Source organism: Neovison vison, chromosome 13 (assembly GCF_020171115.1).
Source record: "Neovison vison isolate M4711 chromosome 13, ASM_NN_V1, whole genome shotgun sequence".
In the NCBI taxonomy this organism is placed as follows: Eukaryota; Metazoa; Chordata; class Mammalia; order Carnivora; family Mustelidae; genus Neogale; species Neogale vison.
Window position 1 is genome coordinate 94,569,891 of NC_058103.1, and position 72,089 is coordinate 94,641,979.

Below are 72,089 nucleotides of genomic sequence, written 5' to 3' on the forward strand. Positions count from 1 at the left end.
ACAGCCTGAGTCAAAACTAAGAATCAGACACTCAGCTGAGTGAGCCACCCAGGAATCCCTGTCTGAGGAACTCTATTTCTCCTTCTATTCTGTATGAGAGCCTTGCTAGAAAGAATATTCTTATCTGTAGGTTTTTTCCTTTAGCCTTTTGAATATATTATCCCTCCTTTTATGCCTGCCAAGTTTCTGATGAGAAATCAGCTGATAACCTTATTGGAGGACCCTTATATGTAACTGTATTTTTTTTTCCTGCTTTAAATTTTCTTTGTCACTTTTTGCTGTATTGATTACTATGTGTCTTTGTGTGGATTTCCTTGGTTTGATTTTGTTGAGGCTTCTCTGCCTCTTGGATCTGCAGATTAGAGAACATTGCATTTATTATTTCTTCAAATTTTCTTCCTCCCCCTTTCTCTTTTTTCTCCCTTTGGGACCCCTATAATGGAAATGTTATTATGCTTGATGGAGTCACTGTGTTCCTGAAGACCATTCTTGTTTTGCATAATTCTTTTTTCTCTCACTTGTTCAGTTTGATTATTTTCCATTTCTCTGTTCTAGTTCATTAATTCATTCCTTCTCTTCTTGCAGTCTGCTATTTATTCTATCAAGTGCATTTTAAATTTCATTTATTTATTTAATGTGTCCTTCATCTATGATTGGTTCATTTTTATTTTTTACTTTTTTTTGGTGCAAAAGGGTGGTTTTATTGAAGCACAGGGATAGGACATTGTGGGCTGAATTGCACTGGGGTTGTGAGGAGCAATTGATTATATGCTACAGGGTGGGGGAGGTAAAGAAAGAGGGAGGTTTTCAAAAGAACTTTTGTATGCTAAAGAGGATCTACAAGATATGGGAGGCCTTGCCAGTGTCAAGTTAAGGTTGTTTTTCCCTCTGGCAACCTGGAAGAATGTTACACATATCCCATCTAGAAATAGGGGTGGGGGGAAGTTGAAGGGTGTCAGCTTATGCTTTGTCCTCAGCTAACCTTCTGCTCCCTCATCATTTCCCCCCTGAACAATTTTCATCCTTACATCTTTAAGGTTGTTGAAGGCAGAAGGTCCCATCTTCTGTAATATCTTCTTGCTGAATAGGGGTATAGAGATGTCCCTATCTGAAGGTCAATATTGGTCAGTTGGGGATCATAAAAGGGAGTTACGAAAGGGAGAGGCAGTTTTCATGTATGAACCTCCTTGACTGGAAAAGATTATCTGTCAGTTGGAAGTTATGGCAGTGAAGGAGTCTTGGCACTAGGCAGGGAGACACCAGAAATGACAATAAAATAAGGTTAATATTATAATGAGAAAGAGAAGTCTGAATAAAAGACCTTTGATAGTTGACCTTTGATAATTGATCTTTGACAATTTTCCTCCACACCAGGAGTTTAAAGCAATAACTAAAGGAAAGAGAGATTATTTAAAGTGCTAATTTGAATATTCATGTCAGTTAAAAACCTGGAAATATTTTTGTGGTAATCTGGAACATATACATAACATTATGTTTTTATGATACATTTTCTATTAAGGATCTCACCAATGCCCTCCGCTCTCTTTTCCAGTTCATTGAGTACCTTTATGATCATTACCTTAAATTCTCTATCAGGCATGTTAATTATATATGTTTCACTTAAGTCTCCTATGGTGATTTTGTCCTCTTCCATTTATGACTCTTTCCTTTGACTCCTCATTTTGCCTATTACTTTGTGTCTGTTTCTCTGTGTTAGGAAAGTCACCTACAAATCTTGCTCTTGAAAGTAGTGGGTTTGACTTGCATTTTTAACTAGATAGGGCTGGTCCTACTCAGAGTGGACACAAAGCTTGTGAAGAGACTGGCTGGTAGTGGGGTTTGGGAGGGTGCTATGGTGCTGCAAGCTGTGTGTGCTGTTCTTCCTCAGAAAGCACATTTCCACAGGAAATGCATAGATGCTATGGAGACTGTGCCAGCCAGGCTATTTTGCAAAACAAATACAGGCTGGGGGAATCATTTTAACAAGGTGTGGACATTCTCTGCAGGAGCTGGCGATGTGCAGTGTTGGCAAGGTTTGTGTATATCTTCTGGGGGAGGAGATCTGCAGCACCCATACTCTGGCATGCCTGGCTTGAGGGCTAGGGGTAGTGTAAGCAAGTTAGGTAGTGAATGCTGGAGCAGTGCTGATTCTTGCACATGGTTGTGTGTTTATGATGAGGGGTGGGTAAGGGAAATGGCACCTGCTATTACCTTTATTCCTAGAGAAGTCCCTCAGATAATTATGAGATTAGTCACCAACTCTTTCTCCCATAAGCTCCAGGCACCTTCAAACTGTTGCTTCAAAGCTGTATCTCTGTGAGCTGTTGGCTATGCTATCTCTTCAAGGTCAGGGGCTCCGATTCCTATCACCCTCTAGGCTCTCTCAGGGCTGAGCCTGCTGACTAAAAAAAAAAAAATTGTATTTAAGTTCAATTTAATTAACATAGAGTGTATTATTAGTTTCAAAGGTAAAGTTCCGTAATTCATCAGTTGCATACAACACTCAGTGCTCATTACTTTAAGTGCCCTCCTTAATGTCCATCACCCACTTATCCCATCCCCCCACCCACCTTCCTTCCAGCAACCCTCAGTTTGTTCCCTATAGTTAAGAGTCTCTTATGCCTCCATCAGAAAGGATGAATACCCAACTTTTGTAGCAACATGGACGGGACTGGAAGAGATTATGCTGAGAGAGAGTCAATTATCATATGGTTTCACTTATTTGTGGAGCATAACAAATAGCATGGAGGACAAGGGGTGTTAGAGAGGAGTAGGGAATTTGGGTAAATTGGAAGGGGAGGTGAACCATGAGAGACTATGGACTCTGAAAAACAGTCTGAGGGGTTTGATGTGGGGGGGGGGTGGGAGGTTGGGGTACCAGGTGGTGGGTATTATAGAGGGCACGGCTTGCCTGGAACACATTTGACATGTGTGTCAACTATGCTTCAGTAAAAAATTTAAATATTAAAAAAAAAAAGAGTCTCTTATGTTTTGCCTCTCTCTCTGTTTTTCTCTTGTTTTACTTCCCTTTCCCTATGTTCATCTGTTCTGTTTCTTAAATTCTACAAATGAGTAAAATCATATGGTATTTGTCTTTCTCTGACTGACTTATTTCACTTGGCATAATACACTCTAGTTTCGTCCATGTCACTCAGCCTGCTGATTTTTAAAGTTCCAGGCTTTAAGTTCCACTAGTGGAAGCATTCATGAAATTTAGCCCTTCTGATTTTCAAAGCCATATGCTATTGTGATTTCTCTTTTTTTTTTGCAGGCTCCCTGTTATACTAATCTGCTTCTTGCCCCTCTCTACACCCATAGCTCCTTTCCTCTTGTGGTCAAATGTAGGGTTTAGGTTTCCACTGAGTCTTCATCCTTCCTAACCTCTTCAATATAGACTCTCTCTACCTTCATTTGTGGAGTACATTCAACTAGTCTTTGAGTCCTTTTCTGGGTTATTAGCCCTTATGTAAGTGTTATCTAGTTATATCCATGAGACAAAATAAATTTAGGGTCCTCCTACTCTATCATCTTCCCCAGAAGTTATTAGCAAAATTTTTCAGAAGCATTGTGTTTTCTTCTGGAAGATGCAACTATACAAATTCATTATTTTATCTCAAGGCTCTATCAACTCTCCAGTTTTCTATTCCATAGGACATTTTCCAGGTCCATTACAGTGATGATATAATGCTATCAGACCTGGTAAGAAAGAAATGGCAAAATTCTAGATACTTTTGTAAGTCACATATATACCAGAGAGTAGAAAATATATTTCCCCCAAATTCATGGACTTATTCCTTTAAGATAATTTTTAGGAGGCCAGTGGTTGAGGGTAGATGTAGTAGTGTTTGAATTTTCTGAGACACATATGGATATTATGTGGAGAATTTGTTAGCTCCTATAGGTGAATCTTAGTGTAGAACTTTATGATTTAGAACAGTGCTCTTCCATCCTCTGCAGCTTTCTTATAATAAGAAAACATTTCTGTAATACTAATTTGAAGATACATATGCATCTCTATATTTATTACAACATTAGTTATAATAACCAAGATATAGAAGCAACCCATATCCATCAATAGATGAATGGATAAAGACACACACACACACACACACACACACCACTAAAATATTACTCAGCCATAAAAAAGAATGAAATGTTGCCATTTGCAATAATATGGATGGACCTAGAAAGTATAGTGCTAAATGAAATAAGTCAGACATAGAAAGAAAAACGTGATTTCATTCATATGTGGAATTTAAGAAATAAAACAAAGGAAAAAAGAGAGAGAGAAAAAAACCAGATAACAAACTGATGGTCACCAGAGGGGAGGTGGATGGGTGTATGGATGAAATAAATAAAGGGGAATAAGATAGTTACAAAATAAATAAATAAATCACAGAGATGAAAAGTACAGCATCTAGAATATAGTCAACAAGATGGTAATGACATTTCTTGGCGACAGATGGTAGCTAACACAGTGGTGAGCACTGAGTAATGCATAGAGATGTTGAATAATGTTGAATACACCTTAAACTAATAAAACACTATATATTAGTTATACTTCAATAAAGGAATTTAAAACTGAAAAGAAAAGGAAGGAACAAAGAAGAGGGAAGGAAAGAAAAAGAAAAGAAACAAATAAAGGGGAAAAAAAAAATTCTGGCTAGTTGCTAGAACTTAGTAGAGACCAAACACTTGAAGTTAGCATATAACATCAAATCTGTAAGTATGAACTGAATGAAAATCCACAATGACTTTTAAAATAGTGATTCTCAACCCAGGATTATCTTATCCAGCTACTGCTTTAAAAATCTATAGCAGGATAGGGGCAACTGGGTGGCTCAGTCATTAGGTGTCTCCCTTCGGCTCAGGTCATGATCCCAGGGTCCTGGGATTGAGACTTACATCGGACTAAACCTGCTTCTCCCTCTCCCACTCCTGCTTGTGCTTCCTTTTTCACTGCGTCTCTCTTTCTGTCAAATAAACAAATAAATAAAGGTGGAATATACATTGGCATTTATTGTTTCCAAACAAGGAGATGCTTCTTAACTGCCAACATCCAAAATTCTACCTACCAGCTTCCTTTAACACACAGTATTCTCTGTGGGAAAGCTGAGACATATTAAAGTGTTAATGCACTCTATGAAAATGAAAACAAACAAACAAACAAACCTCCAGCTTCCTTTACCTTCAGTTAGGATAATTCTAAACCACAGTTTATAGAGTCTCCTAGTGGGCCATGATAGGCTTAAATCTCAGTTACATTTATCAACATAAGCATCTTTCATGTCTTAGTCTCAATTCCCACATCCTTACTGATGTTTCCAAAAATCAGCTTTCAAATAAACTACTGGCGATCAATTTTTGTCTTTGGATCTTCTGAGGGAGTACAACCTGAGTAACTAGACAGAGTTACTAGTCCTTCATATATTTGATATAATGATGCCTGACACTCTCCAAAGCAAGTTTGCAGTTTATTTGCAAACCTATAGGAAGTAGAAGAGGAGTAATTATATACTTTTATTATCACATTATCATAATTTCAGTTATAAATGTTATTTAGTAGATAGTGATGCTGTCTACTACAACCATCCATATTGTAGTAGATTCACACTTTCCATGGTAGCAAAGGTAATGAGTATCTACAGGAGTAGATATCTATTCAATGAGGTAGATGTTATATCTAGATCTGGGTGTGTTAAGTTTCAGAAACCTAAGTGAAAATATTCTATAGGCTAATGGATATATATTTTTAGAGCTCCAAAACCAGATTTATTCAGCAAAATTTGACATAATATCCGTGTTTGCTCAATCTTTTTATGGCTACCTTGATGTCTTTGTTCCGTAATGTATAGATGGCAGGATTCAAGACAGGGGTAATAGCAAAGTCAACAATGAACAGGTATTTGTCAATTGATGATGTGGGGAAAGGCCAGACATAGAGAAACATGCATGGAGTGAAAAAAAGAACCACCACAGTGATGTGAGCTGACAGAGTGACAAATGCTTTGGATAAGTCTCCTGAAGAACGTTTCCAGACAGTGACCAAAATGAAGATGTAGGAAAGAATTAGCAAGAAGAAGGTGCCCATAGTCATGAAACCACTGTTGGCAGCAATAATAAATTCAAACCTGTCTCCATCCGTGCATGCAAGTTTTATGATTCTGGGAAAGTCACAGTAAAAGCTGTCTACTTCATTAGGACCACAAAAGGGCAAGTTTATAATGAAAGCAAACTGAGACATAGCATGGATCAACCCAGTTACCCAGCCAGCAATTACAAATGAAACACATATTTTAGGATTCATGATGTTCAGGTAGTGAAGAGGCTTACAGATTGCTGTGTACCTGTCAAATGCCATGGCTATGAGTAGCACCATCTCCACTCCTCCCATGATGTGGATAAAACATATCTGTGTCATGCAGCTTTGGAAAGAAATAATCTTGTATTCATTTAAAAGGTCCTTAATCATCTTTGGGACTGTGGTAGAGGAAAGCCCTACATCAATGAGTGACAGGTTGGCCAGGAAGAAGTACATAGGAGAATGTAGGTGAGAATCAAAAATTATCAAAAAGAAAATGAAGAGATTTCCCAGGATGATCCCTAAATAAATCAAGGAAAAAATCAACATGAGAAAAACTTTAGTTTCCCAAGAACTAGAGAGTCCCAGCAACATAAACTGAGAAACCACAGAATCATTTAAACCTTCCATTGACTTGGGCAGACAAGCTGATTTCAGATCACCTGAGGATAGAAAATGAAAAAGAGTGAGAATCAATAATACAAATGTAGGTTCTCTGTAGTGCCTGGGTGACTCAGTCAAAGTGTCTGACTCTTGATTTCAGGTTAGGTCATGATGTCAGGGTTGTAAGATCAAGCCCCACATCAGACTCCATGCTCAGTGTAGAGCCCCTCTGCCCCTCTCCCTTCCCTCTTTAGAAAACAAAACAGAAATCAAATGCAGTTTTCCTACTTATGCTGGTAGTTTGTTGTATGGTTCATATTCTAGAGTTAGAAATCATTTAATTGATAAGAAAAAATACAAAGAAAATAGAATTACTATAACGATCAGGGAGTGATCATATAAAAATAGAAAAAAATTTGAGTACTTTAGATAGAGATTAATTGGGGGTATTTCCCTTCTTAGTCCATTATCAGGCATTTTTTTTTTCTTTTACTGATTTCAAGACATTTTCCCTGACCACTTAATTGGGTATTCTCACAACCGAATAATCTCTAACATTTCTGTAACTTTCACATTAATGCTCACATACTAACTTGCATATTTTTGTCAGCTGGATATTTTATTTCACTGGTCAAATAGACAGTTTTAGGCTGAAACTGTTTAATAAATTTCACCTTGCTTTACCTCATCTGTGGGTTTTGTTTTGTTTTTTGGTACAATTTATCATGCATGTCTGATATTCAGATTGAAATTATTCATAATGCTTTATTCAAGACACACTGTTATGATAGATGCATAGATCTCTATATCAAAGAAAATACTGAAGAGAATAAATACCTGTTAGTAAGAAAATGTTTATTAAGCAAAGATAATATCAATAGATAACACACATTTATTCCTTCTTGCAAGCCACTGTGCTAAGCACATTATCTGCACTAAGCACATTTTAATTTTATAAAATTCCATAAGATAGTAACTGTTTTATTAGATTCATTGTATCAGAGGAGAAATTGAATTCCAAAGGGATCAATTGTTGGAGCCAGAATTTGTATCTACAGGTATAGGACATCAGAATTCCTGATCTTAAACATGGCACTATGATCTTCAAGGACAGCCCCTTCATATATATCCTGGGTTTTATAAAAGACCCATCAATTAATTTTCTTCCTCTTTAAATTTTCCTTGACTTACAACAGGCATAAAATTACTATTATTACCTATTATTAGCATAATGAACTTTCTTTTTAAAAAATTAAATCTCTGTATCTTGTGTTCCATTCCAGTTTTTTCTCTCTCCAATTCTTCATTGGTAAGCTGGTCCACACTTTTTGTTCATTCATAAGCTAAAAATGGTGTCCACAGATTTCTTGTTTGTTAGAAAGAAGCTTTAGATTCCAGATACCTCATGTAATAATCACTTTTCATTCATTATTTACCTTGATCTTTCTGCAGGTTTTTATAGTTTATCATGCCATTGTTTCTGTAACCCCTTCTGCCTTTGGCTTCCCGTCTTCTTTAAAGCCATTCCCCTTCCCACTTCTTGCCAGTAGAAATTCTGTTTGTTCAGGTAGTGAGCTGAAATTAGGAGGGAGTAACCCTTGAAAGTATATTATATGTATATTATATGATTTTTCTAACCTAGTTACTATAATTATATTTTTCTTGGTCCTGGATTGGTGTAAGATGGGTCACACGGCCCATGACTGTTCAGTGAATTGTAAATCAATGTTGTCTGTGAAGGGTTTTCTTCCCCAAATAAAATGACATATCTTCATGTGCAGATGGATTTTCCTGGTCCATTTTTCCTGCATTTGATGCTAATGTTATGTCTAAAGGTGAAGAAACCATAAAATTCTAAAGCTCAAGTAATAGTGAAAAGTTCAAAAGTTATCTGGACCCCAAGCTGCATGTAGAATCACTTAACCAAAGCCACAAATGATCTCCCCCCCTCTTGCTTCTTAGTACCTACATGTTCATTTCTCTATCTGTAGATTTATCACTGGACTTGAGAGCAATATATTTAAAGCTGTATGCAATTCACACAAATTCAAGTCTGGCCTCCACCTTCAAGTTAACATGTCAAACTGAACTCACTGTATTCCACTCCAATGTTTTAATAAATATTACCATTTTCCCAGATGCCCAATGTAAACATCTGTATGGGACTTTTGTTTGTATTACCCTTTCCACCTCTAGTTGCATGACTTTTACTGTCAAATATTTCTTAATTTCTCTCCTCTTCATTTCTCATGTCATATTATTCTGCTTCTAGCCCATATATTTTCCCATCTTGACAATTGAAAAGTGTACTCAATGATCTTTCATCTCCATTCTTCCCCAAGTCCAGTCCATTCTGTAGTTTGATTTGAGATATTATCTATCAAAAGTCAAAAAGAATCATGTGGCTTTCCTACTTAAAGCCTCTAGTTTGTCTGTTAAGAGAAAATTCTTGAAATCCCACAGCATATCTCCTACCACTTTGAAAAGAGAGGAGTAATATTTGGTTTCAGAAGATATTTCCATGAAAATTATAGGGAATGAATGCCCTAAACAGTAACTGGATAAGTTTCAAAATTGATTCCTGATAAAAAAAAAACCCTGAGTAAATTAGGAAAGATTACTATTTTTAACATGATTCTAATAGAATTTTTAAACTAATAGTTAAAATCTGATTACAGATGAAATATCAAAATCAGTAATATAAAGAAGGAAGCCTACAGCACTGTTTCAATCATATTACATAGTCAGAATGATTAAATCAAATAATACCAAAGGGAAGGTAGCAAAATAAATTTATTCATAAATCTACCTCAGAAACTTGAGACAAATGTTAAGAAATATTAAATTTAATAGATCATTTTAATAAATGTAGTGTCAATAATAACTTGTTAACTATAAGAGAAACTTCATTTATAAGTGAACCAAATGTTCAGTGTATGCATTCCGCTGAAAAATCATAAATTTTTCTGAAATATTTGAAACCTTATATGATATAGGAAATGAAACTATCCAAATGGAGGGAAGAAAACACCAAGTAATAAAAATATCAATTCTCACTGACCAATCGGTGCAGTGAAAATCTTTCAGAATATTAAAAAGTGACTCAAATGTCCATTTTAAAGCTCAGAAAATTTTGCAAAAGAAGTGAAATGGAGGGTGGTTCAGTGGATTAAAGCCTCTGCCTTTGGCTCAGATCATGATCCCAGGGTCCTGGGATCAAGCCCCGCATCCGGCTCTCTGCTTAGCGGGGAGTCTGCTTCTCCCCTGCACACCAGCCTCCCTGCCTACTTGTGATCTCTGTCAAATAAATAAATAAATAAATTGAAAAAAGAAATAAAATGGAAATTAGAAAAGGAATGAGAATGCTTATTATGAAATATATTAGAGTATGTCCTAAATCTATATGAATTAAACTGATTAATTTGACTAAAGTTGAACAGATAAACATAACAAAACACAGTTAAGACTGTGATACAAATAGAGAATTTAGTATATGATAAAAAGGCATCACAATTATGTAGGTATTGAAGAGCTATTCAATCTAATACAACACTCTTTGTTAACTACACTGGAATTAAAATAAAAATAAATTCAGAATATTTGATAGTTGTTAAACATGTACCTCAACATTGGGAACATGAAATTTTAAGTATCTTATCTTACATTTTATAACAGGTTTAAAGTAAATTCTGGGTAATTAGAAGGTTTAAATGTACAAGTAAAATTATATAATTTTAATAAAATATGTGAATTAATTTTAAAACTTGAGATCAAAGAGATTTACTCCAAATTCAGAAAGTAGGTTCAATTTTTAATTTTCTCCTCAACAGAATGAACAAGCCTATTGCTGCTTTAGAATTGGGAAAGAAGTGCTTCTCATTCTCAGCTGAAGGGAAATGTAAAGTGGTACAGTCATTCTAGAAGTTAACTGAGTATAAAAATTAAAAAAAAAAAAGGCAGGGGGGAGTCTCTTAGTGGCTTAATCTATTAAGCATCTGCAGTTACCTCAGGTCATGATCCCAGGGTCCTGGGATTGAGCCCCACATCAGGTTCATTGTTGATCAGAGAGCCTACTTCTTCCCTGCCTGTATCTCCCCGCTTGTACTTGTGCTCTGTCTCTCTCTCACCTACTCTCAAAAACTAAAAATAAATAAATAACTCAGTAATCCTATTGGAATGATTTTTAAAGGAAATAGACAAATGAACACAATGTATTTGTAACATCATATTATTATGAGCATTTTGAATAATGTGAACTAATTGGAAACACATTGTTTAAGAATAACAGTGATTAAATAAGTGGATACCTTCATATAAAGGAGGTTTAAAAATGAATATTAAATCTACTATAAGTAGTGTGAGGTTATCAATAAGTCAGGAAACATTTGCAGAGTAATGGCATTTTTCATGGTAAATGTGTTGGACTCACCCCAATTTTCTACATATGGTGGGATTTTAAATAATATTATATTTGTTTCCTTATCACCAACTTGATTTGCTATATTTTTAGAGGTAACATTTTTTTTTAACTTGAAAACAAATTTTTCAAAATAAATTGAGTTGATGGAAATATTTATATAAGAGCCAGTTCCAATACATAGTAAAACACAGTGTTTAAGGTCACAGACCAAAAGGCTAAACTGTTTGCATCTCGCAGATCCCCCATTTAGCTCTGTGTGTTCCATGTGAGATACTCAGTTGCCAGATGTCACTGTCTTCTATAGTTGTTTTGAGGACTAAATGAGTTGCAACAAGAAAACATCGGACAGTAACTGAACATACATTAAGTGCAAAATAAGTGTTATCTGTTATGATAATTTTGATGATTTTTCAGGAAGCAGACCTAGAGTTTTCAGACTGGTAACAGTGGTTGAATAAATTTGGCAGACAGAAAGCTAGCATGCTTATTTCATGTTGTTTCAGTAGGAATAGAAGAGCAAAGACACAGACATTCCTTTTTATTTTTATGATCCTAATATTCAGAGAAAAAGGAGATGGAAGACCCAATATATTTCACATTCTATTTTCAAAATTTACTAGAGCTTTGAAGAATATGTTTTGTTCATCTATGATATAGTTTTAACTCTGAGGATAAAATCAGAAGTATATCAAACAATGACTGAAAAATCATTCAAATAAAGTGAGTTAACAAAAGAAAAGGGTGACTAGAAGAGAAGTAAATTGTGGGGCATATAAAAAAAGAGATAATTATGGAACCTGATGCTAGAGAATTAAAAGGTGGGATTTCTACCTACCTGCAAAGGTTCTGGTTTTCAACCCTCAGTAGCTTCAAGGGGTTGAGAAACACAGAGACATTCACTCCCTTTTAGATTCAGCTTTATTAATTGAGACATAAAGTTATAAATAGTTGTTACCATTAGGAATGAAACCAAGTACAGGACTGGGTATTAATAACTAATATCTATTCCATTATTGGCTGTCTATAGACATTAGGAATTTTATGAACATTTACTTATTTTTCCCAAGGGTCAAGTTACATGAGCTGCAGAACAGAGTAACAAAGAAATTGAAGAGTCCCTGTGATGAGTAGTAATTATGTGGTTTTGACAGTATTTTTACAAAATTTGAGATTAGAGATGTTATACATTACAGATATTTTATAAATTATAGAATTGTTGAAAGTTATCATCACCATGAATCACTGATTATATATGTTTGGCATCAATATCATGCAACAGAATAAATACTACTACATACTCTTAATTGCTAATTCCCCTTAAAGTTTTGAGAAATAATACGTAAGCATTTGAAAAATATGAAGGCGTAACGGGTGGGGTAAAATAAGCTCAAATATGTCACTTGGAGTTTTAATATCTAAAATTATTCTATATAGAGTTCTAGAGACAAAGAAATTTTTGTTTAATGAAAAAAAAAGTTTGTTCATGGGTTAAATCTACCTAAATATGTTTTTCAGTCTTCACAAACCACTGAATAAGCAAACAAGAGTATCCTGCCTAGGGTTTCACTGCAGGATTGCTTGGATTTCCATCAGTACAGCTTTGTGAAGAAATGATTTTCTGTTTAAAGGGAAACCCATTCAAAGCTATTCAATTAAGGTGAATCTATTTTCTGGAGGGATTCGCTCCAGAAAACCAGTCCTTTTTAGCTAAAGTGGCAAAACGTTTTATGGCAAGTATACTGGCTAAGTCCTTGTACATAGAAAAATGGTGAATGACAAAATGAGAATATAATAATCAGAGAATAATAAGAATACAGTCTAAAAAATAAGAATACAGTCTAGTTTATGAAGTGTGAATTTTGTAGATGAGGCATGATCAAGATGAGGTAACGTTGCAGAAACAACTTGCGAAAGCCTGAGGATCTTTTTTCTGCAAAGTTGAATCCATTAATATTCATTGTTTCAGGCAGGCCTGATAAAAGAGTGGGAAGGCAATAGGTTCAGCATTAAAGAATTAAGGATACATTCTCTAGTGACTACTTGTTCTCATCTCAGCAGTATAAACTACAAGGAAACGTGAGGCAATGTGACTATGCAATGGCATGATGTATTATCTGTACTGACTTGACTAAAGTCTGAAGAAGTTACCCATTTTGTGGCCAATTGTTTAGAAATATGAATATTCTGTTCACATATTATTAATAAAAAAAAAAAAACTTACCTTACCAGTTTAACTTTTATTGCTTATTTCATAGTATTGACTTTACCAGGACAATAATTTACCTTATAGTACATTCTGTCAACATAGCATTGTAATGGGGGTGGTGTAGGTGATTTGATGTCTGAGGAAAACTTGTTTGCTGCTTGACTAGGCAATTTTGGGTAGTAACCCTTAAAGTCTGATATTCCTCTTAGTATTTTGATCATAGAAATTTCAGTGTTCAAAACCAAGTGTTAGTGTCAGTTCTGTTACTCTGTGAAGCAGTGACCATGACGGAATTCTATGATATTTCTTGGCAGCAATGTCTGTGAAGGGGAATAAGAACAGTAGTGGTAGGGAAAGACTTCCTACAAAATGCCATATGGCTCTTGTGAAAAAAAAAAAAAAAAAAAGAGGGGAAAGGAGGGAGATAGGGTGGAGTAGTCTCAGGCTCAGTGTACCTCTGAGAAAGCTTCAATAAGGTTGATGGGGGAGGCTCCAAGGCAAAGATTGCCCATTATAATAATTCCACATGGGGCAGGAATGTCCTGGCTCTGGTATGCCCACTGTTGTCAGTCATTGGCTAGGAGAAGCCTGGGCAGACTGTGGCCTCTGTGAATGCTACAGTGGAATCTGACATGCAACAGCTAGAAGCTGTCAGTTAAGTTCTTTCCATGAGCCCAATTTTGTATTGAAAGGAGATGTGAGTGGTGTACTCCTGTGGCTTAGTATGGTGTTAGAAAGTCCCTCCTTATTATATAGCAGATTTCACATTTGAAACCTTTGCTTGATTTTTTTCACTCTTCTGGTACTTTTGGTTTTGTTTCAAAAAAGCTCATTTTTCTTTACTAATACCTATTTGCTTCTAAAATGCTATTACATCTGCCTTTATATTATTCTTTACTCTTTAGAAATTCCTACGCTCATGAAGTTTACTGTCTATCTAGGAAAACAAATGAAACAGGCAATATTGTATATTAAATGCTCTTGTAAGTAGGTAGATGGTTCTGGGTTGAGGAATCTATAGAAAGGGTATATAATTTTAAATAAAAATATTGTCTAGTAACAGTAAATTTATTTTCTGTCTTTTTTTCTGTTTGTATACCTCTTAATCCCTAATATATCACAAATATCCTCATTCACATTTCTATCCTTTTATGCATTTTATTTAGTGCTCTTGCCTGAATTAACTGGTTGGGACTTCCAAAAAATACCAAATATTAGTGTTAAAAAGAAGCATGTCTTTCTCATGTCCAGTTTTAGGCAATTTGTGCTGGAGATGTTATTTGCTCAAGTAATTTTCATTATAATTCCTTTCCTAAGTTTTATCATGAATGTGTATTAGATTTTTTTCAAATGCTGTTTCTGTACCCAGATATTTGTATGTATGCTTCCCCCCCCTTTTTAACCTGGTGATTGACTTACAATCAACCTTGCACTTTATTAATTAATTAAATTAATTTGGCATAATATTTTATTCTTATTTTATATTGTTCCAGTTTCTTTGCTATAGTTTGGGAATTTTGCATGTATGTTCATGAGAATGAATGGCCTATAACTTTTTCTTTTTATGTCCTTATCTGATTTCATGTCAGATTTATGTTGGCTTTATAAACAAATTTGGACAAAGTGTTAACATTGGTCTGAAACCCTTTCTTCCTAATCTATGGATATCTTGGAGCAAAAAATATAGAAGGAATGATGGAAATGACTTGGTCAATCTCCTTGCAAGCATGGTAATTGGACCACTTGATAGTATTTATTATTTTAAAAAAATTAAAGAAAATGGGGAGTCTTCACATATGGAGTCCTTTTAGCAGGCTACACTTGACCTATCTTGGTTGCTAATGGTAGATTAGCCTGCAATTTATGGATTTATTGGTAGAACCAACTGAAAAATGTCAGTTAGCTAACCAGTTATCAGAGTAAACATTGAAGATGTTTCCTGACCTAAATAAACTCCTTTTCTGTAAATTATGCTCTCCGTGCATTATCAGAGCTGAGTCTTCATTGTTATATCTGGATAGGTGCTTCCTACAATATTGTGAGCAAACTTGGAGATTCAGATTAGTGGTCTTAGAAGTCTCCATTCTTGACATGTGTATTCTGTTTCCTTTGAATTACCACTAAATTTTGATACTGGATAATATTTTTGATTATCCGACTTTGTTATCTCAGCCCAAAACAAGGTGTTTCTACTTTTTCTCTTCTCAAGAGAAGTTTATGTAAAAAAACACTTCTTTTTATTTCTTATATGTTTTGCAGTATTCACCAGGGAAGCCATTTAGGCCTGTGTTTCTCCTTGTGGGAAGCTTATCAGTCAGGAATCAGTCATTAAAGAGGATACACACATTATTTGAACAGAGTTTAATATAAAAATTAAGCAGGTGTCAAGTTGTTAACTAGCTATCTGAAAGCGTATAAAGATAGCTCTCTATTGTCATGGAGGCAACAAGTGTAGGAAGCAGCTACTACTTCTAAGGGTGAGGGAACAAAGATAAGAAATTAGAATTATGGAAATTTTGTTATTTAGAAAAGGGATCCTGTGGGGCTAAAAATCCCTTTTTGGATGTAGTGTGTCTTGCCTTTTGCTTTTTCTCTGAACTCCGAGGAGAGGCATGATAGGCCTGGGACCCAGAGTTTTTAAAGATAGAATACCAGCATGCTGGCATTATCTATAAGAAGGTACAATAAGGCTAGTTCTGAAACTTCTGAAGAAACAGCAACCTGAACTCACTTCAAACCACAGAAAAGAAACTTCACTGTAGTAGCTGTGGTAATGTTCACACAGCACAGCAAGCAGAGGGGAAGCCTAAACTTTTCTCTGCCTTTGAACTTCCCTCTAGCATGCTCTATCATTGGAACATAAAATGCAGATGTAGACCATGCAAATATATTTGGTACCCTGTCTAGCTAAGTAAGAGTTAGTAAGTAAATCATGCAATTTTATTTTTTAAAAATATTTTATTTATTTATTTGACAGAGAAATCACAAGTAGGCAGAAAGGCAGGCAGAGAGAGAGGGGGAAGCAGGCTCCCTGCTGATCAGAGAGCCTGATGCGGGGCTCAATCCCAGGACCCTGAGATCATGACCTGAGCTGAAGGCAGAGGCTTAATCGTGTAATTTTAGAAATGAAAATAATGATAATTAGCTTTGTAATAATACATAAACTAGATAAAATGTTTTAGCATGGTGTTGGGAATGTTGGTAGTGTTAAATAATGGTAGTAACGACTATTTTTATAATTATCATTGTTATCATCTGATAATCTTGGAATAAATGCAAAGGCATATTTATGCAAATTATGATTATCAATTATTATTCTCTCCAAGTGGTAGGATTATAAATGTTGGATTCTTTCTTAAAGGCTTATTTATTTATTTATTTATTTGAGAGAAGAAGCAGGTGGAGGGGCAGGGGCAGAGAAAAATATCCTCAAACAGAATTCTAGCTGAGAATGGAGCCTGATGGGAGGCTTGATCCCATGACCCTGAGATTGTGACCTGAGTCAATACCAAGACTTAGACATTTAAGAAACTGAGTCACCCAGGCATACCCAGTGTTGGATTTTTTAACATATTTCTGTAATGGAATGAACACAAACCATACATCTGGCAATACTTCAAGCATTCAGATATGAATAAGTCCCATTTCCAGTTTAGTTTATAGGTCAAAACATGGACAAATTGGGATGCACTTTCTGATTATATGAGAAAACTAAAAATTATCCTGTGAATTCATATGCTGATTTATCAGTCTCTTTATGGCATTCCTAATGTCTTTATTTCTCAGTGTGTAAATGGCTGGATTCAGGAGAGGTGTGATTACTGTGTAAAACACAGCAAGAAACTTGTCCATCCAAGTGATGTTAAGTGGCCACAGATAGATGAAGATGCAGGGTCCAAAGAATAGCAACACCACTGTGATGTGGGAAGTACAGGTAGAGAGTGCTTTTGATGCTCCATCCTTGGAGTTTAGACGGACCTTTAGGAGGATATAGGTGTAGGACATCAGTAAGAGAATGAAGCAAGTTGTTGCCAAGATCCCGCTGTCAGCGTTTATCAGCATTCCTAGAGTATGTGTATCCATGCAGGCCAGTTTGATCACCAAAGGGATATCACAGAAAAAACTGTCCACTATTCTGGATCCACAGAAGGGCAGATCTAAAATCATGGCTAGTTGGCTCATGGCATGCACAAAGCCAATGGTCCATGATATCAAAACTAACCAGATGCACTTCCTTCTGTCCATGATGCTAGAGTAATGCAGTGGCTTGCAGATGGCCACATAACGATCATAGGCCATTGTCACCAGCAGCACCATCTCACCCCCTCCAAAAAAATGTACACAGAGGATCTGGGTCATGCAGCCACCAAAGGAGATGGTTTTATTATCCTTTAGGAAGTCTGTGGTCAGTTTAGGGGTAGTTACTGAGGAAAGGCAGAAGTCCACAAATGAGAGATTGGCTAAGAGGAAGTACATTGGGGAATGGAGATGAGGGTCAGTGATGAATAAGAGCACGACAAAGAGGTTGCCCACAACAGTCATCAGGTAGAGCATAGAAAAAGGCAGTAAGAGGAAGGTCTGGAGCTCCCTTGAATCACAAAGTCCACGAAAAATGAACTCAGACGCCATAGACTGGTTTGCTTCCTCCATTTTGTACATGGTGTTCTAATGGAGCCCAAAGAAAGAGATGAACTAAGAACTAAGAACTAAGAACTTCTAAAATGGAAAAAAGAATCTCATTAACACTCAGGTACCAAGAGCAGACACGTCCTATTCATGGGCAAAATTCAAATCTTACCATTGTACTAGCTGAAAATTAAAAATAAAATTTTCTCGAATTTACATGTAGACAAAGTCTTAAGTCAAGATGGGGAGCTAAATACGGAAAGGGAGTTCAAAAACCTTACCTATGTGAAATATAGTTGTTATGGGAATCAGAAATGGATATTCTGTCAATAGTTATGTATTACGGAAATAATTTCTCCAAGGCTTGAATCTATCTCTTCTATAGGAAGAATATATAGCTTTAAAATATATCAGAGTTTCTATCCACCACCACCCCCCAGGGCAATAATTCAATGCTAGCTTTCTGATACAAAACATGCTTCTCAGAAACAAATCTATTGCTAGGTGTATATGTATTAGGAAACTGAACTGTACCAAATTCTTTAATTCTGGGGAAAACCGTAGATCAAATGACTTGAGAAATGTTATTTGTGTTCTAAAAGAGACTCTGGATGCTGACTATGCATTTCTAAAATCCAGTATTTCCCTGTATTTGGAATCTCCCCATGAAAGGATATTTCCACAAACTCATGCATTCTTCGGCCTGAGTAACATCATTCATGAACGTATATTGACTGGTCTTGGTTCTCCTTGGTAACAGAGATTTCTTTTCTGAGATTATATTAAATGACAGATATATGCAAGCTAGTTTTACTCCTGACTGTACTTCACTGGAAAAAATACATATTCTAAGTTCATTTGTATGTAAACTGTTGACATGCTGTTTAAGTTGACCTATGTGGAAACACATATATTTACTATTCTTCATAACCTAGGAGCCCAAGTCCTTCTCTTATTCCATTTTTTCTTGTACCCTATTTTTTTTTTCAGGCTATAAAGTTCACATTATAGAGGTGACTAAATAGCTCTTTTTTTTAAATTTTAATTTTTTTAAATTTCTTTTCAGCGTAACAGAATTCATTGTTTTTGCACCACACCCAGTGCTCCAAGCAATATGTGCCCTCCCTAATACCCACCACCTGGCTCCCCCAACCTCCCACCCCCGACCCCTTCAAAAGCCTCAGATTGTTTTTCAGATGCCATAGTCTCTCATGGTTCACCTCCCCTTCCAATTTCCCTCGATTCCCTTCTCCTCTCCATCTCCCCATGTCCTCCATGTTATTTGTTATGCTCCACAAATAAGTGAAACCATATGATAATTGACTCTCTCTGTTTGACTTATTTCACTCAGCATAATCTCTTCCAGTCCCGTCCATGTTGCTACAAAAGTTGGGTATTCGTCCTTCCTGATGGAGGCATAATACTCCATAGTGTATATGGACCACATCTTCCCTATCCATTCGTCTTAATATGTATCAAGTCTATGTTAAACACCTTAAAAACATTTATCTGTTTTCCTTTTATTTATCTGTTTATATTCCTTCCATAGAAGTGAAAGTATTTTGAATTTCCACAAGCAACGTAAGAGTTACCTGTTTTTCCTCAGCTTCTCTAATGCAATGTTATTCTCATATGATGATGAGAAATGGCAACTGAATTTAGTTTTTTTTTTTTTAAACTTCAAGGTTCTTAAAGATTTTTATTTATTTGACAGACAGATCACAAGTAGGCAGAAAGGCAGGCAGAGAGAGAGGAGGAGGAGGCAGGCTCCCTGCTGAGCAGAGAGCCCGATGTGAGGCTCGATCCCAGGACCCTGGGATTGTGACCTGAGCCGAAGGCAGAGGCTTTAACCACTGAGCCACCCAGGTGCCCCAGTTTTTTTTTTGTTTGTTTGTTTGTTTTTTTTGTTTTTGTTTTTTTTTAAGATTATTTACTTGAGAGAAAGAGAGCACACACATGCATGAGCATGGCGGGGAGGGACAAGAGGAATGGGAGAGAGAATCCCAAAACAGCTGCACAGCTAATGCTGAGCATGATCCTGGGCTTCATGTCAAGACCCTGAGGTCAGAACCTGGGCTAAAACCAAAAGTCTGACCCTTACCTAACTAAGCCACCCAACTACATTGAATGTAATTTTAATTTCTGATTGTGAGATTAAGTGGTTTTCCCATTTTTAAGGATTAATTGTCTTTCTTTTTCTTTGAACTGCATACTCCTCTTTACTTGTATGTTTTTCCTATTGGATTTTGCTCTTTTTCCTTCTAAGCCTTTATTTTTTTTTTTTCTCAAACAAAATAAAAAAAAGTCTTTTTTTTTTTTAAACAAAAGTAACATGTGGTTGTGACTTCCTTGTGACTGTCATCCCACTACTGATTTTAATTATTTTATTTTATATTATGTATTTATTTTTTGGTAAGAATACTTAACAAAAACATCACAAACTATATAAATACATACAGAAATTGCCTATTTTCCTGGTTGTAAAATAACAACAAAGCTAGAATTTAAACTGAGTCCTGGGGGTGCCTGGGTGGCTCAGTTGATTAAGCATCTGCCCTTTGGCTAGGGTCATGATCCTGGAGTCCTGGGATCAAGCCCTAAGTCTGGCTCCCTGGTCAATGGGGAACCTGGTTCTTGCTCTCCATCTGTCTGCCCCTCACCCTGATTGTGCTCTCTCTCAAGTAAGTAAATAAATATTCTTTTTTTTTAAATATTTTATTTATTTGATAGAGACCGAGGGAGAGCATAAGCAGGGAGAGAAGCAGAGGGAGAAAGAAACAGGCTTCCTGAGGGGAGCCCAACAGTAGGGCTCTATCCCAGAAAGCCAGGATACAACCTGGGCTCAAGGCAGATGCCCAACTCACCGAGCCACCCAGGCACCCTAATAAATAAATAATCTTAAAAGAAATAAACTGAGGTCTATCTGACTCCAAATCTTCTACTATAACTTCCTTACTAGAAAATGGATTCTGATAGAAACCTTGATATTGACAGAAAAGGAAAACAAGATTTCAGAAGTAATACATTTTTTCAATGAAAAGATAATAGACACATGAGTAACTATAATGACTAATAATGATAAGAATGATATATATAGGTTCACATTAAAACCAATCAGAAGCATTTTGTTTGATTTTAAACTTTAGGCACTTTGGCCTATTAATTTTTTCCTGAAGCATTTCTCCATTTGCTACCTTGAGGAAAGGCAAAACAAGTAAAATCCAAAAGGAATTAGAAAATGTCAGGATAAGTTGGAAGGTTTTTGAGAACCAGTCATCCCCAACCTGGACTTCTGGGAGCATCTAAGAATGTAGATAGGCAGTGCTTTTGTTAGTGTGTGAAATGCTGTTAGGAATTTAGAAGTCCCAGGGATTCGCTGGGAGAGAAAACCCATAATCATTCCCCTAAGACATTCACTGAATAACACATTCAGAACTCTTAACTCTATAGATAGGTATGGAAAAAAAAATGCTTCAGGGGAAGAGAAAGAAATTAGTCTCAAAATAGGGGAAGACATTAAATGTGTAAGTCAAACATTAGTTGTCCAGGATGTACTTACCTTACACAGATCACTCCTGAAACTGGTTCCTTCCTTGCTTACTGAGAGGGCTTACTCTAGAACCTACCTTATGTGGAATGAAGTCCAATTAAGTTTCTGCCATGAGCAGTATTGGAGGATTGTGTCCTGTTGGCTGTGCCAAGTTTACACTATAAGGAGTAGCCTCTGAGCTTGTAGGTTTTCCATCTCAGTGGCTTAAATAGAGCCAAGTGTTTGGAAAGGCTTTCCCTATCATGCTCTTGGGGATCCTGAACTTCCAGTTCTCCCTGAGGAAAATTTGGGCTTTGAGGGCATCATGCAATAACCCACACCTTTCAAAGCTAGATCCAAGGTAGTCCACTTTTAAATACAAGTAAAAGTGTAAGAGAAGGGGGATCAAAATGTTTAATTACTTTGTTTATGAGGAGGCTATACCTTTCATTCTTCAGCTGTCTATCTACCTTGTCATAAAGTGAACTAAGATGTCAGTTCCAGTCCCACCAGAATCTAGTTGAGTTATGTAGGTGGGCAGGTAGCAAGTAGTTCGTCATTGGCATGTTGCAACTATGGTCATGATTAAAGGGGCTACTTGAACTCGCTTCCTTGGATTTCAGAGGGATGTTAGGTCTCAGCCTTCACATTCCTTCCTTAAGCTGGTCCTGAACATCAACAGTTTGAGTGTAAAGCATATTAGAAGCATCTCTCTAAGTGATGGAGAGATAATGAAAGGATACTTTTCAAGTCATTCATTTGCCAAGGAAATAATATGTGAATGGAATCTAATAAGATTCCAATGGAATCTTAATAAGATTTCAACTATTAAAAATAGGTGTATCTGGAGCAAATAGTGAAGGCCCACTTCACCTGCGCTCTCACAGTCTCATGCACTCTTGGAGGTAACAACTACCAGTCTTGCAGTGCATCCTTCTGTTCCTGTTCCCATCAGTGACAATGACTGTACATATCACCATGTGTCCTTAGAGAATTTTTTTTAATCTCACTTTTGTGTTTGTTTTAACGTTTGAATTTAAGTAAATTAGATGTAAAAGGCTATTAATAAATTCTCCCATTTCCTTCTTTTTCTCTTATTCCTTACTGGCCCTGCCCCTCTCTGTCCTCTTAGCTGTCTCATTTTCTCCCTTTCTGAGTTGTATTCAGTTTTTTTTTTTTTCACACCTAGATCACAAAGCATGGACTATGTCTAAATCATCTCGGGTCTAGATCACAAAACATGATCCATGAGCCATTTTGTGCCCTGATGTCTAGAGTCCATAACCATCTCAATCTGAGAACTTAAAGAGTCAATATTTATTCCCATACTTGTGTACTACAACACACTATACAGGCACCATCTCATGCAATCGTGGTAACACATAAATCCATTTACAGAGGAGAAACAGCCATAAAGTGGCTTAATGAATCTCCCAAACCTTAGAGCTGTTACGTGAAAGATCAGTGAGAGGCACCCTCTGGGTAAGGATGCTTGTTTAGGGGAGAGTTTGAGGAAGTACATTGTTCGCTCTGAAACTTAGAGTGAAAAGTCTGTAATTCAATAAAGTATTTCTTTCATTTTATATTTTTGTAATTTATAACTTTTCACACACACTCACACTTCACATAAATCAAAATTAATTCTGTAGTTATACACACAAACACACACATGCATATTTAATTTTTATTTTAATTTCAGTTAGGTGATCCAACACCTCCACTTATCACTTCCGTATATCACTTCCATATTGGTGCTGATCACAACAAATGTACTCATTAATCCCCATCACCTATTTAACTCTCCCGCCCCATACACTTCCCCTCTGGTAACCATTTCTTTGTTTCCTACAGTTAAAGAGTCTTGCATCTGTCTCTCTTTTTTCCCCCATGCTTATCTGCTACATTTCTTAACTGCCACAGATGAGTGAAATCATATGGTATTTGTCTTTCTGTTAGTGACTAATTTTGCTTAGCATAATACACTCTGGCTTCCTGTCGCTCTGCTCTTCTGGCAGATGAAGGTGGTTCTCCCCAGATCTGCCAATTGTGGGGTCCCTGCTCAAAGAGCAGTGGACTGCCTGTGCCACAGATCATAAACACTAACTGTGAGCTCACTCCTCCGCTCCATCTCTGTAGCTGGTTTCCCGCTCTGATACCTGCAAGCTCTGTAATACTCAGACACCCCTGATACTTCTGTGACCCTGTGGGACTTGAGACCACAGTGTCCCCGTGAGGCCTCCACCCCCACTTAGCCTCTGGATTGCTGTCGCTCAGTATAGCAGACTTCTTTTTTTTTTTTTTTTTTAAAGATTTTATTTATTTATTTGTCAGAGATAGAGGGAGAGAGAGCGAGCACAGGCAGACAGAGAGGCAGGCAGAGGCAGAGGGAGAAGCAGGCTCCCTGCCGAGCAAGGAGCCCGACGTGGGACTTGATCCCAGGACGCTGGGATCATGACCTGAGCCGAAGGCAGCTGCTTAACCAACTGAGCCACCCAGGCGTTCCAGTATAGCAGACTTCTAAAAAGTTCTGATTTTGTGCTCTCTTGCTCCACTGTTTGCCAGGAGCTGGCCCCTCTCCCTGCAGTCTATCTTCCCATCGCTTTGGATTCACTTCTCCTCATGTCGTACCTTTCAGAAAGTGGTTGATTTTCTGTGTCTAGAATTGCTGCTCTTCTTCTCCTTGATCTCATGTTGGGCTTGTAGGTGTTCAGAATGGTTTGATAACTATCTAGCTGAACTCCTGTGACCTGCTGTCATCTCACTGTGCTACTCCTCTGCCATCTTGTCTCCTCCTCAGTTCCTTCTGTTTTTATCTCTACTTTCACACCCATTTTCAGAAATACTAACAATACTTAAATCTTAAATGCTTGGGTACTTCTAAAGAATAAAGAGGCTGCTTCTCAGCTTTCATACATTGATATTTGGGTAACCAAATCACACCAAGACATCCTACAGATGCACTTCACATCAACTACTCCTGTGGTCCCTTTGGTCAATCACACACCATTCCCTTGTTTCAGGAAACCAGTGATTTCTTTTCTGTCCCTATAGTTTTCTTGTTTAAAGGATCATAAAAATGAAATCATATGTTACCTTTCGAGTCTGGTTTTTCTTCTTGTGCACCTGAGAGTCATCTATTTTGATGCATGTATTAGTAGTTTCTCTCATTGTGTAGACATAGCAAGTTTATTCATCTACTCCCCAGTTGAAGACATTATGGCTGTTTTCAGTTTTTGGTGATTAAGAGTAGAATTGTGTGAATATTCTTCTACAGGTTAGTGTTGATCTTGATATCTTAATATTTCATTTCAGAAAATAACCAAGAGTAGGCTTTTGGGTCCTCTGGTAGTTTACATTTGATAATGTAAGTCTCCATAAGAATTTTTCTCAAAAAGGTGAAATGAATGGAACCTATCCATATGGAAAGATATTCCATAAACAACTTCATTAGTGTTGGTACAAATGATTTAAAAGTTTTTTCTAATGTAGTCTGCATTCACACTCGTAGGATGTAAAAGGAGAAGTGTTCTGCCTTCACCAGTGGGGGCAGATGGCAAGTTTGGAAAATGAGACTGCAATTAGAAAATACAGGGATCATATAGGAATGGAGGTTGAGTTTTCATAGTCTGTATACTCGTAGCTTCAGTATAATTGATGGTTCATAGTTTTTATGTTTAGGGCAGGATTATTAGTCTATTACATAATGAGTTTGTAATAGTGGTGGGGCAATTAGGATTAAAACGATGGCTGGCAGAATAGTTCAGACTGTTTCTACATGTACATCTGTTTTATTTGTGTGGGTTAATTTGGTTCTTAATGTTAATGAGATGATATAGGGGACTAAAGAGCTAGTTAGGGACTAGTTACTATACCATCATGAAAGTGTAAATGTTCTTCAATGATGGGTGATGGTGCGTTTTGAAAACCTAGTTGGTTCGTGAGATTAAGAGTCACTTATGGTTTGTCTCCCTCCCTATCCCTGGGGGGAGGGGGGTTGGGAAGGGTTATGGACATTGGGGAGGGTATGTGCTTTTGGGTAAATTGGAAGGGGAGATGAACCATGAGAGACTATGGACTCTGAAAAACAATCTGAGGGGTTTGAAGTGGCGGGGGGGTGGGAGGTTGGGGTACCAGGTGGTGGGTATTATAGAGGGCACAGCTTGCATGGAGCACTGGGTGTGGTGAAAAAATAATGAATACTGTTTTTCTGAAAATAAATAAATTGGAAAAAAAATAAATAAGTAAATATGTACAAAAAAAAAAAAAAAGAAAACCTAGTTGGGATGGATGTGCCATGGAGATCTAAAGGATTTGAACTTATAATTTAAATTTGATAAAGTTATTGAGCTTTTTGCTGATGTCTCATAAAGACACAGTGGTTATGATATTGGCTTGAAGCCAGGTGGAGGAGCTTCATTCCTTCCCTTCGTCTTTTAAATTTCCTTGGGTAGGTTCTTTATGATATGGTAGGGGACATCCATATAGTCATTTGAGGTTAGTAGTCGTTGATTCTACTCTTGATGCTTCTCACTTGGATACAAATGCCTCTCAGATTCTGAAAACTATTAACATTATTGCTGCTTATAAAATAGACAGACCTATGGTTGACATGGTGTTCTGTGTTGTATATGTATCTGAGTAGTCAACGTAATGTCATGGCATTCCTTAAAGTTCAAGAAAGTGTTGTGGGAAGAAAGTTATGTTAATACCTACAAATATAAATGTGAAATACATTTTTGCTCAGATTAAGTGTAACCTAACAATAATGGGAATCAGTGAACAAATTTTCTTATAATGGCAAAATGCTCAAATTGATAAGACACAATGAAAATGTGCTACTACGTGATATATATCATGGAGAACAATGTTGAATGGTGGATCTGCTAAAGTAATTTCTGGCTGGTGAGCATTTATTTAGTATTATCTCCATGGAGAATTGCTTGTTGACTGAATATTTTTATTCCTGTAGAAATGACAATAATCATAGGAACTGATGTAATATAGATGTATATAGATGTATCAACAACTATACCTGCTATGAATATATGGTGACCTCATGCACTAAATCCTAGGAAACCGATGGATATTATAGCCCAAGACTTTCTTATATATTGCAAAGTTACTTCTTCCTTGAATCATATGTCACTATGTGGGAAATTATTGTGTATCCCAGCAGGGTAGGAATACAGAGTATGATTGCAGCAGTTTCCATGCTCCCATGCTTGGCTGCTCTGCCACACTCAGGTATCCATGGTCCTCCTGTGATCCTGAGGATCCTGAGACCACACTGTCCCACCTAGGATTCTGCCCCTCTTTGCCATATGAGCACCCTTCAGGCAGGGATATCCCTCACTGGAGCTGATTTCAAAAAGTTCTGATTTTGTGCTTCTGTGCTATATGATTTTGTGGTAGCCAGTTTACATAGGCTCCCTGCCACTGTGGTTATCTTCCCATATATCCCCTAGGATTCACTTTTCCACACCTGCGACCATGCAGGAAGTAGCCCTTTTTAAATTTTTAAACTTTCAGCTGTTCTTTCCTTAGATCTATGGTAGTGTATGCATGTTTTCAGAAAGACTTGATAGCTATCTAGTGAATTCCTGGACCAGAGGAAAATAAGGTCTCCTACTTATCTGCCATCTTGGACTCCTACTCTACCCTCTTAATTGCTAATTCCACTTAGAATTTTGAGTAATAATAAACTGGCATTTGAAAAATATGAAAGCTGAAAGGATAGAGTAAATATAAACTAAAAAATGTGACTTGGAGTTTTAATACCTGAAAGTATTCTACACAGAGTTCTTGAGACAAAGAGATTTTTGTTTTGGAGGGGGAAAAAAAGGATATTCATGGGTTATATATACCCAAATGGTATTTTTCACTCTTCACAAACCACTTAATAAGGAAAGTAACAATTATGCAAATTATTTTTATCACTTATTATCCTCTCCAGGTGGTAAGAATATGAGTGTTGGATTTTTGAAAAAGATTTATTTATTTGAGAGAAAGAGTGACAGGAGGTCTGGAGGAAGAGAGTGTATTCTCTCCATGCACAGCAAGGACCCCCCCCACCTCCCCATGCAGGGCTGGATCCCAGGCCCCTGGAAGAGTGACCTGAGTCAAAATCAAGAGTCAGGTGCTTAATTGACTGCATCTGAAGTGTTTGACATTTGAACATGTTTTTGTAATGGAATAAACACACACAGAACAATAATAGCAAACAGAGTATCTTACCTAGGGCTACACTGCAAGATTCCTTGGATTTCTATTTGTGTAGGTGTTACTTGAATCACTTTTGTGAAGAAATAATTTTCTGTTTAAAGGACACTCTGAAGCTACTTAATTAAGGTGAATCTATTTTATGAAGGGATTAGCTGCAAAACACCAGTCCCTATTAGCTACAATGACAAAGGTTTTTTTTTTTTTTAACAATTAAAAAAAATATTTATGTATTTGAGAGAGAGAGGGACAGAGAGTATGAGAGGAGAGAGGTCAGTGGGAGAAACAGACTCCCTGGTGAGCAGAGAGCCCATTGTGGAACTCGATCCCAGGACTCCAGCATCATGACCTGAGCCAAAGGCAATTGCCCAACCAACTGAGCCACCCAGGCACCTGGCAAAGTTTTTTTTTTATAGTAAATATATTTGCCACATCCCTATACATACAGCTAGAAAAATAGTGAAAAACAAAATAAGGAGAATATAATGAGTCAGAGAAAAAAAGAATATAGTCTAGTTATGAAGTGTGAGCTGTATAGAATTGCTGATGCGTTAAATGAAATCCATATGCTTAGAAATTACATGGATAGTAGGACCTCATTTTGTAATCTATCAGTTAGACTACTGATTATGTTGTCTAGCAGGAATTCAATCCAGATTCAGTGTTTATGTTATGTTTATGTTGTTATATTCCTCTAATAAAGAGGTATGAAAGGACATTATATATAACCTTCAAATCACTTCTTTTTTTTTTAAAGATTTTATTTATTTATTTGACAGAGAGGGAGGGATCACAAGTAGGCAGAGAGGCAGGCAGAGAGAAAGGAGGAAACAGGCTCCCTGCTGAGCAGAGAGCCCAATGTGGGGCTCGATCCCAGGACCCTGAGACCATGACCTGAGCCGAAGGCAGAGGCTTAACCCACTGAGCCAACCAGGCACCCCTCAAATCACTTCTGAATAAATGGTATGCTCCTGAAACTAAAGACTTTTTAATCAATGAGTACAGCTGACATAATTTCATCTTAAAAATATCCCAAGCCAAATGTACCCCTGAATGCCTATAGACAGATCTGAGTAATGTTCCCTGGTTATGTGGTTTGGGGAAACATCCAAACTTCCTTTCTGCCAACAGCTCTTGATACAGTTTTTACTTCTATTTTAAAAAAATTCTCAGAAATTGAAAATTATAACTATAGTTATTTGTATATTTTATTAGTTTAGTTATGTCATCACCACTTTATTTTATTGGTATAGAGATTGATGTGCTTTATTAACTTTTTAGATATTTGGTATAGGGTTAGGACACATGAAATCACGACTTTTTCTCCTTTTCACAGGAATGAGCTAGAAATTGGGATATTGTAAAGGTGTGTCAATTTAATTTTATTCAGCAAATGGCATATATCATCTGGGGCTATATATATGCTCTATTACAATAGCAATTTCATTTAAGAAGATTATAAGGTGCTGACATTCCTGGTCTTGCCCAGTCTAACCCTACTGACAATAACACCAAAATGCACATATTTTCCTTCTGTATATTTTACTGTTTGTGTATAATATGGTAAACATTCTGGCAGGTTATCAGTTGAGGGCTTCCCTAGAAAGCAAAACTGGTTAGAACATGGCCTATTTGAAACCTTCAGGGGACAAAGAAGTATGTGGTAAATGGGCTTTTGTTCTTACTGATTTTTGAAGGCCAAAGAGAAAGACTTTCTTTTATTTTTTCATTAATATTGCAATATATAATACTTGAATTATACAAAACAATGTATGTAAGTTATGAAGAAAAGCATGCAAATGAGCAGTGATAGGATGAGAGCCAGAACATACCAATACCATTTTAGTTGTGTTGGCTCCTTCTGGAGTCCATCTGTCTCCCCGCTGGAGCATTAGCTCTGCTCCTCTCAACTTGGAGCTTTTGTTACTGACTCCAGAGCATCTGTTCCTGTTGTTTGGTGTCCCAGCCACTGGGACAGGGAAAAGAGGAAATAGATTTGATGTCTTTAAAGAGATGGCTGAAGTTCCACAAATTACTTCTTACATTCTATTGCCAGAACTCAATCCTATAGTCACATCTAGCTGCAGAGACTAGGAAATCCACTCTGTAGCTGGCTGGTCATGTGTCCAGATGAATCTTGGGGCTGTTTTGTTGGTAACAGGAAGAATAGGCATATGGACACTGGGGAACAGTTAGCAGCCAGTTACTGACATACAGTGTATTCACATGTTTGGTTTTACAAGACAAAACCAAGTTGTTTTTCAAGGCTTAATTAAGTTCATTTTCACCCACAAGCAGAGCATAACGTTTCCATTAATACACATCAGTACATAGTCTCAACAATAATTTTTGCTGTCAGATTTTTTTCTCTTACTCATTTAACAGGTGTAAGGTGGTATTCATTCTGATCTTAAGTTACATTTTCTTGATTACTAATGAGATTAAGTGTTTAGTGTCCCATGGTATTTCTTTTTAGGAATAAATAACTGTTCAATTCATTTGCCCCTTGTCTCCCCTTTTGAGTCACTTTTTTTTTTTTTTAATTTCTAGGAGGATTTTAGATCTTGGTATAAAATTATTGTGTTGTTTTTACTGATGGTTTCTTTTTTGCTTTCTTCTTATCACTCTAAACTTCTTTTGCTTTGAAACAGTACATTCTTCTCTTTCCCCATCCTCCCAGCTCTCTTTGCTTTAATGTAAAGTAAAATAATGGCTATAAAAATCCATTATTAACCCAAGGAAGTAATGTTTCAATGGATTGTGAATGCTTTCCCCTATGTTTTTAACAACAACAACAACAAAAAGTCTAGAAATTGCAACTTTCAATCAACAATGGAGACTTGGAAACTTGAACTATGGGGGTGATGCTGTGGAGTACAAGTACAATATCATTACAGCTTGATTGATTTATTTCTCAGTGGAAGTAGACCACTCAAATATCTTTAGTATCTACTCCAGCTAATTTACAGTTGGGATAAGGAAATAATATAATTTTGGAAATGAGAATAATGATAAGTAGTCCAGATTAGTTTTGTAATAATATCAAACACGGGTAAAGTGTTTAGCATGGTGTTGGGAATGTTGTTAGCGTTAAATAATGGTAGTAAGGATTATTTTTATAGTTATCTTTGTTATCATCTGGTAATCTTTGAATAAATACAAAGGCATATTCATGCAAATTATGATTATCAATTATTATTCTCTCCAAGTGGTAAGAATATGTGTTGGAATTTTTAAATTTAATTTTATTTATTTTATTAAAAGATTTTATTATTTATTTGAGAGAGAGAATGTACACAAGCAGCAGGAGAGGCAAGTAGGGGGAGAGGCAGAACCAGAATCCCCGCTGAGCAGGAACCCGATGAGGAGCTCAATGCCAGCACCTCAGGATCCTGACCTCAGCCGAAGGCAGACGATTCATGACTGAGCCACCCAGGGGTCCCAAGTGTTGTGTTTTTGAAAGAGATTTATTTATTTAATAGAGAGATAGAGAATGGGGGGACGTCTGGAGGAAGAGAGATATTCCTCAAGTGGACTCCATGCTAAGCATGAACCCCACTGGAGGGCTGGATCCCAGGCCCGAGAAATCATGACCTGAGCCAAAATCAAGAGTCAGACACTTAGTTGACTACATCCCAAGAATTGGATTTTTGAACATAGTTTTATAATGAAATAAATACAAACCATCCATCTGGGAATACTTCAAGCATATAGATACAAATAAGTCCCATTTCCAGTTTATAGGTCAAAACGTGGACAAATTGGGATGCATTTTCCAATTACATGAGAAAACTAAAAATTATCCTGTGAATTCATATGCTGATTTATCAGTCTCTTTATGGCATTCCTAATGTCTTTATTTCTCAGTGTATAAATGGCTGGATTCATGAGAGGTGTGATTACTGTGTAAAACACAGCAAGAAACTTGTCCATCCAAGTGATGCTAAATGGCCACAGATAGATTAAGAAGCAGGGACCAAAGAATAGCAGCACCACAGTGATGTGAGAAGTACAGGTAGAGAGTGCTTTTGACGCTCCATCCTTAGAGTGAAGACGGACAGTTAGTAGGATATAGGTGTAGGAGATCACTAAGAGGATGAAGCAAACTGTCGCCAAGACCCCACTGTTAGCATTTATAAACATTCCCAGAGTATGTGTATCTATGCAGGCCAGTTTGATCACCAAAGGGGTATCACAGAAAAAACTGTCCACTATTCTGGATCCACAGAAGGGCACATCTAAAATCATGACTTGTTGGCTCATGGCATGCACAAAGCCAGTGGTCCATGATATCAAAACTAGCCAGATGCACTTCCTTCTGTCCATGATGCTAGAGTAATGCAGTGGCTTGCAGATGGCCACATAACGATCATAGGCCATTGTCACCAGCAGCACCATCTCACCCCCTCCAAAAAAATGTATACCGAAGATCTGGGTCATGCAGCCACCAAAGGAGATGGTTTTATTATCCTTTAGAAAGTCTGTGGTCAGTTTAGGTGTAGTTACTGAGGAAAGGCAGAAGTCCACAAATGAGAGATTGGCTAAGAGGAAGTACATTGGGGAATGGAGATGAGGGTCAGTGATGAATAAGAGCACGACAAAGAGGTTGCCCACAACAGTCATCAGGTAGAGCATAGAAAAAGGCAGTAAGAGGAAGGTCTGGAGCTCCCTTGAATCACAAAGTCCACGAAAAATGAACCAAGACGCCACAGACTCGTTTGCTTCCTCCATTTTGTACATGGTGTTCTAATGGAGCCCAAAGAAAGAGATGAACTAAGAACTTCTAGAATGGAAAGAAGAATCTCATTAACACTCAGGTACTGAGAGCAGATACATCCTATTCATGGGAAAAATTCAAATCTTACCATTGTATTGGCTGACAATTGAAAATAAACTTTTCTTGAATTTACAGATAGACTTATAGATAAGATCGGGAGCTAAGTATTAAAGGGTAATTCAAAAACCTTACCCATCAGAATTATAGTTGTCATGGGAATCTAAAATGAATATGCTGATTAAAAATGTCAATAGTAATATATTACAGAAATCATTTATCCAAGCCTGAATCTACCTCCTCTGCAGGGAGAATACATAGCTTTAAAATATATCAGAGTTTCTATCCCCCCAGGGCAATAACTGAATGCTACCTTTCTGATACAAAACATGCTTCTCAGAAACAAATCTATTGCTAAGCGGATATGTGGTAGCATACTGAACTGAAAAAAAACATTCAGAAACTCTGGGGAAAACTGTTGATCAAATGACTTGAGAAAAGATATTTGTGTTCCAAAAGAGACCCTGGATGCTGACTATGCATTTCTAATATCCAGTATTTCCCTGCATTTGAAATCTCCTCTTGAAAGGAGATTTCCACAACATATATTTCTTGGCCTGAGTAACATTATTTATGAACATATATGGACTGGTCCTTGGTTCTTCTTGGTAACAGAGATTTATTTTCTGTAATTGGATTAAATGATGGAGATATGAAAGATACTTTTACTCCTGACTCTTTTTCATGGGAGTTCATGTACCTAATTGACTTATGCTGTTTAAATTGACCTCTGTGGAAATAATTTATTTACTATTTTTTATAAGCCAGCAGACCAAGTCTTTTTCTCCTTTCTTTCTCTTTATCCATTCTTTCTTTTGTTCTTTTCATTTCTGGATCTCTCTAGTGTCCTGTTTGTTTTGTTTTCAGGCTATAATGTTCAGATTATAGGTTTGACTACATAGCTCTTAATATGTACCAGGTCTGTGTTAAGCATCTTAAAAGCATTTATCTGTTTTACTTTTCATTTGTCTGTTTGTATTCCTCCCATAAGGCTTTCAACATTTTGCATTTCCACTAGCAATATATGAATTACCTGTTTTTTCCAAATCTCTCCAATGCAATGTTATTGTTATGTGATGATAAGAAATGGCAACCTGATGTAATTTAATTCCTTATTGTGAGATTGTGTTTTCCCTATTTTTAAGTATTATATTCCTATCCTTTGCTTTGAACTGCATACTTCTTTTATTTATTTATTTTTTTCCATTTTACCTACTGGACTTCTTTTTCCAAGCTTTTTTTTTTTTATTTGAAAAGATATGACTTATTCTATTAACAAAAATCAACATGAGGTTGTGATGTCTTTATGACTTTCATCTTATGATCGAATTCTAATGATTTTATTATATTATATGTACCAGTTTTTGTAAAGTATATTTAATGTGAACATCAGAACCTCACAAATAATGTATATAGATATACAAATTATCTATTTTCCACATTTTAAAATAAAAAGTAATAAAGGTAGAATATGAAGTGAGGTCTGTGTGTTTCCAAAGCTTCTGATACAACTTTGTTACTAGATAATTGCTTCTGGTGGAAACCTTTTGACAATACTAAGAAAATAAATAAGATGGATATTTAAAAAATATTTTATACAACTAATAAGATTTCTATACTAATACATTTCATTAAATGAAAAGGTAACAGAGACATGAGTAAGTGTGAATGGCTAATAATGATAAGAATGATATATACAGGTTCACATTAAAACCAATCAGAAGCATTTTGTTTGATTTTAAACTTTAGGCACTTTGGCCTATTAATTTTTTCCTGAAGCATTTCTCCATTTGCTACCTTGAGGAAAGGCAAAACGAGTAAAATCCAAAAGGAATTAGAAAATGTCAGGATAAGTTGGAAGGTTTTTGAGAACCAGTCATCCCCAACCTGGACTTCTGGGAGCATCTAAGAATGTAGATAGGCAGTGCTTTTGTTAGTGTGTGAAATGCTGTTAGGAATTTAGAAGTCCCAGGGATTCGCTGGGAGAGAAAACCCATAATCATTCCCCTAAGACATTCACTGAATAACACATTCAGAACTCTTAACTCTATAGATAGGTATGAAAAAAAAAAAAAAAGCTTCAGGGGAAGAGAAAAAAATTAGTCTCAAAATAGGGGAAGACATTAAATGTGTAAGTCAAACATTGACTTGGATGTACATTGTCCAGGATGTACTTACCTTACACAGATCACTCCTGAAACCGGTTCCTTCCTTGCTTACTGAGAGGGCTTACTCTAGAACCTACCTTACGTGGAATGAAGTCCAATTAAGTTTCTGCCATGAGCAGTATTGGAGGATTGTGTCCTCCTGGCTGTGCCAGGTTTACACTATAAGGAGTAGCCTCTGAGCTTGTAGGCTTTCCATCTCAGTGGCTTAAATAGAGCCAAGTATTTGGAAAGGCTTTCCCTATCATGCTCTTGGGGATCCTGAACTTCCAGTTCTCCCTGAGGAAAATTTGGGCTTTGAGGGCATCATGCAATAACCCACACCTTTCAAAGCTAGATCCAAGGTAGTCCACTTTTAAATACAAGTAAAAGTGTAAGAGAAGGGGGATCAAAATGTTTAATTACTTTGTTTATGAGGAGGCTATACCTTTCATTCTTCAGCTGTCTATCTACCTTGTCATAAAGTGAACTAAGATGTCAGTTCCAGTCCCACCAGAATCTAGTTGAGTTATGTAGGTGGGCAGGTAGCAAGTAGTTTGTCGTTGGCATGTTGCAACTATGGTCATGATTAAAGGGGCTACTTGAACTCACTTCCTTGGATTTCAGAGGGATGTTAGGTCTCAGCCTTCACATTCCTTCCTTAAGCTTGTCCTGAACATCAACAGTTTGAGTGTAAAGCATATTAGAAGCATCTCTCTAAGTGATGGAGAGATAATGAAAGGATACTTTTCAAGTCATTCATTTACCAAGGAAATAATATGTGAATGGAATCTAATAAGATTCCAATGGAATCTTAATAAGATTTCAACTATTAAAAATAGGTGTATCTGGAGCAAATAGTGAAGGCCCACTTCACCTGCACTCTCACAGTCTCATGCACTCTTGGAGGTAACAACTACCAGTCTTGCAGTGCATCCTTCTGTTCCTGTTCCCATCAGTGACAATGACTGTACATATCACCATGTGTCCTTAGAGAATTTTTTTTAATCTCACTTTTGTGTTTGTTTTAACGTTTGATTTTAAGTAAATTAGATGTAAAAGGCTATTAATAAATTCTCCCATTTCCTTCTTTTTCTCTTATTCCTTACTGGCCCTGCCTCTTAGCTGTCTCATTTTCTCCCTTTCTGAGTTGTATTCAGTTTTTTTTTTCACACCTAGATCACAAAGCATGGACTATGTCTAAATCATCTCGGGTCTAGATCACAAAACATGATCCATGAGCCATTTTGTGCCCTGATGTCTAGAGTCCATAACCATCTCAATCTGAGAACTTAAAGAGTCAATATTTATTCCCATACTTGTGTACTACAACACACTATACAGGCACCATCTCATGCAATCGTGGTAACACATAAATCCATTTACAGAGGAGAAACAGGCATAAAGTGGCTTAATGAATCTCCCAAACCTTAGAGCTGTTACGTAAAAGATCAGTGAGAGGCACCCTCTGGGGAAGGATGCTTGTTTAGTGGAGAGTTTGAGGAAGTACATGGTTGCTCTGAAACTTAAGAGTGAAAAGTCTGTAATTCAATAAAGTATTTCTTTCATTTTATATTTTTGTAATTTATAGCTTTTCACACACACTCACACTTTATATATATCAAAATTAATTCTGTAGTTATACACACAAACACACATATGCATATTTAAGTTTTTATTTTAATTTCAGTTAGGTGATTCAACAATTCCATATATTACCCAGTGCTCATCACAACAAATATATTCCTTAATCCCCATCACCTATTTTACTCTTCCTCCCAACATTCCCTGCTGGTAACCATTTCTTTGTTCCCTACAGTTAAGAGTCTGTTTCTCAGTTTGCATCTCTCTCTCTTTTTTCCCCTGTGCTTATCTGTTACATTTCTTAACTGCCACATATGAGTGAAATCATATGGTATTTGTCTCTCTGTGAGTGACTAATTTTCCTTAGCATAATACACTCTAGCTCTATCCATGTTATTTCAAATAGCAGAATTTCATTTTTTATGGCTGAGTAATATTCCACTGCAAATATATACCACATCTCTCCCCACCTCAATTCTAGGATTAGGGCTCGGGTTAGGTTTCAAGTGGGAATGTGCCTGCCTTGTATCCTGTTCAGAGACCTCTGGGACAATTAAACTCCAGACTTCTGCTAGAGTGTGTATAAGCAGGGCAGCCACTTACGTTTAAGTCAAGGAAGGCATTTTGGGCTCTATAGTCTTTAAACAGATATTCAATATTTCCTTCTTTTTTTTCCCTAATTAACATATAATGTATTATTAGCCCCAGGGGTACAAGTCTGTGAGTTGTCATGCTTACACATTTCACAGCACTCACCATAGCACATACCCTCCCCATTGTCAATAACCCAACCACCCTCTCCCTCCCTTCCTCCCCCGAGCAACCCTCAGTTTGTTTTGTGAGATTAAGAGTCTCTTATGGTTTGTCCCCCTCCCGATCCCATCTTGTTTTCTTTTTTCCTTCCCTACCCCCCAAACCCTTCATTTTGCCTCTAAATTCCTCATATCAGGGAGATCATATGATAATTGTCTTTCTCTGCCTGACTTATTTCACTCAGAATAATACCCTCTAGTTCTATCCATATCATTGCAAATGGCAAGGTTTCATTTCTTTTGATGGCTGCATAGTATTCCACTGTGTATATATATATATGCTACATCTTCTTTATTTATTCATCTGTTGATGGACATCTAGGTTCTTTCCCTGTTTGGCTATTGTAGATATTATTGCTATAAACATTCTGATGCACATGCCCATTCAGATCATTACATTTGTATCTCTAGGGTAAATACCCAGCAGTGCTATTGCTGGGTCATAGGGTAGCTCAACTTTCAACTTTTTGAGGAAATTCCACGTTGTTCTCCAGAGTGGCTGCACCAGCTTGCATTCCCACCAACAGTGCAGGAGGGTTCCCCTTTCTCCGCATCCTCACCAGCATCTGTCATTTCCTGACTTGTTACTTTTAGCCATTCTAACTGGTGTGAGGTATTATCTCATTGTGGTTTTGATTTGTATATCCCTGATGCTGAGTGATGTGGAACACTTTTTCAAGTGTCTTTTGGCCATCTGGCTGTCTTCTTTGCAGAAATGTCTGTTCATGTCCTCTGCCCATTTCTTGATTGGATTATTTGTTCTTTGGGTGTTGAGTGTGCTAAGCTCTATATAGATTTTGGATACTAGCCCTTTTTATGATATGTCCTTTGCAAATATCTTCTCCCATTCTGTCAGTTGTCTTTTGATTTTCTTAACTGTTTCCTTTGCTGTGCAAAAGCTTTTGATCTTGATAAAGTACCAATTGTTCATTTTGCCTTGCTTCCCTTGCCTTTGACAATGTTTCTAGGAAGAAGCTGCTGCAGCTGAAGTTTAAGAGGTTGATGCCTGTGTTCTCCTTGAGGATTTTGATGGATTCCTTTCTCACATTGATGTCCTTCATGCATTTGGAGTCTATTTTCATGTGTGGTGTAAGGAAATGGTCCAGTTTCATTTTTCTGCATGTGGCTGTCCAATTTTCCCAACACCATATGTTGAAGAGACTGTCTTTTTTTCATTGGACATTCTTTCCTGCTTTGTCAAAGATTAGTTGACCAGAGAGTTGAGAGTCTATTTCTGGGCTCTCTATTCTGATACATTGATCAATATGTCTGTTTTTGTGCCAGTACCATACTGTCTTGATGATGACAACTTTGTCATAGAGCTTGAAATTTGTAATTGTGATGCCACCAACCTTGGCTTTTCTTTTTTTTTTCAACATTCCTCTGGCTATTTGAGGTCTTTTCTGGTTCTACATAAATTTTAGGATTATTTGTTCAATTTCTTTGAAAAAAAAAGGATGTATTTTGATAGGGATTACATTAAATGTGTATATTACTTTAGGTAGTATAGACATTTTCTCAATATTTGTTCTTCCATTCCATGAGCATGAAATATATTCCCATTTCTTTGTGTCTTCCACAATTTCTTTCATGAGTACTTTATAGTTTTGTGAGTACAGATTCTTTGCTTCTTTGGTTAGGTTTATTCCTGGATCTCTTATGGTTTGGGATGCAGTTGTAAGTGGGATCAACTCCTTAATTTCTCTTTCTTCTGTATTCTTGGTGTATAGAAATGCACCGGATTTTTGTGCATTGATTTTATATCCTGACACTTTACTGAATTCCTGTACAAGTTCTGGCAGATTTGGAGTAGAGTCTTTTGGGTTTTCCACATATAGTATCATATCATGTGCAAAGAATGATAGTTTGACTTCTTATTTGCTGATTGGGATGCCTTTAATTTCTTTTTGTTGTCTTATTGCTGAGGCTAGGACTTCTAGTAATATGTTGAATAGCAGTGGTAATAATGGACATCCCTGCCAAGTTCCTGACCTTAGCGGAGAAGCTCCCAGTTTTTTTTTTTTTTCCATTCAGAATGATATTCCATAGATGGCTTAGATAATACTGAGGTATATACCATCTATCCCTACATTTTGAAGAGTTTTGATCAAAAATGGATACTGTACTTTGTCAAATGCTTTTCAGCATCTATTGAGAGTATCATATGGTTCTTGTTCTTTGTTTTATTAATGTATTATATCACATTGATTGACTTGTGGATGTTGAACCAATCTTTTAGTCCTGGAATAAATCCCACTGGTCATGGTGAATGGTCCTTTTAATATACTGTTGGATCCTATTGGTTAGTATTTTGGTGAGCATTTTCACATCTGTGTTCATCAAAGATATTGGTCTGTAATTCTCTTTTTTGACGGGGTCTTTGACTCATATTGGGATCAAGGTAATGCTGGCCTCATAAAATGAGTTTGGAAGTTTTCCTTCCATTTCTATTTTTTGGAACAGTTTCAGTAGAATGGGCATTAATTCTTCCTTAAATGTTTGGTAGAATTCCCCTGGGAAGCCATCTGGCCCTGGGCTCTTGTTTGTTGGGAGATTTTTGATGACTGTTTCAATCTCCTTACTGGTTATGGGTCTGTTCAGGTTTTCTATTTCTTCATGGTTCAGTTGTGGTATTGATATGTCTCCAGGAATTCATCCATTTCTTCCAGATTGTCAAATTTGCTGACATATAGTTGCTCATAATAGGTTCTTGTAATTGTTTGTATTTCTTTGGTGTTGGTTGTGATCTCTCCTCTTTCATTCATGATTTTATTTATTTGGGTCCTTTCTCTTTTCTTCTTGATAAGTCTGGTCAGGGGTTTATCAATCTTATTAGTTCTTTCAAAGAACCAGCTCCTAGTTTCATTGATTTGATCTACTGTGGTTTGTTTATTTGTTTGTTTGTTTGTTTTTTGTTCTATTTCATTGATTTCTGTTCTGATCATTGTTATTTCTCTATTCCTGCTGGATTTAGGCTTTCTTTGCTTTTCTTTCTCCAGCTCCTTTAGGTATTGGGTTAGGTTTTGTACTTGAGATCTTTCTTGTTTCTTGACAAGGCTTGTATCGCTATATATTTTCCTCTCAGGACTGCCTTTGCCATGTCCCACAGATTTGGAACAGTTGTGTTTTCATTATCATTTATTTCCATGAATTTTTTTTCAAATTTTCTTAAATTTCCTGGTTGACTCATTCATTCTTTAGTAGGATTCTTTTTAGCCTCCATGTATTTGGCTTCTTTCCAACTTTCCTCTTATGATTGAGTTCTAGGCTCAGAGTGTTGTGGTCTAAAAATATGCAGAGAATGATCCCAATATTTTTGTACCATTTGAGACCTGATTTGTGACCCAGGATGTAATCTATTTTGGAGAATGTTCCATGTGCACTAGAGAAGAATGTGCATTCTGTTGCTTTGGAATGGAATGTTCTGAATTATCTGTGATGTCCATCTGGTCCAATGTGTCATTTAAAGCCTTTATTTCCTTGTTGATCTTTTGCTTGGATGATCTGTTCATTTCAGTGAATGGGGTGTTAAAGTTCCTTATTATTATTGTATTATTGTTGATGTGTTTCTTTGATTTTGTTATTAATTGGTTTATGTAATTGGCTGCTCCCATGTTGGGGCATAGATGTTTAAAATTGTTAGATCTTGTTGGACAGACCCTTTGAGTATGTTATAATGTCCTTCCTCATCTCTTATTATAGTCTTTGGCTTAAAATCTAATTGATCTAAGGATTGCCACCTCTGCTTTCTTTTGATGTCCATTAGCATGGTAAATTGTTTTCCACCTCCTCATTTTAAATCTGGAGGTGTCTTTGTGCCTAAAATGAGTTTCTTCTAGACAACATATTGATGGTTTTTGTTTTTTATCCATTCTGATATGCTGTGCCTTTTGTTTGGGGCATTTAGCCCATTTACATTCATGGTTACTATTGAGAGATATGAATTTAGTGCTATGGTATTGCCTGTAAAGTCATTGTTACTGCATATTGTCTCTGTTTCATTCTGGTCTACTACTTTTAGGCTTTCTCTTTGCTTAAAGGACCCCATTCAATATTTGCTTTAGGGCTGGTTTGGTGTTTACAAGTTCTTTTAGTTTTTGTTTATACTGGATGCTTTTATCTCTTCTTCTATTTTCATTGAGAGCCTTGCTGATTATTGTATTCTTGGCTGCATGTTTTCTCGGTTAGTGCTCTGAATATATCATGCCAGTTCTTTCTGGCCTGCTAGGTCTCTGTGGATACGTCTGCTGCCAATCTAATATTTTAATCATTATAGGTTACAGACTTCTTGTCCTGGGCTGCTTTCAGGATTTTCTTTTTATCAGTAAGACTTGTAAGTATTACTATTAGATGATGGGGTGTAGAACTATTGTTATTGATTTTGAGGGGAGTTCTCTGTGCCTCCTGGATTTTGATGCTTGTTCCCTTTCCCATATTAGGGAAATTCTCTACAATAATTCTCTCCAATATACCTTCTGCTCTTCTCTCTCTTTTTTCTTTTTTCTGGAATCCCAATTATTATAATATTGTTTTGTCTTATGGTATCACTTATCTTTTGAATTCTCCCCTTATGGTCCAGTAGTTGTTTGTCTCTCTTTTGCTCATATTCTTTATTCTCTGTCATTTCGTCTTCTATATCACTAATTCTCTCTTCTGCCTCATTTATCCTAGCAGTAAGAGCCTCCATTTTTTATTTCACCTCATTAATTGCTTTTTTGATTTCAGCTTGGTTCGATTTTAGTTCTTTTATTTCTCCAGAAAGACATTTTATTTCTCCAGACAGCATTGCTCTATTATCTTCCATGCCTTTTTTGAGCCCAGCTAGCATCTTGAGAATCGTCATTCTGAGCTCTAGATCTGACATATTACTAATGTCAATATTGATTAGGTCTCTGGCCTATGTTCCTGACTCTTGTTCTTTTTTTCATGGTGAGTTTTTCTGCCTTGTCATTTTATCCAGATAAGAATATATGAACAAGAGAATAAAATACTAGAAGTGTGGCAAAGATCCCAGAAAAATGTATGCTAACCAAAACAGAGGAGATTCCAAATTGGGGGGGAAAGAAAGTGGTAAAAAGTTTTAAAAAAATTAAAAAAAAAACTTAAAAATATATGTACATATTAGACTGGTGGATTGAACAGAATCACCCAGTTGATTTTTGGTGTATTTTGTTTTCTTAGAAGAAACTACTGCCGGAAATATGATGAAGGGATTTAATATGATTGTAAAGATGAAAATTTTTAAAAAATTCTTAAAATAAAATTGATAAGATAATTTGGTTGGAAAAAGAAACAAAAAGAATGTGGAGAGATTTGCCTAGGCTGGAGACTAAAACAAAGGCATGTGCTAGATTCAGGGTATATTTTGATATATTATAAAAAATTGTATCCCAATTTTTTTTTTTTTGGAAGAGAAAACCCAATATATATATATATATATAAAGTAAAGTTAGATACAACAAAGGATAAAATGTGACTATAATAATGAAGGTTTAAAAAGATTATTTTTAAGAAAGGTATTGTTAAGATAAGCCAGTTGAAAAATGTTAGTGGAAGAAAGTGGAAAAGTTAAAAAAAATTAGAATAAGAAAAAATAATAAAATTTTAAAATTTAGTTAACTTTGCAAGACAAAAGTATCATGCAGAGAAAGCCATGAATTCCATGCTTTGCTTTGCCTCCTCTGGAATTCTACTCTTCTCCTTGAGCTTGGTCTTGGCTGGATGTTCTTGCTGATCTTCCAAGGCAGGGACCTTTTGTAGTGATTCTCAAATGTCTTTGCCTGAGGCAGAATTGCGCCGCCCTTGCCAGGTGCTGGGCTAAGTACTCTGCTTGGGTTTGCTCTTGGGAGCTTTTCTTTCCTGAACGCTTTCTGTGCAGCTCTGGATGTCGGAAATAAAAATGGTAGGCTCCCAATCCCTGGCCCAAATGAACCAATAGCTCAGGGCCACACTCCTCAGTGCACCCTTGGAGAAAAGTGGTCAATCACACCTGTCTCCTAAGACTCTGGCTGCGCTCAGAGCTTACCCGGCCTGTGACCGAGCGTTGCTGCCTCTGGCACACAGCCCTGTTTGGAGTCTCCAAACCCAGCAGATTCCTGCCGCTCTGCTGTTTTGGCAGATGAAGATAGTGTCTCCCCAGATCTGCCACTTGTGCGGTCCCTGCTCAAAGAGCAGTAGCCTGACTGTGCCATGGATCACAGATAAAGGCTACCATGAACTGTGAGCTCACTCCTTGGCTCTGTCTCTGTAGCCAGCTTCCCCACTCTGATACCTGCGAGCTCTGCAATACTCAGACACCCCCAATACTTCTGTGACCCTGCGAGACTTGAGACCACAGTGTCCCTGCAAGGGCTCCACCCCGGCTTAGCCTCTGGATCGATGTTCCTCAATATAGCAGACTTCTAAAAGTTCTGATTTTGTGCTCTGTTGCTCCACTGTTTGCTGGAAGCTGGCCCCTCTCCCTGTGGTCTATCTTCCTGTCATTTGGATTCACTTCTCCGCATGTCCTACCTTTCAGAAAGTGGTCGATCTTCTGTGTCTAGAATTGCTGTTCTTCTTCTCCTTGATCTCATGTTGGGCTAGTAGGTGTTCAGAAAGGTTTGATAACTATCTAGCTGAACTCCCGTGACCTGCTGTCATCTCACTGTGCTACTCCTCTGCCATCTTGTCTCCTCCTCAGTTCCTTCTGTTTTTGTCTCTAATTTCACACCCATTTTCAGAAATACTAACAATACTTAAATCTTAAATGCTTGGGTACTTCTAAAGAATAAAGAGGCTGCTTCTCAGCTTTCATACATTGATATTTGGGTAACCAAATCACACCAAGACATCCTACAGATGCACTTCACATCAACTACTCCTGTGGTCCCTTTGGTCAACCACACACCATTCCCTTGTTTCAGGAAACCAGTGATTTCTTTTCTGTCCCTATAGTTTTCTTGTTTAAAGGATCATAAAAATGAAATCATATGTTACCTTTCGAGTCTGGTTTTTCTTCTTGTGCACCTGAGAGTCATCTATTTTGATGCATGCATTAGTAGTTTCTCTCATTGTGTAGCAAGTTTATTTATCTACTCCCCAGTTGAAGACATTATGGCTGTTTTCAGTTTTTGGTGATTAAGAGTAGAATTGTGTGAATATTCTTCTTCAGGTTAGTGTTGATCTTGATAACTTGATGTTTCATTTCAGAAAATAACCAAGAGTAGGCTTTTGGGTCCTCTGGTAGTTTACATTTAATAATGTAAGTCTCCATAAGAATTTTTCTCAAAAAGGTGAAATGAATGGAACCTATCCATATGGAAAGATATTCCATAAACAATTTCATTAGTGTTGGTACAAATGATTTAAAAGTTTTTTCTAATGTAGTCTGCATTCACACTCGTAGGATGTAAAAGGAGAAGTGTTCTGCCTTCACCAGTGGGGGCAGATGGCAAGTTTGGAAAATGAGACTGCAATTAGAAAATACAGGAATCATATAGGAATGGAGGTTGAGTTTTCATAGTCTGTATACTCGTAGCTTCAGTATAATTGGTGGCTCATAGTTTTTATGTTTAGGGCAGGATTATTAGTCTATTACATAATGAGTTTGTAATAGTGGTGGGGCAATTAGGATTAAAACGATGGCTGGCAGAATAGTTCAGACTGTTTCTACATGTACATCTGTTTTTTTGTGTGGGTTAATTTGGTTCTTAGTGTTAATGAGATGATATAGGGGACTAAAGAGCTAGTTAGGGACTAGTTACTATACCATCATGAAAGTGTAAATGCTCTTCAATGATGGGTGATGGTGCGTTTTGAAAACCTAGTTGGGATGGATGTGCCATGGAGATCTAAAGGATTTGAACTTATAATTTAAATTTGATAAAGTTATTGAGCTTTTTGCTGATGTCTCATAAAGACACAGTGGTTATGATATTGGCTTGAAGCCAGGTGGAGGAGCTTCATTCCTTCCCTTCTTCTTTTAAATTTCCTTGGGTAGGTTCTTTATGATATGGTAGGGGACATCCATATAGTCATTTGAGGTTAGTAGTCGTTGATTCTACTCTTGATGCTTCTCACTTGGATACAAATGCCTCTCAGATTCTGAAAACTATTAACATTATTGCTGCTTATAAAATAGACAGACCTATGGTTGACATGGTGTTCTGTGTTGTATATGTATCTGAGTAGTCAATGTAATGTCATGGCATTCCTTAAAGTTCAAGAAAGTGTTGTGGGAAGAAAGTTATGTTAATACCTATAAATATAAATGTAAAATACATTTTTGCTCAGATTAAGTGTAACCTAACAATAATGGAAATCAGTGAACAAATTTTCTTATAATGGCAAAATGCTCAAATGATAAGACACAATGAAAATGTGCTACTACGTGATATATATCATGGAGAACAATGTTGAATGGTGGATATGCTAAAGTAATTTCTGTTGACCTCTTAGTAGAAACAAGAAAATAAAACCTAAGTGTCATAGTATGGCAGGTGAGCATTTAGTATTATCTCCATGGAGGATTGCTTGTTGACTGAATATTTTTATTCCTGTAGAAATGACAATAATCATAGGAACTGAGGTAAAGATGATGATATATAGATATATCATCATCTACACCTGCTGTGAATATATGGTGACCTCATGCACTAAATACTAGGAAACCAATGGATATTATAGCTCAAGACTTTCTTATATATTGCAAAGTTGCTTCTTTCCTTGAATCATATGCCACTATGTGGGAAACTATTGTGTATCCCAGTAGGATAGTAATACAGACTTAAGGGTAACCAAAAAATCAGAATAAAAATTGGCTATATATAATTAGATTTTATCTTGTGAGGTTGAAGGAAACAGTGTTTAGGTTGTGCTCTATTAATAGTATAGTAATTCTGTCTGCTAAAAGTGAGAATGATAGTAGTAGTAGCATAGTTGTCATTAGGACTCGTCAAACAAATAATGTTGTTTGATATTCAGATATGGCTCTTAATTTCATATTAATTATTGTAGCAATATGAATAATGGCACCTACAATTGAGAATATATCTGTTAAATGTAGGGAGAAATGATTAATTCAACAGAAACTCCAACATGGAGCAGATTGCTGGCTGGAGGTGTATATGCAGTTCAATCCATTGCAGGACCTGGTTTAACTATTGATGATTTGAGCAGGAGTTACAGTGATGGTGGGAGTAGTCAGAAACTTACGTTATTTTTCAAAGGAATGCTGTGTTAGGTGATCTAATTATTATTAATCGGATTAGCCAGTTTCTCAATCTTCCAATTATGATACATGTAAATAAAATTAAAACTATTAAAATGCACGGGTGATTAAAACTACATTATAGATTTTGTCATCACCTAATAAACCTCCCAACTGACCTAGTTCAGTATTGATTAAGAGGCAGTACTACTATCCCAGGTTAGCACCAAAGAGTAGATATAAAGTATCATTTATTGAGAATACTCAGTAGTTCATGAACATAGGTAAAATGGCTGAGCAAGCATTAGGCTGTAAATCTGAAGACAGTGGTTGGGTCCTCTTTTTCCCAAGCCCTGTGATATATAACGTGCTAACTGCAAATTCAAAGTAGCAGCTTCAGTTCTGTTGGGGTTTCTCATGCCTTTTCCCTGAAGTGGCAAGAAAATCAGATTGAATCCTGTTAACTAGGATATTTAGATGTAACTCAAATTTTGTGGGGTGAAAGCCCACCAATTTCGTAAGTATTTCATTTAATTAAAAGAATTTGATTTGCCTTCAGTTGTTATATCATAATAAGTCTTATTGTCTTTATTTTTTTGGGGGGGGAATTAAGTAAATTATACTTGCTTGGGGCTTGGAAGCCCATTTGTATATACTAACCTCCTAAATTACTAGTCCAGTACTTACAATATTGGTATTAGGAGAAGTAATGAAATGACCATTAGTGTTGATTTAAGGATTGGTTGTTTTATGTTTTCAAGTATCATTTTATTTTTATGTTGTTTATTCATGGGAGTATAGTTAATGATGTGGAGGAAGTTAATCATATCTAGATAGATAGATTAAGTAGTGCTATAATTACTGTTAATGATGACAAATAATGTCATATTTTTATTTCTTGAATATTCATTTGTGTGAGAATTATGAGAGTGTTGGAATTTGATTCAGTGGCTTATGTTAAAAAAAAATAAAAAACAACTGATGGAACTTCCATGGCTCACATGTGAATTAAATTTTTTTATCAAGTCTAGAAAAACAGCAACTGTATTTATTTGTAGCCATTTCAGATTATTTGTGAATGTGAGCTTATATCCCAATTATGGTTCCTGCAATGATCATTAGTTAGATAATAGTGAGAAATGGATATATTTAGTATGAGAAGAATATAAATCAACATTTTTGGGTATGGGCTTGATAGTTTATTCAGGTGACCTTACAATATAGTTATGGTGTAATATGGCAGCATGAAGATTTTAGATTCTTAGGACTAGGTTTAATTCCTGTAATTCCAGAAATAAAAGGGTTTAAGCTCTATTATTGACTCTATTGAAGTAATTTCCTTAATGTTTATGATAGAATGCTTGATATAATAATGAGCAGTGATGCATGCTATATAGGCAAAGGGGTAGTGTTAATGGTAGAAAGTTTTTCATAAGAGATGCATGAGTTGATCATATTGGAATCATGGATAGGATGCTTATGTTCATAAAATAGAGATAGTTAGAAAAAAGGTTTTTATAATAAAGTTAATAGTATACACTCTGGTATATAGGGTATGGGGAAGGCTCCTAACAGCTGAACTGTTTAAAATATTTATTATAATAGCATTTTCTTTTTAAAAAAAAGATTTTATTTATTTACTTGACAGAGAGAGAGAGAGATCACAAATAAGCAGAGAGGCAGGCAGAGAGAGGGGGGAAGCAGGCTCCCTGCTGAGCAGGGAGTCTGATGTGGGGCTCTATCCCAGGACCCCAAGATCATGACCTGGACTGAAAGAAGAGGCTTAACCCATTGAGTCACCCAGGTGCCCCATATAATAGCTTTTTCTACTAGGAACAACGGGACAAATGAACCTGCTACATAGTCATTGTTGAAACCAGAAATGAGTTTTGATTCTCTTTCTGTTGGTCCAATGGAACTTGGTTTGTCTTTGCTAGGGTTGAGATAAGTCGTTACAGCTAGTGATCAAGATGGAAAAAATGATTTATGGATATTCTGGCGTAATAATTAGTGTGAAGAGTGTAGATAACCTGTATATTAACAGGACTGGTAGGAGGATAACTGCTAATACTTTGTATGAAACTCTGCCACTAATTGGAATTTTGAATTTGCTGCTCAGCCTGATCCTAATCAGAAAATGGAATAAATAGCTAAACTAGATATGAGTAGTATAAACAGTATGCCTAAGTTTAGATTAACTAATGGGTATGGCATGGGCAGTGGAATTCATATTCTTAGGGTAAAGTGAGGGGTAGGGTTGGTGCAAAAATAAATATGGATATTGATGATATTAGTGCTTTAAATGGTTCTCTAATGAATAACGTGAGAGCATCAGTGTTAGATTGTAGTAGGCCATGGGGCCAACCAATGTTTGGTCCTTTATGAAGTTGTATCTAGGCTAATACTTTTCACTTGATTAGTGTGAGGAATGTCACAGCATGTGGCATAGGTATAATCAATAACAGAATTGTAATTATGAGCATGCTGTTTGAAAGAGGAATTGAACCTCTGGTAATAAATGTTAAAGTTCTAGGCTGTTTCCAGGTTCTGCCACCCTAACAAGCCCTGTTCTTTGGCAGGGCTAGGTATAAATTAATCATATTAATATTATCTCATCTATTAGTACAAAGACTATTTTGTAAAGTTGTCCTTATTTATCTTTTCGTGTCCTACTGGGTGAAATGCAGAACAGGTAGAAACTGACCTGGATTACTCAGATCTAAACTCAGATCACATAGGACTTTAATAGTTGAACAAACCCATCATTAATAGGGATTACACCATTGGGGTGTCCTGACCTAACACTGAGATCATAAACCACTTGGTCTATATAGAATAGTGCTGTTATCCATAGGGTAACTTGTTCTGTTGATCCATATTTTAGATCAGTAAGTGATAAAACATTTTGACTGATTGGTCTAGATTTTAATTACTTGGAGGATATTTTGTTAGCTGAAGTTAGATCAAACAAAATTGTTAGTCCATTTAAAGTTTCGTTATCCTTTAAATTTGGTTAAATGTTTTGTTCTTTTTTGGTCTGATTAATTAAAGCTCCATAGATTCTTCTGTTTAATATGTCATTCTTACGTCTTCATGGGAAAGTGATTTTCACTGATTGCCTCTATTTCACAGAGTGCCTCTAATACTAGAAATGCTAAAGGTCATGTATTTGGTAAACAGATAAGGTTTGTGTTTGCTGAGATTCTTTTACTTTTAAAAATCTTTCCATAAATGCATACTTGTGTTGGGTTAACAATTAACTTATGCAGCAAGGAATCAATGTGTTAAATTTATTTTTTTGTTAACCATCAGTGATTATCCATTCTGATAGAAGCTTGTGCAAGGAGAAATAATTCATGTTACTCAGACAAACAGTATTGTTTCTATTAATGAATAGATTAATCTAGTGTTAGGTTAGGAGTTAGTCTTTAGTGTTGTAATTTAGATGAGTATATTGTTGTAATTTAGATGAGTATATTGTTGAGCTTGAATACTTTAACTGGTGGCTACTTCTAGGCCACCTATGGTGGCCTACTTACTCTCTATGGAAGGTTGTGTCCTGTATCTAAAGGCTCTACCTTTTTAAATGAATATTTAAATTTATGTTGAAATTATTATTCCTTAAGGGAAGTTTAAAATTGAGCTAAAACTTTGTTCTGGATAACTATCAGATAGTCTGTTATGGATAGCTATCACCAGGCTTAATAGGCTTTTCACCACTTCCTATAAATCTTTTCACTATTTTCCTACACAGGTAAGTTTGTTCTTTAAAATTTTTATAGATAGCTCAACTGGTTTCAGAGCAGTTAAGTTCTCTTTAATTGTTCTAGGTAAATCTTTCTGCAGATATAAAAGAGGGTAAACTTTGCGATTTAGTGCTTTTAATATTTCTTTTATCATCCTCTTATCATACTTTTTCTATAGCACTGATTAAAGTTTTGTCTCCTTTACTTTTAATTTTAAATAAGTGTTTTATTTAATTCATTTATAATAATTGAGTTTGATGGAGCACTTGGATAGCTCAGTTGGTTTAGTGTCTGCCTTTGGCTCAGATCATGGTGTCAGGGCCCTGGGATCAAGCCCCACATGTAAGCCTCCCTGCTCAGTGGGGAGTCTGCTTGTCCCTCTCCCACCCCCTACTACCCATCTTGGCTCATGCTCTCACCTGTGTTCTTGCTCTCAGAAAAATAAATAAAATCTTTTTAAAAAATTGAGTTTGGTGGGGGGGCTGGGTGGCTCAGTGGGTTAAAGCCTCTGCCTTTGGCTCAGGTCATGGTCCCAGGATCCTGGGATCCAGCACCACATCGGGCTCTTTGCTCAGCAGGGAGCCTGCTTCCTCCTCTCTCTGCTTGCCTCTCTGCCTACTTGTGATCTCTGTCTGTCAAATAAATAAAAGCTTTTTAAAAAAATATTGAGTTTGGTAAGTTTGGGCCAGCTTTCGTTCAAGTACTCATATTAAATGAAATCTCCTGGGTGTAAACTAGGTGTTTTATTTAAAATTCATTTTGATATGTCCAAACACACTTTCCAGGATACTTACCTTATTATCTCCTCTTGTATATGTAATGATTATTAATGAGTTATATTAAGTTTTTCTATTTGAAGAGGATGATGTGTTGTGTCTCATGACCTAAGTGAATTAAGCTCTCTCATCTTGATTTATTACTAAACTCTACTTTAGTTTTTAGTTTCATAAAGACTTTAGTATAAAATTTAATGTTTTTAGAATAGAAAATGTAGCCCATTTCTTTCGACCTCATAGGTTATAACTTGATCTAACATTTTAATATTTTCATGTTTGTGCTTACTATAATTCCTTTTTAGGGTTTGTTGAAGGTGGTGGCATATAGACCTCATTAGCAAAAGTTTATAAGGTTTATTTGGGTTTATCAATTGTAGAACAGGTTCCTCTGGAGAGATATAAAGCACCCCCAGTCCTTGAGTTTTAGTCTGTTGCTGATAGTACTCTCATGAATAATTTTGTTATTAAAATTATTGGAGTTTGGGGCTAAGCATAAGGGGTATCTATTCTCGGTTTGGGTCTTAGCTATCATGTAGTCAAGAATATTAAAGTCAATTTTGTAGGTTATTTCTATTTGTAGTTTTTTGCAGCCTAATTAAAATTTATTATAAAAATGTCTTTAAAGATTTATGCCAAAATTATATCAATTTGGATTAACTGGCCAGAGTGGTTGGGGCAAAATTTATCAAACCTAATTAATATAACTGCCAGACTTTTATTTATGGATTAATTTTTTTTAAAGATTTTATTTATTTATTTGGCAGAGAAAGATTACAAGTAGGCAGAGAGGCAGGCAGAAGGAGAGAGGAGGGAGCAGGCTCCCTGCCGAGCAGAGAGCCCGATGCGGGACTCGATCCCAGGACCCTGAGATCATGACCTGAGCTGAAGGCAGCGGCTTAACCCACTGAGCCACCCAGGCGCCCCTTATGGATTAATTTTTATCGCTGTTGTTTCCCGTGGGTGTGTGTTAAAGCAAGGCTTTGTGAGCTACTTTTTAGAGTACTTGACTTCAGTGCACCAAAAGGCAGTTGGAAGGTTCTAATTTTCTCTAGTAAACTCAAAAGGATTCATTGACCATTTTCATAGAGCATAGCCTATCAGGACACATCAGGTGAAAGAGACCCGGAGTGTGAGATGACACCAAAGTCAATGCATACTTTCTCCCCTTACCACTTTCCTTGAAAGGCATTACTACTGTTTTATGTTGATTTACACATCACAGAGTATTGATAATATTATAAAATTAGTTTTTGTTACTAGCCAGATAAAGAATACCATACTAATCAATTTTAGAAATACAAGATGTTTAAGGTCGAAGAAGTAGATCTTTAGGTTCCAAGAGTTTATATTTTTATCTTCAGATATTCAAGACAGAACTCTCCTTAAAGAGGGGGTAAACATACATGCAGATCAAAAGGAAAGATCTGGAAAAAACCTTTCTATACAATTCACATGCTAGGAGCTTCCATTCAAACTGTAATACCTAATCTTTATTATCCATGAAGTGGATTTTATGTTGAAATATATCTTTCAAGATAAATCTTTCAAGAAGCCACAAAATTGGGAAGAAGCATAACTTGGGTACACATATTGGATCCACTGACTCCTGCTTCTAAGGTGCCATTCTGATTCTGTCAAGTTCTAAAAGCTTGTTCTGTTTCTATGAAAATACCTGGTTTTCATAGCATTCTGAGAGCCTTCCCTCTATATAATTCATTCAAATTCTTCCTGACCTAAACTGTTGGCAAACAATATGATTAACAGCCAGTTTTTTGTTTAGACATTTCTTGTAGCTGACATTATGAATCTCTGTCCAGGGCCATCTCTTTGTATAGGAGGATTATGAATCATGAAATGAGAATAGTCCTTCCTGAATGTCAATATGTAGGGAGCTCTAAGATTGTACTGAAGGCATTCCTTTTGGTGCAGGATAGTCTTTGCTCTAGAGTCCAGATTCCAGGAATTACCTGAGAAGAACCCTGTAATATTTCTGGCAACTTTGTAAAACTTCCAGAAACAGGGGCACCTGTGTGACTCAGTCAGTTAAGCTTCTGCCTTCAGCTCAGGTCACGAACCCAGTGTTCTGGGATGGAGCTCTGCATTAGTCTCCCTGCTCAGCAAATAAATAAGTAAATAAAATGAAAAAAAATTAAAAACTTCCAGAAATATCCAGTTTGCTATATAGGGAAAGTTGGTCTTGAAATTTGGTTTAAATATGAGGGAGGAAGAGAAGAGAGAAGTTATGAGTTTATTATAGAGTATAAGATGTATCACATTTGGAGACATCATTATCCATGATCTGAGTTTTCTTCATGGATATAAAGCTGAGTCCAAAATCTATTCAGGGCCTAAACAGAGTTAGAATGCTATGAAACAATACATTTTGTTTGGGAATGTTTTATCAGGTAGTGATATCCTCAGAAATGGATGTGCTCTTGGGTGGGAAACATCGGAGCTCTGTGATGTGGGTAGAAAAGGCTTATAGGCAGATTATCCATGCTATGTCTCTTGGGACATTTTAGGAAGTTTCCCTAAATTGAGACATCATTTATTAGTGTGTCTTTTCTGAAATTCAGACCTAAAAATCCAAAGTCGATTTAATTATAACAATTCTAGAGTTGGATGTAAAATACCTTTCAGTTCATTTGAATTTTTGTAGGTGTGAGAAAAATCTAACTTTATTTTCATCTATGTCTACAGTTCCTAAATTGGAACCAAGATTTCCCTTCCTGTTTTTTGAAGAAGTCAGAAGGCTTTTGTGGGTAGCCTGTGATGGCCAGCTGTGGGACGTGGTCCTGTAGGTTGGTCACGACTTGCAGAACCATGCTCCCAGGTGAATGGCCTACTTTGAACTGCTGGTTTTATGAGACTTGTGGAAAGCAGAGAAATATTTTATATTACAGAATTCTCTGTACTCAATTACCAGTTTGGGGCCTACTGGAGTAAAATGTTTAAGTAGCCCTTCTTTAAGTTACAAAGCAATATTGGGAGGCTGCTTTTAAGTTTACTTTTACTGGAGATAATTCTTTACTGTCAGCACCTCAAAGTCTATTTCATTGCTTGTGTCTGGCTTCTTGACAGAGATACAAAATATTTGCTGTGGGTAAGGCTGGGCATGCTAAGGAGTCAGTGAACCCTCTGCAAATGAAGAAACACTTCAAATACCTTGCCTTTCAGTTGGGCTAATTCTAAATCACAGAATCTATACAGTCTCCCGGAGGACTACAGTTGCTTGCCCTCCAATTATGTTACCAACATGAGCATCTTTCTTTTCGCAAGACCATTTCCCAGTTCCCTTACTGATGCATCCAAAAATGAGTTTCCAAACAAACTAAATCAATACAGTGTTGTCTTTGGACCAGCTGAGGGAAACCAACCTAAGTAACTAAGTAGAGCTACTACTCCTACATATATAACCATTCAATGTGATAGGACCTGACATTTCCCAAGTTGGGTTGTACTTATGGGAAGCAGAAGAGATTTTCGTATATGCTTACTTATTGTCAAAGTGATCACAATTTCAATTATAAAATACTATTTAGTAGGTATTACTGCTGTCTGCTGAAAAAAGAAAATAATACCCTTACATGGTAGATTCACATCTCCCATGGTAGCCAAGGTAATGAATGAACGCTCTACAGAAGTAGTAGTAAAATTTTGTTCAGTGAGGTAGATAATACATCCAGTTCTATTTTAAATGTCAGATGCCAGAGTAGAGAAGTCCAAAGAGCCGATGGATATATAGTTTTAGATCTCCAAAGATAGAGCCAGTTAGCAAAGTCTGACATAATGTCCCTGTTTGCTCAGTCTTTTTATGGCTACCTTTATGTCTTTATTTCTTAATGTATATATGATGGGATTTAAAATGGGAGTGATAGCAAAATCAGCAATGAACAGGTATTTGTCAATTGATGATGTGGGGAAAGGCCAGACATAGAGAAACATGCATGGAGTGAAAAAAAGAACCACTACAGTGATGTGAGCTGACAGAGTGACAAATGCTTTGGATAAGTCTCCTGAAGAACGTTTCCAGACAGTGACCAAAATGAAGATGTAGGAAAGAATTAGCAGGAAGAAGGTGCCCATGCTCATGAAGCCACTGTTGGCAGCAATAATAAATTCAAACCTGTCTCCATCTGTGCATGCAAGTTTTATGATTCTGGGAAAGTCACAGTAAAAGCTGTCTACTTCATTAGGACCACAAAAGGGCAAGTTTATAATGAAAGCAAACTGAGACATAGCATGGATCAACCCAGTTACCCAGCCAGCAATTACAAATGAAACACATATTTTAGGATTCATGATGTTCAGGTAGTGAAGAGGCTTACAGATTGCTGTGTACCTGTCAAATGCCATGGCTATGAGTAGCACCATCTCCACTCCTCCCATGATGTGGATAAAACATATCTGTGTCATGCAGCTTTGGAAAGAAATAATCTTGTATTCACTTAAAAGGTCCCTAATCATCTTTGGGACTGTGGTAGAGGCAACCCCCACGTCAATGAAAGAGAGGTTGGCCAGCAGGAAGTACATAGGAGAATGTAGGTGAGAATCAAAAATTACCAAAAAGAAAATGAAGAGATTTCCCAGGATGATCCCTAAATAAATCAAGGAAAAAATCAACATGAGAAAAACTTTAGTTTCCCAAGAACTAGAGAGTCCCAGCAACACAAACTCAGAAACCACAGAATTATTTAGTCTATCCATTGACTTGGGCGGGAGAGCTGATTTTCAAATCACCTGAGGATAGAAAATGATTAAAAAGACACAATCAGTGATATAAATATAAATTTCCTATTTCTTGCTAGTTGTTCTTTGGGGTACATATCCTGAACTAGAAATAATTAAATAGGATAAGAAAAAAAAATAAGGATATAGAAATGTTGTGGTGGTTAAGAGAATGATTACATAAAAACAGAAGAAAATTATTAATATTTTAGATGGAGATAAATAGTGTTGCTTCCCTTCTATTCCATTTTCAGATCTTTTTATTTTGCCTCTCAAGGAATTTTAGACATACCCCTGATCACTTACCTAGGTGTTTTCTCACCTGAATAATCTCAGCTATTACTGTCAATTTCACAGTAATAGTCTCACACGTATTTGCTAATTCTCCTTAGCTGGATTTATTTCAGTGGTCACATAGAGATCTTTAGGCCAAAATAGTTTAGTGCCTTTCACCTTGTTTCACCTTGTATTGTGTTTTATTTTTTTTAATTTTGTTTAATTTACCATGAAAGTCACATGCTGAGATGTGGTTATTCATAATTTTGATTCATAACTATTATCATGGTACCTGCCTCTATATTCAATTAAATTGTTGGATACAAAGGCTGAATACTTGAATATAAAAGTGTTAATTAAACAATTATAAAATTAAAAAATATCATTTATGCAAAACTTTGTATGAACCACATTATCTCACTTAAACCCACAGAATTCCATAAGAAATTCCATAAGAAATGCTTTTTTAACATTCATTTTGCAAACGAAGAAACTGAGTCTTAAAGGGATCAAGTATTATTGCCGCAACTTTTATCCAGAGCTCCAGGACACCGTAATCCATGTTTATAACCCTGCCATTGTGATTTTCAAGCCTGACACCTTCCAGTATATGCTGGATCTTTCCTAAGGATCCATCGGTTAAACCTTCTACTTTTTGCTTCCTTTTACCTATTCATAAAGTTAAGTTCTTTTTTAAAAAATTTGATTTATTGGGGTGCCTGGGTGGCTCAGTGGGTTAGAGCCTCTGCCTTTGGCTCAGGTCATGATCCCAGTGTCCTGGGATCGAGCCCTGCATCGGACTCTCTGCTCGGCGGGGATCCTGCCTCCCCCTCTCTCTGTGCCTGTCCCTCTGCCTACTTATGATTTCTGTCTGTCAAATAAATAAACAAAATATTTTTTAAAAAGATTTCATTTATTTGTTTTAGTTGATTGATCAAAAAGATTTTATTTATTTATTTATTTGAGACAGAGAGAGAGAGATGCATGAGTGTGGGGGAGGGCCAAAGTGAGGGGGCAAGTTGATTCCCTGCTGAGCAGGGAGCCCAATGTGAGTCTCAATCTTAGGACACTTAACCAACTCAGCCACCCAGGTTCCCCTACATAGTTAAGTTATTTCTAAAAAAATCAAATCTCTGAATCTTGTGTCTCCTAATTTTCTTTCTCTCCCTAACTCCTCATTGGCAGCCCTCATTTTTTGGTTGCCAGTAAGCCAAAACAATCAGTTTCCAAAATTCCTTTTTCTTAGAAAGAGACTCTGGCTTCCAAATACATCATACAATAATCAGTTTTTAATTATCATTTTCCTTGATATCTCTGCAGGATTTGATACTGTTTTTCATGTCCTTAGTTCTGTAACTCCCTCTGTCCTTGGCTCCTTGGCTTTCATAAGGCCAGTCCTCTTCCCCTTCTTGCCAGTAGAAATAGCATTTGTTTAAGTGATTGGCTGAAATCTCTAGATTTGAGAAGGCAGTAGATCTATCCTAAGTTGAGAGCATGATATGTGATTTTTCTAAACCATTTCCTATAATTCCATTTTCCCTGACCATGATTTCATCTAAGGTAGGATATGTGACCAAGAAATGTTCAATGTGATGTAAACCAATGTTGTCTGGAGAGCTTTCCTTCCAAAAGAAAAGACAAAATTCCAATTCCAAGAGAAGGCTCTTTTCATGGTCTTTTTTTTTTTTAATTTAATTCCAATGATATCTTAAAGTTACAGCAACAACAAAGTTGTAAAGCTCATATAATACAAATAATACAATAAAAATTTAGAGAGAACCCAGAAACAAAAACCATGTTGAATCATTTAAAATCTGCCATAGTGTCCCTTCAGATTTGTTCTTCTAATGTGAGAAAAATAAACTAGAACTTCTTTGATCAACTATAAGCCAGGTTTTCTGTTAATTGGCTGAACGCAATCAGACCATTTTTATGATAGCCCTTTCCTAACTATACTTCTGCCTTTCTGACTTCTCTATACCTTTCACTAACACAGTAATCATTTTTCTCTGCTCAACCTTAATTTATGGTGTAACTCAGAGTCTATAAGTAATTGCTTTTTTTTAAATTATGCTGGAAATGCCTCTTTTTTTTTTTTTAAGATTTTATTTATTTATTTATTTGACAGACAGAGATCACAAGTAGGCAGAGAGGCAGACAGAGAGAGAGGAGGAAAGCAGGCTCCCTGCTACGCAGAGAGCCCGATGTGACGCTTGATCCCAGGACCCTGAGATCATGACCTGAGCCGAAGGCAGCGGCTTAACCCACTGAGCCACCCAGGTGCCCCTGGAAATGCCTCTTCTAACCATACTCAGCAAAGTCTTATATGCCTGTTTCCTTGGTCTGATGACAGAAAGGATTTAAAAATGCAAATCTTACATTACATATGTATCTTTTTAAAAACACTTGTAAGGATTTTCCACCTGTGTCTTTTTAAAACCCTTGTATGGATTCGCATTGCCCATAGGGTAAAAGTTTTATTCAGTATCAGGTTATTCATTGTAACTAGTACCTACATGTTGAATTCTGAATCTGTAGCTTTACCTCTTACTCCAGAGTAATATATCCGAATCAGTATGTGGCATACTCAGATGGAAGTTCCACCTCCATCTTCAAGTTAATGTCAAACTGAATTTATGATATTTTAATTGACAGCAATGCTTTAATAAATATCATTACCATTCTCCCCAGCGCCCAGTGTAGATATCTGGGTCATACTTTGTCCTACTACTTCCAGCTTCAGTTGCACAATTTTTACTTTCAACTATTTTTCATTTCAGTTCCTTCCTCATTTTTATTGTCATTTTGTCTTTTACTTCTGGTCTACATATTTTCCCATATTAATTGTTGAAGAGACTCCTAAATGATCTCCCCATTCCATTCTTTATCATGTCCAGTCCATTGTACAGTCTGTTTCCATATCTGTCTATCTAAAGATCAAATAACACTACATGGCTTTCCTACTTGAAGCCTTTGGTGGGTCTGTCAAGAGAAAAGTTTTGATCCCACAGCATATCACATAAGGCCATGAGAAGAGATGAGCAATATTTGACTTGAGAGGATATTTCCATAAAAACTTTAAGGAATGAATGTACTAAATAGTCACTGGATAAATTTCAAAATTGATCCATGATTAAAAAAAAAAAAAACAAACCTCTTAGTAAAATAGGATTAAGAAATATTTTAATATGATTTTATGGCTAACAGACACATCAAAAAATGCTCATCAGCATTAGCCATCAGGGAGATTCAAATCAAAACCACATTGAGATACCACCTTACACCATTTAGAACGGCCAAAATCACCAAGACAATAAACAAGTGTTGGAGAGGATGTGGAGAAAGGGGAACCCTCTTCTCTGTTGGTGGAAATGCAAGTTGGTGCAGCCACTTTGGAAAACAGTGTGGAGATACCTTAAGAAATTAAAAATAGGGCTACCTTATGACCCTGTAATTGCACTACTGGGTATTTACCCCAAAGATACAGATGTAGTGAAAAGAAGAGCCATATGTACCCCAACATTCATAGCAGCAATGGCCACAATTGCCAAACTGTGGAAAGAGCTAAGATGCCCTTCAATAGATGAATAGATAAAGAAGAAGATATGCTGAGTGAAATAAGTCAAGCAGAGAAAGTCAATTATCATATGGTTTCACTTATTTGTGGAGCATAACAAATAGCATGGAGGACAAGGGGCGTTAGAGAGGAGTAGGGAATTTGGGTGAATTGGAAGGGGAGGTGAACCATGAGAGACTATGGACTCTGAAAAACAGTTTGAGGGGTTTGAAGTGGCGGGGGGGTGGGAGGTTGGGGTACCAGGTGGTGGGTATTATAGAGGGCACGGCTTGCATGGAGCACTGGGTGTGGTGAAAAAATAATGAATACTGTTTTTCTGAAAATAAATAAATTGGAAAAAAAATTACCAATAGGAAAAAAAAAAAAAAGAAGATATGGTCCATATATACAATGGGATATTATGCCTCCATCAGAAAGGATGAATACCCAACTTTTCTATCAACATTGATGGGACTGGAGGAGATTATGCTGAGTGAAATAAGTCAAGCAGAGAGTGTCAGTTATCATATGGTTTCACTTTTGGACCATAAGAAATACCATGGAGGATATTAGGAAAAGGAAAGGAAAAGTGAATCGGGGGAAATTGAAGGGGGAGATGAACCATGAGAGACTGTGGACTCTGAGAAACATACTGAGGGTTTTGGAGAGGATAGGGGTAGGAGGTTAGGTGAGCTTGGTGATGGTTATTAAGGAGGGCATGTATTGCATGGAGCACTGGGTGTCCTGTATAAACAATCTTAGAACACTGAAAAAATAAAATAAAATAAGAGATGATTTTAATAAATGTTTAAACCAATAGTCAATGTCTGGTTATAGATGGTGTATAAACAATGAATCTTAGAACATTGAAAAAAATTAAATTAAAAAATAAGAAGTTTAAAACTGAGAACATAAAGAAAGAAGCCTGCAGCACTATATTTCAGTGATTTACTATAGCAGAGATATTAAATCAAATAATATTCTTGAAAGAATAATATAGAAACTGTAATCATTCCCAACTCAAACAATTTTCCATGTCAAAAACTACAATTAAATGAAAAATAAATCTAGCAAGATTATTTTAATAAATACAATAAATAATAAATAGTAAATGACATTAAAATTTGATTGAAAATCTCTCATTTGTAAGTGAAACAAATGTGTAATATATGCACTCTATTAAAAAAACAAACTTTCCTGCAACATTTGAAATGCAGATTAAAATAGGAAATTAATCCATGCAAATAGAAAATGTTTTTACAACTAAAAAAATCCATTCTTAATGAACTATCTTGAGCAATAACTGCAGTGTCCATTAAAAGCCCAACAGAAATGTTTTGGAGCTTAACAAAGATAACTAAATGTCCATTTCAAAGCCCAGGGATATTTTGAAAAAGAAATCAAGTGGGTACCAAGGGGAGAAAAGAGAATACTTTCTATAAAAGATATTGGGATATATCATAAACCCATGCTAATTAAATAATGATTGCTTTGACTGAAATTGACAGGTAAATAGGACAAACTGTAGTTATGAATATGATACAAATTAGGGAACTTAGTATATGATAAAGAGGGCAAAACAACTAAATAGGATAATGGAGGACTTTAGAATTTAGAATATATCTAAATTCAGAGTATTCAATGGTTATTAAACACATAGCTCAACACTGGAAACAACTTTTAAGTATCTTACTATATATCTTACAGCAAAGTATATTGTAGATTATTAGAAGCCTTACATGTAAAAATCAAGTTGTAAAGTTTAATACATTGAGTTATGATTCACTTTCTAAAACTTGAGATTGTAGCATTTACCTCAAATTCAGAAAGCAGATTCCATTTTTGTATTTTCTCCTCAACAGACTGAATAAGCCTATTGATGTTGTAGAATTGGAGAAGCAGTGCTTCTAGTTCTCAGGTGAAGGGAAATGTGAAGTAGTACAGTCATTCCAGAAGGCAGTTGAGTCATAAAAGTAAAAAATATTTTAACTGTAATTCAGTAATGCTATGCCTTGAAATTAATTGAAAGAAAATAGATAAATACAAAAAACATATGTTACTTTACTTTAACATTTCTTATAATATGAAATGTTTAATGATAAAAGACTGATTTTGTGGATATATTCTATTTTTAAAAAGTCATTGGTCTACATTAATGAGCATGGAAAGATATCAGTTAAGTCCAGAAAACTACAGTAAAAAAATATTTTTACTGGTGGAGGGGAGTGCAAATGACATTTAAATGAATAGAGTTTTAGAATTTGTCCCAAATATCTATAGGTGGTGTGGTTAAAAACTTTTTAAATTTGAATATAGCTGACACACAATGTTACATTAGTTTCAGGTGTGATTCAGTATCGTTATATGCTGTTATGTTCACCACAAGTGTAACTACCATCTGTTGTCATACAGGTCATGGGATTTTAACTAATCTTATGCTTGTTTCTTTACCCCCAACTTGATTTGCTGTATTTTTAGAGGTAATATTCATTTTTTTAAATTTGAAAACAAATGTGTCAAAATAAATTGAGGAGATGGAAACATTTACATAGAAACCATTTCAATACATAGTAAAACAGTGTTTAAGGGAACAGACATGGGGACCAAAATGCATCCCCAGGTCCCCCATTTACCTGCTGTGTATTCCATATGAATTACTCAGCTGCCAGATACATCTGTTTCTGCATCTGTTAAAGGCAGATACTAACAGTCTCTATTTCCTGTAATTGTTTTGAGGACTAAATGAGTTGAAACAAGAAAACATCAGATAGTGCTTTGACATACACAAAGTGATAAATAAGTGTTATATATTGTGATAATTTTGATGATTTTCAGGAAACAGACCAAAGTTTTAACAGTGATTGAGTAAATCTGGCAGACAGAAAGCTAGCATGCTTTTTTCATGTTATTTCAGTAGGAATAGAAGAGCAAAGGCATAGACATTGCATCTTATTTTTATGATCCTAATATTCAGAGAAAAGAGAGATGAGAGACACAATATACTTCATATACTATTTTCAAAAAGATACTAGAGCTCTGAAGAATATGTTATGTTCATCTGTCATGCAATTTTAACTCTTAGAATAAGACTAGAAGGATATAAAACAGTGTGAATAAAAATTATTCAAATAAAGTGAGTTAACAGAGGAAAAGGGTGACTAGGAGAGAAGTAAACTGTGGGGAATGTAAAAAAGGAGTTAATTATGGAACCTGATGCTGGAGAATTAAAGATGGGGTTTTCACCTACCTGCACAGGCTCTGGTTTTCACCCTTAGCAGCTTCAAGGGATTGAGAAACACAGAGACATTTACTCCCTTCTAGATTCATCTTTATTAATTGAGACATAAGGTTATAAATAGTTGTTACTGTTAGGAATGAAACCAATTATAGGACTGGTATTAATAACTAACATTTATTCTATTATTGGCTGTCTATAGATGTTAGGAGTTTCATGACATTAGCTTTTTCCCCAAGGGTCAAGTTACATGAGATGCAGAATAGAGTCAGAGAGAAATTAAAGAATCTGTGTGTTGAATAGTGATTATGTGGTTTTGACAGTATTTTTACAAATTTGAGATCAGAGATGTTATACATCACAGATATTTTAAACTATAGAATTGTTGAACATTATTGTGAATCACTAATTATATTTTTTTGGCATCAATATCATGTAAAAGACAAAATACCACTACACATTCTTTTTAAAAACATTTTTGTATAAATTCAATTAATTAACATATAATGTATTATTATTTTGAGAGATAGAGGTCAGTCATTCATCAATCTTTTATAGTACCCAGTGCTCATTACATCACACACCCTCCGCAATGACCATCACTTAGTTACCCCATCTCTCCATCTCCCTGCCCTCCAGCAACCCTCAGTTTCCTATGATTAAGAGTCTCTTATGGGGGACGCCTGGGTGGCGCAGTTGGTTGGACGACTGCCTTCGGCTCAGGTCATGATCCCGGAGTCCCGGGATCGAGTCCCACATCAGGCTCCCAGCTCCATGGGGAGTCTGCTTCACTCTCTGACCTTCTCCTTGCTCATGCTCTCTCTCACTGTCTATCTCTCAAATAAATAAATAAATAAAATATTTAAAAAAAAAAAAAAAAAAGAGTCTCTTATGGTTTGTCTCCCCCTCTGATTTCATCTTGTTTTATGTGTTCCTCTCTTCCCCTATGATCATCTTTTTTGTTTCTTAAATTCCATATAGTGATATTATCTGATAATTATCTTTTTCTGATTGAGTTATTTCACTTAGCATAATACTTTCTAGTTGTATTCACATTGTCGCAAATGGCAAGATTTCTTTTTCTTTTTTCTTTCTTTTCTTTTCTTTCTTTTTTTTTGATGGCAGAGTAGTATTCCATTGTGTATATATACCATGTCTTCTTTATGCATTCATCTGTTGAGGACATCTGGGCTCTTTCCATAGTTTGGCTATTGTGGACCTTGCTTCTGTGAACATTGGGTTGCATGTGCCCATTCATATCATTACATTTGTATCTTTGAGGTAAATACTTAGTAGTGCAATTTCTGGTTCATAGGGTAACTCCATTTTCAACTTTTTGAGGAACCTCCATACTGGTTTCCAGAGAGTCTGCACCAGCTTACATTTCCACCCAAAGTGTAAGAGGGTTCCCCTTTCTCCGCATCCTCACCAATATCTATCATTTCCTGACTTGTTAATTTTAGCCATTCTGACTGGTGTGAGGTGGTATCTCATTGTGGTTTTGATTAGTATTTGCCTGGTGCCAAGAAATGTTGAGCATTTTTTAATGGATCTGTTGGCCATTTGGATATCTTCTTTGGAGAAATGTCTCTTCATGTCTTCTGCCCCTTTCGGTTTTTTTTCTTTCTTTTTATTTAAATTTTTGCTGTAAATCTGATTTAATGTTAGATACAAATGCATACAATATCTTAATGTTCCTTCTGACATTTTTTGCAATATGTAGATATAAAACATGAAACTGACAGTAGCTCCATAATTTGCATACACTTCAAAACACCTGTTTATTACATTCTATCTCTGTTCTTTCAATTACAGTTAATTTTAAAATTATCTTATTAGATTGTTTAATATGAAGCTTCATATAAAATAATTGCTCTTCATTAAATGTGACAATTTTTTTTTTATGTTCAACTTTTTTAAAAAAATTTCTCAGTGTAACAGTATTCATTGTTTTTGCACCACACCCAGTGCTCCATGCAATACATGTCCTCCCCGATATCTACCACCTCGTTCCCCCAACCTCCCACTCCCCCACCCCTTCAAAACCCTCAGGTTGTTTTTCAGTGTCCATAGTCTCTCATGGTTCTCCTCCCCTTCCAATTTCCTTCAACTCCCTTCTCCTCTCCATCTCCCCATGTCCTCCATGTTATTTGTTATGTTCCACAAATAAGTAGCAAGACAGGAAACAATGTGTGTTGGAGAGGATGTGGAGAAAGGGGAACCCTCTTATACTGTTGGTGGGAATGCAAGTTGGTGCAGCCTCTTTGGAGAACAGTGTGGAGATTCCTCAAGAAATTAAAAAGAGAGCTTCCCTATGACCCTGCAATTGCATTTCTGGGTATTTACCCCAAAGATACAGACGTAGTGAAAAGAAGGGCCATATATACCCCAATGTTCATAGTAGCAATGGCCACAGTCGCCAAACTGTGGAAAGAACTAAGATGCCCTTCAACGGACGAATGGATAAGGAAGATGTGATCCATATACACTATGGAGTATTATGCCTCCACCAGAAAGGATGAATACTCAATTTTTGTAGCAATATGGACAGACTGGAAGAGATTATGCTGAGTGAAATAAGTCAAGCAGAGAGAGCCAATTATGCTTTTGATTTTGATGAAGTCCCAAAAGTTTATTTTCACTTTTGTTTCCTTTGCCTTTGGAGACATGTCCATATACAATATGGAGTATTATGCCTCCATCAGAAAGGACGAATACCCAACTTCTGTAGCAACATGGAAGGGACTGGAAGAGATGATGCTCAGTGAAATAAGTCAAGCAGAGAGAGTCAATTATCATATGGTTTCACTTATTTGTGGAGCATAGCAAATAGCATGGAGGACATGGGGACTTAGGAGAAGGGAGTTGGGGGAAATTGGAAGGGGAGGTGAACCATGAGAGACTATGGACTCTGAAAAACAATCTGAGTGTTTTGAAGGGGTGGAGGGTGGGAGGTTGGGGTACCAGGTGGTGGGTGTTATAGAGGGCATGGATTGCATGGAGCACTGGATGTGGTGCAAAAATAATGAATACTATTTTTCTGAAAATAAATAAATTGGGAAAAAAATGAAAAAAAATAATGAATACTGTTATACTGAAAATAAATTAAAAATAAATTTAAAAAACAATAAATAAATTTAAAAAAAAAGGAAAAATGTTTCCATACCATGGATTAGAAGGGCAAATATTGTTAAAATGTTTATGCTACCTGTAGTAATCTATACCTTCCTTGTAATCCCTATGAAAATACCATCAGGGCGCGTGGGTGGCTCAGGTCATGATCTCAGGGTCCTGGGATCGAGTCCCACATCGGGCTCTCTGCTCAGCAGGGAACCTGCTTCCTCCTCTCTCTCTGCCTGCCTGTCTGCCTACTTGTGATCTCTCTCTGTCAAATAAATAAATAAAAATCTTTAAAAAAAAATACCATCAAATTTTTTCACAGAACTGAAACAAATAATCCTAAAATCTCTATGGAACAGAAAAGAGCCCAAATAGCCAGAGGAATGTTGGAAAAGGAAAACCAAAGCTGGTGGTGACAAAATTCTAGACTTCAAGTTCTATTACAAATCTGTAATCATCAAGGCAGTATAGTACATACCCAAAAACAGACACATAGTTCAATAGGTCAGAATAGAGAATCCAGAAATGGACCCTAAACTCTATGGTCAATCTTCGAAAAAGCTGGAAGGAATATCCAATGGCAAAGAGACAGTCTGTTCAACCAATGGTGTTGGGAAAATTGGACAGCCAAATGAGAGAATGAAAGTGAGCCATTTCCTTACACCATACACCAAAATAGGCTCAAAATAGATAAAAGACCGAAATGTGAGATAGGAATCCTTCAAAATCCTAGAGGAGAACATAGGAAGCAACATTTGTGATCTTCACCACAGCAACTTCTTGCTAGACACAATCTCCAAAGGCAAAAGTGAATTACTGGGATTTCATTGAGATAAAATGTTTCAGCACAGCAAAGGAAACAGAACACAAAACCAAAAGATAATCTACAGAATGGGAGAATATATCTGCAAGTGACATATCAGATAAAGGATAGTATCCAAAATCAATACAGAACTTACCAAACTCAACACCCAAAGAACAAATAACCTAATCAAGAAATGGGCAGGAGTCTGTTGAAAAGAAGTTGCTGTGGCTAATATCGAAGAGGTTACTGCCTATTTTCTCCTCTAGGATTCTGATGGATTCCTGTCTCACGTTGAGGTCTTTTATCCATTTTGAGTTTATCTTTGTGTACGGTGTAAGAGAATGGACGAGTTTCATTCTTCTACATATAGCTGCCCAGTTTTCCCAGCACCATTTATTGAAGAGACTGTCTTTTTTCCACTGTATATTTTTTACTGTTTTGTCCAAGATTATTTGCACATAGAGTTGAGGGTCCATATCTGGGCTCTCTACTCTGTTCCACTGGTCTATGTGTCTGTTTTTATGCCAGTACCATGCTATCTTGGTGATCACAGCTTTGTAGTAAAGCTTGAAATCAGGTAACATGATGCGCCCCGTTTTACTTTTGTTTTTCAACATTTCCTTAGCGATTCGGGGTCTCTTCTGATTCCATACAAATTTTTGGATTATTTGCTCCAGCTCTTTGAAGAATACCAGTGGAATTTTGATTGGAATGGCATTAAAAGTATAGATTGCTCTAGGCAGGATAGACATTTTAACAATGTTTATTCTTCTGATCCAAGAGCATGGAATGGTCTTCCATCTTTTTGTGTCTTCTTCAATTTCTTTCATGAGTGTTCTGTAGTTTCTCAAGTACAGATCCTTTACCCCTTTGGTTAGGTTGATTCCCAGGTATCTTATTGTTCTTGGTGCTATAGTCAATGGAATCGATTCTCTAATTTCCCTTTCTGTATTTTCATTGTTAGTGTATAAGAAGGCCACTGATTTCTGTACATTGACTTTGTATTCTGCCACATTGCTGAATTGCTGTATGAGTTTTAGTAGTTTGGAGGTGGAGTCTTTTGGGTTTTCCGTATAAAAAATCATATCATCTGCAAAGAGAGAGAGTTTGACTTCTTCATTGCCAATTTGGATACCTTTTATTTCTCTTTGTTGTCTGATTGCTGTTGCTAGGACTTCTAATACTATGTTGAACAAGAGTGGTGAGAGTGGGCATACTTGTTGTGTTCCTGATCTCAACAGGAAGGCTGCAAGCTTTTTCCCATTGAGGATGATATTTGCTGTGGGTCTTTCATAGATACATTTTATAAAGTTCAGGAATGTTCCCTCTATCTCTATACTTTGAAGCGTTTTAATCAGAAACAGATCCTGGATTTTGTCAAATGCTTTTCTGCATTGATTGAGAGTACTATGTGGTTCTTCTCTCTTCTCATATTAATTTGTTGTATCACATTGATTGATTTGTGAATTTTGAACCATTCTTGTGGCCCAGGGATGAATCCCACCTGGTCATGGTGGATAATCTTTTTAATGTGCTATTGGATCCTGTTTGCTAGGATCTTGTTGAGAATCTTAGTATCCATATTCGTCAGTGATATTGGTCTGAAATTCTCCTTTTTGGTAGGGTCTTTGCCTGGATTGGGGATCAGGGTAATGCTGACTTCATAGAAAGAGTCTGGAAGTTTTCCTTCTGCTTCAATTTTTTGAAACAGCTTCAGGAGAAGCAGTGTTATTTCTTCTTTGAAAGTTTGGTAGAATTCCCCAGGGAATCCATCAGGACCTGGGCTCTTGCTTTTTGGGAGGTTTTTGATCACTGCTTCAATCTCGTTACTAGATATGGGTCTATTCGGGTTGTCAATTTCTTCCTGGTTCAATTTTGGGAGTTTATATTTTTCCAGGAATGCATCCATTTCATCTAGGTTGCTTAGCTTATTGGCATGTAACTGTTGATAATAACTTCTGATGATTGTTTCTACTTTCTTGGTGTTAGTTGTGATCTCTCCCTTTTCATTCATAATTTTATGAATTTGGGCTTTCTCTCTTTTCTTTTGGATTAGTGTGGCCAACGGTTTATCGATCTTATTGATTCTTTCGAAAAACCAGCTTCTAGTTTCTTTTATACATTCTACTGTATCTCTGGTTTCTCCCTCATTGATCTCAGCTCTAATCTTGATGATTTCCCTTCTTATATGTGGAGTTGGTTTGATTTGTTGTTGATTCTCCAGTTCTTTAAGGTGTAGAGACCGCTGGTGTGTTCTGGATTTTTCAATTTTTTTTCAATTTTTTTTTTCTGAGAGAGGCTTGGATGGCTATGTAGTTCCCCCTTAGGACTGCCTTTGCTGTATCCCATAGGTTTTGGACCAAAGTGTCTTCATTCTCATTGGTTTCCATGAATTTTTTCAGTTCTTCTTTGATCTCCTGGTTGATCCAAGCATTCTTATGCAAGGTGGTTTTTAGCTTCCAGGTATTTGAGTTCCTTCAGAACTTTTCCTTGTGATTGAGCTTCAGTTTCAAAGCATTGTGATCTGAGAATATGCAGGGAATAATCTCAATCTTTTGGTATCGATTGAGTCCTGATTTGTAACCCAGTATGCGGTCTATTCTGGAGAAAGTTCCATGTGCACTTGAGAAGAATAAGTATTCTGTTGTTTTAGGGTGGAATGTTCTGTATATATCTCTGAGGTCCATCTGGTCCAATGTGTCATTCAATGCTCTTGTTTCTTTATTGATTTTCTGCTTCAGTGATCTATTTCTGAGAGAGGCATGTTAAGATCTCCTACTATGAATGTATTCATATCAATATGACTCTTATCTTGATTAACAGTTTTCTTATGTAATTGGCTGCTCCCATATTGGGGGCATAGATATTTACAATTGTTAGATCCTCTTGGTGGATAGTCCCTTTCAGAATGATGTAGTGTCCTTCTGTATCTCTGACTACAATCTTTAGTTTAAAATCTAATTTATCTGATATGAATATTGCTACCCCAGCCTTCTTTTGAGGCCCTTTGGCATGATAGATGCTTCTCCATCCCTTCACTTCCAGTCTGGGTATATAGGTTCAAAATGGGTCTCTTGTAGACAACATGTGGATGGGTCCTGTCGTTTTATCCAATCTGCAACCCTGTGTCATTTTATGGGCACATTTAGGCCATTCACATTGAGAGTGATTATTGATAGATACGTTTTTATTGATATCGTGTTACCTTTGAATTCTTTCTTTCTGTAGATTGTCTATATATTTCAATATATTTTCACTGAAATATATTTCAATGCTATTCTTAGGATTTTTCCTCTTTTATAGAACCCCCCCTTAATATCTCCTGCAGTGTTGGCTTGGTGGTTGCATAGTCTTTTAAGCCTTGCTGGTCTTGGAAATTCTCTATCTCTCCATCCATTTTGAATGTCAGTCTTGCTGGATAAAGTATTCTTGGCTGCATGTTCTTCTCATTTAATGCCCTAAATATATTTTGCCAGCCCTTTCTGTCTTGCCAGTTCTCTGTGGACAGGTCTGACGTTGTTCTGATGGGCTTTCCTCTGTAAGTAAGGAGCCTCTTTGTCCTAGTGGCTTTCAAGAAATTATACCTACAATTATGATTCCTCAGTTTGACTATCAGGTGTCGATGTTTTTTTGGAATGTGTAATCTTGGGTGGAGACCTTTCGGCCTCTAGTACATGAACGCTTGTTCCATTCATCAGATTGGGAAAATTTTCATGAAGCACTTGTTCCACTGTATCTTCTAGACTTCTTTCTTTCTCCTCTCCTTCAGGGGTTCCAAAAATTCTGACGTTGGAATGTTTCATGGCATCATTTATTTCCCTGATTCTGTTTGTGGCTTCTAAGCTGTTTGTTTCAGGCTTCCTCCTGATCTTTTCCCTCTATCTGTTTGTCTTCCAGATCACTAATTCTATCTTCTGTCTCAATTACCCTAGCTTTGTGGGAATTTAGATTAGATTGGAACTCTTTGAGAGCATTGTGAACCTCAGCCCTGGTAGCTTTTAACTTCACCCTAACATTGTGGACATCATCTCTGGTCGCTTTCAGCTCAGTCCTAATCAATTCTGTTTGGTCATCCATGGCTTTCTCCATCCTAGCTATTGCCTGGATAATTGTTAGCCTGAATTCTCTTTCTGACATATTTTCTATGTTGATAGCCATTAGCTCTGTTGCAGAAGGTCCATCCTCTGTATTTTTCTTTTCTTGGGCATTCCTCCTCCTAGTCATTTTGGTGAGAAATGACTGAACATATGTAGCTGGATATATCAACCATGGTGCAGTGAAGGTGCACCCTGGAACACTTCTGAGCAATCAGGATTCCCCACCCATACGAGAGACAAAAGAAAAGAAAAAGAAAAAAAGAAAAAAAAAAGAGAGAGAGAAAGAGAGACAGGAAAGAAAGGGAAGATGAAAGAGAAGGTTCAGCCCAAATGGGCCCCAAGGTAAGATTTATGAAGTATACAAACAAAAACAGACGAACACAAAGACTGATAAAAGTATATGACAAGAGAAAAAAAATAAAATATATATATATATATATATATATGCAAATAAAGGAAGAGCCTGGTCAAAAAGAACCCCAAGTGTAAGATTTATATACTATCAGGACAAACACAAAAACACAGAAACAGTGGCAGAAGAAAAAGATGGGAGAGTGGTTATAAATTCTCAGTGTGGGCAAGGAAGTTTGTTTTGTTTCTTCCTGGATGTATCTTGATATCTTTGTTAAATGACTCAACTTTTCTAAAATAAAGGGGGATTAAAAATTGGTTTACCTATAGCGGTAGTATTGATTGGGGAAAGGGGATTACTTTGAAGTTTAACTCTGTATGAATATTAGAAAATAAAAATAAAAAGGAATAAACTAAACTAAACTAAAATTTTTAAAAAGTTCAAAAAATAGAAATACAAAAGAAAAACACAGGTGTATGTATCAAAAAGTTCAGGTTAGAAGGTTATTATGGAATTTGATGTACTAGACAGCTCACTGTGATGGCAAATAGGTTAAAAAATTATCTATAAAAAAAAATGAACCAGAATAGTGGGAATGAATTAAAAATAAAAGTTGTCCTATGAAGTAGTGGTGGTTGTTCTCTTGTAGTCTTTTTTTTTTTTTTTCTTTTCTTTTCTTGGTTGGTTTTCTTGGGGAGGGGCCTGACACGTGGGTCTTCAGTCAATGATGTTCCCTGAATTAAGTCCTCCCGCCCCCTCAAGGGGGTGGGCTCTGAGGAAACTGCTTTTTTTCAGACTTTTGTTCTCTGGCGGATTTTATGTTTGTTCACTTTTTTTTTTTCCTCTCATCTTGACCGCTTTTGATAGTTTTTGTAGTTTTAGAGGAAAACAAACTGCACCCTGACCTCCCTCTCAGAGAGAAGCCGCAGTCTGGCTGCAGAGCCCAAATAAGTTCCCCCTCGGCTGCTGGCAGAGCAGGTTCCAAGTCGCGGTCCCTGGGGACACAGGATCTTTTGCTTGTACCCAAAATCACGGCAGCAGTGGCTGTCTGGGCAGCTCCAGATTGCCAGAGAGGTTCCAAGCAGCGATCGCACACTGAGATTTTCCTGTTGGCCTCAGGCTGGGAGTGCCTGGTCTTTCTGGGTCTAAGAG

General features: G+C 36.5%; 4 protein-coding genes and 2 pseudogenes across 4 annotated transcripts; all 6 read right to left on the reverse strand.

The window, feature by feature from the left end:
• Positions 1 to 5,776: 5,776 nt before the first annotated feature.
• LOC122893371 (olfactory receptor 4F21-like) lies at positions 5,777 to 6,712 on the reverse strand. Its single transcript, XM_044230330.1, has one exon. The coding sequence runs from the start codon at positions 6,710 to 6,712 to the stop codon at positions 5,777 to 5,779; it is 936 nt and encodes a 311-aa protein (XP_044086265.1).
• A 10,310-nt stretch (positions 6,713 to 17,022) lies between these two features.
• Positions 17,023 to 17,961, reverse strand: LOC122893931 (olfactory receptor 4F4-like). The gene has a single exon (XM_044231252.1). It carries the CDS (start codon positions 17,959 to 17,961, stop codon positions 17,023 to 17,025), a length of 939 nt encoding a protein of 312 aa, XP_044087187.1.
• Positions 17,962 to 25,739: 7,778 nt separating this feature from the next.
• On the reverse strand, positions 25,740 to 26,451 carry LOC122894168 (annotated as a pseudogene).
• A 5,026-nt stretch (positions 26,452 to 31,477) lies between these two features.
• Positions 31,478 to 32,416, reverse strand: LOC122894607 (olfactory receptor 4K3-like). Its single transcript, XM_044232380.1, has one exon. It carries the CDS (start codon positions 32,414 to 32,416, stop codon positions 31,478 to 31,480), a length of 939 nt encoding a protein of 312 aa, XP_044088315.1.
• Positions 32,417 to 44,999: 12,583 nt separating this feature from the next.
• LOC122894608 lies at positions 45,000 to 45,657 on the reverse strand (annotated as a pseudogene).
• An 8,882-nt stretch (positions 45,658 to 54,539) lies between these two features.
• On the reverse strand, positions 54,540 to 55,475 carry LOC122893451 (olfactory receptor 4F21-like). Its single transcript, XM_044230448.1, has one exon. The coding sequence runs from the start codon at positions 55,473 to 55,475 to the stop codon at positions 54,540 to 54,542; it is 936 nt and encodes a 311-aa protein (XP_044086383.1).
• Between the last annotated feature and the right edge of the window lie 16,614 nt (positions 55,476 to 72,089).

Coding starts and splice junctions, on each gene's coding strand:
- LOC122893371 (XM_044230330.1), bottom strand. CDS start 6,712: ATGGAAGGTTTAAATGATTCTGTGGTTTCTCAGTTTATGTTGCTGGGA.
- LOC122893931 (XM_044231252.1), bottom strand. CDS start 17,961: ATGGAGGAAGCAAACCAGTCTATGGCGTCTGAGTTCATTTTTCGTGGA.
- LOC122894607 (XM_044232380.1), bottom strand. CDS start 32,416: ATGGAGGAAGCAAACGAGTCTGTGGCGTCTTGGTTCATTTTTCGTGGA.
- LOC122893451 (XM_044230448.1), bottom strand. CDS start 55,475: ATGGATAGACTAAATAATTCTGTGGTTTCTGAGTTTGTGTTGCTGGGA.